A 70,908-nucleotide genomic window follows, 5' to 3' on the forward strand; every position below is an offset into this window, starting at 1 on the left:
CGAGTTTCAGTGAACAAGGCCTGCATTTTATTTTCCAAAGTAGTTTTTATACCTTAAGTTGTGCCTAGAAAGTAATGGGGGAAGGGGTAGAGTCATGCAAGGTCAGCAGTCCTTGATCCTTATCGAAGCCAGGCTTTCTTCCTGCAAACTTATCATATGCAAAAGTTTTAGGTGATTTACATCATCTTCTGGCTAGGAAGCCTGTTAACATTTTATGACCCTTTTCCTCAGAAAACTTATTTTTCTCTAAAGGTGATTATTCTCAAGTCAGGTGTCATCCTCCAAATGCATTAGATAAAGTTGCATACCTATAGGGCAAAAGTGGTGGGCTATAACAAGAAAAGAACTAACTCAAGGGTCTAAGGTTACAAACATTAAAGCTACTACTTACATTTCTATACACCAACTATATTAATCAATACACTCCCAGGGACACAGTAGGTAAGGGATATGGAAACTTGGTAGCAAGCATTAGCTCAACAAAGAAATCCTCTACTAGTTCTATTTAACAACTTTAACTCTCTGAGAAGCTCTGCATTGTTAGAATATCTTAAGCTTCCTGTGCCTCTCGTGGTTGGGAGGCTGTGAATCTGAACAAACCTGTCAGGCAAGCTAGAAAGTCATCAGAGGGGTTTGAATTGAAACACTCCTATTATGCCCAGGAGACTTATTAACTAGAGTTTTAAGTTGATTTTCTTACAGAGAAAGGTGGTCGGGGATAGCCGCCCGTTAACGTCAGAGGAGTTGGTGAAAGTCGTGAAATAGTAAAACAGACTCTGGTTTTGGGGTAGATGCTTAGGCAGGCCCAGAGGGGCACCCCTCGAGTTCTGGCTCGCCTTGTCCACCAGAACTCTCCCACATGGCCTTGTCATGGGTGGGGACTCCCGTGCTGGCTCCCGGCACTCCGTCATTGAACAGAGGAGGCTATTCTGTGAAAGAACAGAATCCTGAGGAACCTGCAGCTAGCTGCAGGATATGTAGAGAAGCTATACTTTCTGTCTACTAACATCAGAAGAAACATGTGCTTGCAGAAGTAAAGCCCCAAGAAGCCAGTGATAGATTTGTACTATCTTTATTACAGAAAATATTAGAAAAATCAAAAGCACAACATTGCCTGTTTCTTGCTTGAAGGTTGTATCTTCTCTGGTTTATCATATCTTAATATCAACAGTCACCACAGCTGCAGGAAATTAAACTGAACCTTTAGAAGGTATCGCATACGGACCTGGTTGGGGTTATAGACGATAAATTCATTGTAGTTGAGGGTATAACCCTCCGGATTCAGAATTCCTGTGTCACTTGCTGGTCCTAATGGCACTGTACTCCCATTCCTGCCAAATGGAAGACAGTGTGTCAACATATGTCTCTGGTTCAAAAGCCGGAATAGAGAAAGTGGAGTTTTATCTGGCCAAAAGGAGTTTTCTGGCCCTCCAGTGTCTGAGTACTTACAAGGTGATGGCGCACGCAGGACTGGGAGCCATCTTGCCCAGCCCCTTGGTGCTGTGTTTGCCTTGAAGTAATCCTTCTGCCTCTGGGTTGGCCCCGAGCAGCTCATTACACTGACCCAGAGCTACCTGCAAAGTGAAACATCTTTAAATGACCACATCCTCTAAAGCCAAACAGAAAACCCCATCAGTATTTTCTTCTCCTATTCCAGCAGAAGAACTGAATGCAATGCAAACTGTGTTCAACTTCCCTCTCAAGTTCTCCCGGGTGAACCTCTTGGTTCTGTGGCCAGTCCTTTCTCTTTGGAAAAATAGGATTAATTAATTAGAGATCATAGATGTGTTCCTGCCTTACCTCTGATAAGAGCAGCAGCCCAGTATCCTTTAGGCGAGTGGCAAAGCAGTAATTGGCACTCTTGGAAGACATGTCAGCAAAGTAGATTCCTTTTCCGAACTGAAATATATAAATAAACAACAGTCAGCTGCCTAACCCAGTGTGTTACAAGAAAGGCTCAGCACCACCCTGGGCTCTACTATCTTAAACACAATAAAGACGCTTTTCCATTTCCTCTCACAATTCTGTTCCAAGAGGAGGCAGAAGCACAGATAAATCTCTGCTTTCTGGGGGGAAGGTGAGATATCTTTAGGAATTTAAGAAAGGAGAGTCACAGTAAATGCCAGGGTTATGAGTGAGCTGGTTTAATTCTCAGGAATGTCACCACTTAATCCTAATCTAGAAAAAAAAAAGGGTTCCAATTTCTACTCACCATGTAACCTGTGATGGGAGCCTCAGGTGGGGCGATTCGAAGCCCATGGCTTAGGATTCCTACCCAGTTACTCAGCCTGGAGCCATGCCAGAGTAGCATCCTAAGGAAAAGCCAGTATTATTGTACTCTCTCTTGCTCTCCTACAAACATAGGCCATAAACATGAAAAAGCCAAGAGCTGTCTGGGTTATCTTTCTTTATGAGTTCCCTAACTGCACTTCAGGCAAGGGACTGTCTTCTCAAACCCAAAGTTAAATGGAGACCTGTTACGAAGGTCCTCTCTGAAGGCTTCTTTTTCACCTTCCTTCTCAACTTCAAAGACATCCAGCAAGGTCATGGTATAGTCACTGTGTGTGGGAGCATGGGTAGACTGTAGGTACTGGGAAATCACCTGCGAAAAAGAATGAAAGACAAGGTTGACGTGGACTCTGTAAGAGACCAGGCTGAACTGAAGAACCTTGGGCTTCTTGTATAAATTGGCCTAAGTGGTCTCACAAGGGCAGCCAGAAAGAGCATTACCTTCCCAATTCTTAGTAAATAGAAATTCTGCCCTAAAGTTTTCTCTTAACCAGATGCACTCAGGGAACAGTGGCATGGGGAGGGTGGATCTTAATGGTGAAAATCAATGATCAGTTTTCTTACTTTGAACTCATAACTCTCATGGTCTAAAGGGTGCAAGGCACACTGGAGTTTTCTATACTGTTGGTCCAATGGGTGTTCCGGGCTTTGCAGTTCTGTCATCAGCTTAATTGCAATTTCAATGTCTCCCAAAGCCTGACAAGATGAGACAGAGAATCAATGTGGGAGAAACCTGGGACAAGGGATTTAATACTTCCGAATCCACACATATCTCACCTCCAGTAGTTGTACTTTATCTGACAGTTCTTTTTCTGTCCGGATTAATGGAGGGGTACGGAGTCTAAGGGCAGAGATACAGCCAATAATTAATTCTCTGATGCGTGGCCAAAAGGCATATGACCAAAAACACAGACTAAATATAGGTCCTTTAAAAAATAGGTATAAGAACAGCGGTTTTCCATTTGAAAGAGGTCTGTATGAGATTTTTAACTTTCAAATACATAAAGAGATATTATGTATATATTCTGGGTAGGATAAAACAAACTACACAGACTTTGACCTCTGAGATGTACCAACATCAATAAGGAACAGTTTGGATGAAGTCCTATCTAGAAATACACAGGTAGAAATGCACCTGTTGACCACTCAGGGTTACCTCTAGGTCACAGGCCTCTATAAAGCAACAGAGGAATAAAAATAAAGTAAGCGACAGAATGCAGAATCAATGAAGATAAAATATATTTTATAAACCTAATATCATTTGGTGTGTTAGTCACCTTATAGAACTGGGTGATATGCCTGAAGGTGTTTTACATGCTGGTTGGATGGCTAGACCCACTCTGCCTAGAGCTGGTAACTTCCGCTTGGTCAGAGAATATGGTTGTACATCAAGGCAGGAGATTGCATCCCATACTCGTAAATTGATTAAATAGGTTATTTATAAATTATGTTGGCTCTGTATCTATTCAAGATGATCATTTCCTTGGAAATGACAAATTAAAAAGATGATAGTTCCTGCTGAGTGACGTAGGGGATATTGTTGAGCAGAATACCAAAGTGAAGTAACAGCACAGGGCATACCCAAAGTCATGTGGGATTCTGGTGTAGAATTCATTGCATGCTTCCATGAGAGCTCGTCCATGCTGGCCAGCCCGAATACAATCCTCAATCTTCTTAAGAGACTGGTAACCTGCCTTGATTTGTGCCACTGTCAGCTTCCCTGCAGACCCAGACAGAGATCAGACTCCACAACTCTAGGCCCGTCCTGGAAACTATTTATGACCCTGCCCAACGAAGACTCTCACCTTTCAACTTTCAAAGCGGCTCTTCCTCCCCCCCATACAACTTCTCACCCCAATTCTCTCTTCCTTTATTCAGTAATATCAGCAAGCTTTAAATCATGATGGTGATAAAATATCCTGTTAAATGAACTAGGAATATGAAGTGAGCATGTAGGATAGAATCTGAAGTCCTACCAAGTGGAGCTTTCTTGGTATCATATTTCATTTCTACCATCATCTCTTCCATGGCCTGGACATTACAGATCAACTTTATCAGCTCCTGTACACGAAGATCTAGCTGTGATTCTAGTTTCAAGGGGGATTTAAGAGATTCCTCTTTCTTTGTTTCCTCTTCATTCTGTAGCTCAAAAAAAAAAAGGAAAAAAATCATAGAATCTGAAAAGATTTATTATATGTTCATTGCAAGGACTGGCTATACAATATCCCTGGTAGATGAACACCAGCTTTTGCTTGAAAGTAGGCCCATCCCATTATAAACCTAGTTAGAGACTCAGTGTGACTTCCACCTTCTAGTCTTACTTCTGCCTCCCGTAGTTAACACTCAGAATACGTCTACAAGGTCCTCCTAATATAATGTCATTAAGTTTGTAAAGACAGCTATTGTATCTCAAATCTTCTCACTTTAAAAAGATTGGTTTTTCCATTTTTCAAATATGAAAAATTTGTGATAGTTTCCAGGAAAGATCCTTTCAGGAAAGCATCTTGGTTGTACCTCAGCATTCAAAATTAAATTAAAAAACAAAACTTTTTTTTTTTAGGACCTAAGATTTTATAAGGATTTTAGTAAATAATAGAGACTAGGACCTCATCCAAGTCACTCTACTAGACTGCACTCTGGTTAAGAGGAAAGAGTTTTTCCCTAAACATACAGAGTTTACCTGTGTATTGCTGGCATAGTCCATTTGTAGCATATCATATTTTCCAGGCACCTTCTCAAACTTCTCACGATCCTCCCAATTATTTTTTGTTTTGTCAAGGAATCTGTAGAGTTCAAGTTGATGAGAAAATCTTACAAATAAGGGTCTACTTCTAGGGATGGGCTTTTTTCTAAGAATATCTCTAAAACTTTTTATTTCTTACACCATCAATATTCCATAAATCTGGATTCTAAATTAGGACCCTGAATGGACAGAAAAGCTCTAGAGAAAAAGGGAACAAAAAGTGGTAAAAAAAGGTTGTTGAACTTTTCCCAAAGGTTCCAGTTATCACTAAAGTCACTGAGATTTAAGACAAAAGATTACTATCCAATCCTTTTCTCTGAAAGAAACATTCCCAGGGACTCCAGGAAGTTTTTCATATCATAGTAAAACAATGAAAAAAAAATTTATTTATTTATTTGGCTGTGCCGGGTGCTGCATGTGGGACCTTTAGTTGTGGCATGTGAACTTTTAGTTGTGGCATGCGGGATCTAGTTCCCTGACCAGCGATCAAACTAGGGCGCCCTGCACTGGGAGCCACTGGACCACCAAGGAAGGCCCATACACTTTAAAATTGGAGCTGAATAGTCTCATCTCATTCTCCCCAAATTTCCTAAATGATTGGTCATGTGCTGAATATGTTAGCTTCTTCTGATTTTAGTCAATTTCTGGTTTCAAGTGATTTAATCACTATCTAAAGATCAGTTTGGTGTTCCAGTGGAAAGACATTATCATTTAAGCCAACCCACACTTATTATGAAATTCCTAAAGACGATATATCCAAGAAGATGAAAGATATTATTTCGGACTCATTTCTTAGCACTCACTTCTTTTGAAAGATTTCCTTGGCCTTGTTGAGGTCCCCGGAACAAGCCACCAAGCTGTGCTGCCCTGTCTTCCCAACTGCAAAGTAAATGCCACATGTAAGATGGTTCCCTGCCCCCTCAACCCAAGAGGAGTTCTCTGATAGTAACAAGCCAGATCTCTAAGGTCTCTCCACTTAGCATCTGACAAACGGGCAAGAAGGAAAGAAGGAAAAGATGAAGGGCTTAGGGGACCGACCCTGTTGCCTCTGAGCAGCAATTGCAGCCCAATCGCAGTAGAGTTCTCAGCCTTAAGAGGCTGCTCTTAGTTCTTCCAGTGCTAATGAGGATGCCTGCCAGGCCCTAATTTCAAGCAGCACAATTTGATTCCTAAGCCTCTCTCAGGTTACAGAAATTCTACTACACCAACTGAAACCCAGAGAAACCTTCGGCTACTCACTAAACTGCTTCTGGCTTTCTAAATAACAACTCACAAAACCCACAATAAAAGCAATTACCTCGGCCCCATCTCATCCAAACACTGAAGTTTCTCTGGGCATCATCTTCTAACAGCTGAATCAGGTAATACTTGTTGTTGTTGAACTGGAGATTGGTCTATGATACGAGAAACATGAACATAAAAGGACGGGCTTGCAAATGGAAGCCACATAAACCAATGACTCTTGGTCAAAGGTTACAGTAATTGCCATGAGGAAAGGACAGCAAGGGACAAGAAAATCAGGTTCAGTTAAAAAGGGTTTCTATATTATACTTTGAATTCCTAGGAATTAAAGGCTGGAAGCTTCCTAAAACCTCTGCTGCTGCTGCTAAGTCGCTTTAGTCGTGTCCGACTCTGTGCGACCCCATAGACGGCAGCCCACCAGGCTCCCCCGTCCCTGGGATTCTCCAGGCAAGAACACTGGAGTGGGTTGCCATTTCCTTCTCCAATGCATGAAAGTGAAAAGTGAAAGTGAAGTTGCTCAGTCATGTCCGACTCTTCGTGACCCCATGGACTGCAGCCCACCAGGCTCCTCTGTCCATGGGATTTTCCAGGCAAGAGTACTGGAGTGGGGTGCCACTGCCTTCTCCGCCTAAAACCGCTACCCAACCTCAGATATCCTATATTGATTGGCTCCTTCTGTTTCTTCCTGCCTCACCTCCCTCCATAGATATTACCGAGGCCATATGTGCTGTTCAGCTCCCAATCCACTTGCAGTCATTGTTTTCCAAATGAAAACAATTTGATGCCCCTAAGATCTGTAACCATTATGCTTGTTTGTTTAGACAACTTATTCTTTAATAGTACTATTTACAATTTTGGCTTGTCACCTGCAACAATCTGACCGTGAGTTGAGAGTAGGACAATGTTAGGAGGGGAAAAAGGATAGGCAGAAACCACTGCCACCCCTACCCCATACCTAACATGACCAGGAGACATTCAGAGAAAATATGACCAGTATCTAAAAAGGTATCCTGTGAGTAACCTACTCCAGTGAAGAGAGGGAGCAGTCCATGATAGGGAACAGCAGCTTGTGCTGTAAAGCTGAGCCCTGGCTACCCAGTCACTCTTCTTTGTTAAGCATGTTACCTGTTCTACCTCTTGCCTGCTCACATTATAAATTCGCTGAATGGTAGAACAAAAAGGCCTTAAGACCTTTTCTATCTGCTTATGGTATTTTCAGGAAAAAATGGTAACAGAGGAATTCAACGTAGCTGTTAGAAGTATACATGATAGATCAATAAATTCAAATATGAAGACATACTCAGGAAATACCAAGCATGTATCTATCCAAAACAACAAAAATAAGCAAAGAGGAAAAGATAGAAAAGAAAAAAACTGGAGGTCAGTGGCATGATGGAGAAAAAAATGCTCCCTTCATCTCTCCCCCCTTTAGTCTAAGAAAGTAAAAAATCCACAGCTCAGCAACGGTGCCCACACACCAGAAAATTCCACACATCTGTACATCTAAAGGCGGGTGGACTGGAACAGAGGAAGTGGAACCAGGGGAGGAGTGGAGGCGCTGCCTGCAATCCCATCCTGCCAGGGAACCCGGCAGCAGCAGGTGATGCGGTGCACGTGACTCTGGCCTCTTGGCTGCAGTGGCAGCAATGAAGGGAGCCATGGAGGGCCCATGACTGGCTCCTTCACCTTCACCCTCACTGGCAGCTCCTGGCTGAAAGCAGCAATACCAGAGATCTCAGAGGTACTGGTGAGGCAACCTGGCTTCTTGCTCCCCTTCCTCCTGAGGTGGAGCCTATGACTTAGGAGATTCCAGATGCATGGAAGCTCCTACCACCCTGGTGCTCCAGGCGGTGATGCCCGTGACAGTAGCAGCAGCAAAGCACCAACAGCCTTGGAGGCACAACTGTGATGAGGCGGGCACCAGGTGATCCCTCTGACAGAGGTGGCAGAGGGTGGAAAGTGCTCTCAAATATAACTAGGAGCAGATCAGATAACACAAACCAAAAACTTGTGCTAGAGCGCCACCTACTGGAAAACAAAGGAAAGCCCTCTAATTTCTAACCTATTGAATCCTTAAAAATTAAGATTAAAAAAAAAAAGCTTTACTTAAAGAACAAAGGTGTTCATTACTTCAAACGTGCTGGCAGAAGAACACCTCATCAAACACTAGGAATAACCATAGTTACACTGTATCGCAAAAATGACAATTTTCCAGAAACGAAACAAAGTCACAGAATATTGTGAACTGATACAGAATACAAAATAGCTGTCATGAAGAAACTCAGTAAGCTACAAGAAAACTAAGAAAGGCAGTTTAGTGAGATCAGGAATAAAATTAATGACCAGAAGGAATACTTTACTGAAGTGATTAAAACTCTATAAAAAACCAAGCAGAAATTTTGAAGCTGAAGAACTCAGTAAACAAGATAATGTGTTAGAAAGCATTGGAAATAGGGAAGACCATATGAAATACAGAATAAGTGAGCTCAAATACAGAAATCTAGAAAAGACACAGGTAGATGAGGAAAGAGAATTAAGATGTAAAAAAAGAAGGAGGAAATTCTATAAGAACTATCTGACTCTTCTAGGAAGGGCAACATTAGGTAATGGTATTTCAGAAGAAGAAGAGAGGGAGAAGGGAGCAGAGAGTTTATCTAAAGAAATAATAGCCGAGAACTTCCCAAACCTAGAGAAGAAAATTGGTGTACCACTCTATGAAGCTAACAGAACACCTAATTGCCTCAATACAAAAAGATCTTCTCTAGGACACATTATATTAAAACTGTCAAAAGTCAATGATAAAATAGGAATTTTAAAGACTGCCAGGGAGAAAAAGGATGCTCACCTACAAAGAAATCCCCATTAGGCTATATGCAGATTTCTCAGAAGAAACTCTACAGGCCAAGAACGACTGGAATGCCACTCAAAATACTGAAAGATAAAAGCTATCAGCCAAGAATACTCTATCCACCAAAGTCATCATTCAGAGATGAAGGAGGAAAAAAGCTTTCCCAGACAAAAGTTGAAAGAGTTCATCACCACTACACCTGCCTTACAAGAAATGTTGAAAGGAGCTCTTCTATCTATAACAAAAAAGCAAAAGTACACAAATCTTTCAGTAAGGTGATAAACAGAATCAGAAAACTGCAACCCTATCAAAATAGATTTTAAACAGTTTATTATAGCATAAAGGTTAAAGGGGAAAAAAATAGAAAAAACAACTATAACTACTTCAATTTGGTAAGAAACTCACAACATAATGACGTTTGGCAGAAACAAACAAAATTCTGTAAAGCAATTATCCTTCACTTAAAAAAATAAATTAATTTAAAAAGAAACTCACAACATAAAAAGGAATAATTTGAGACAACAAAAACATAAAAGGGGAAGAGGATGGAACCTGTATATTCAAATGAAGGTAAGATGGTATCAGCAGAAAAAGGACTATTTTATCTGAGAGATGTTTATACAAACCTCATGATAATCACAAAACATAAATCTAGAGCAGAGATACTAAACAGTAAAAAAAAAAAAAAAAAAAAAAAGGAAACTGAGAAAAATGTCACAGAAAACCACCAAACCAAACTGGAAAACACAAATACAAGGAAAAGGAAACAATGGCGATATCAAACAACCAGAAAACAAAAGATGAAATGGCAACAATAAGTCTTCATCTATCAATAATCATCCTAAATGTAAATGGTTCAGCAATCAAAAGACATAGAGTGGCTGGATGGATTAAAAAATAAGATCTAACTATATGCTGCCTCCAGGAGACTTACCTCAGCTCTAAAGAAAAACAGGCTCAGAGTGAAGGGATGAAAGATGATACTCCAAGCAAATGGCAGCCAAAAGAAAGTGAGTGTAATCAACACTCCTATCAGACAAAGTGAAAGCGAAAGGCGCTCAGTTGCGTCTGACTCTGGGATTCCATAGACTAAACAGTCCATGGAATTCTCCAGGCCAGAATATTGGGAGTGGGTAGACTTTTCCTTCTTCGGGGGATCTTCCCAACCCAGGGACTGAAGTCAGGTCTCCCGCACTGTGCACAGATTCTTTACCAGCTGAGCCACAAAGGAAGCCCAAGAATACTGGAGTGAGTAGCTTATCCTTTCTCCAGTGGATCTTCCCGGCCCAGGAATCGAACCGTGGCCTCCTGCATTGCAGGCAAATTCTTCACCAACTGAGCTATCATGGAAGCCCTAAAAGGCCTATTTTATCTATCAGACAAAATAGATAAAAGAAAAAAAGGTAACAGTGGGACTTCCCTGGTGGTCCAGTGGCCAAGACTCCGAGATCTCAATGCAGGAGGCTTGGGTTTGATCCCTTGTCAGGGAACTAGATCCCGCATGTCACAACTAAAGAGCCCACGTGCTGCAACTAAGACCTGGTGCAGTCAAATAAACTATAAAAAAAAGGAAAACAAAGGTAACAAGAGACAAAGATGGACATTATATAATGATAAAAGGAACAATTCACTAAGAAGACATTTTTCAATATATGCACATGCAACTTTGGAGCACCAAAATATATAAAACAATTATTAACAGACCTAAAGGAAGAAACTGATAGCAACACAATAATAGTTGGGGACTTTTAACACCCAAATTACATCAATGGATAGATCATTCAGATAGAAAGTCAGCAAGGAAACAGCAGCCTTAAATGAAACATTAGATTAGATGTTTCATAGATTTGTACAGAACATCTCATCCAAGTGCAGCAGAATAAACATTCTTCTCAAGTGCATATGGAATTTTCTCAAAAAATATGTTGAGATACAAAACAAGTCTCAGTACACTTAAGAAGACTGAAATCTTATCAAAAGTCTTTTCTGATAACATGGAATGAAACTTCTACAATGATGTAGAAATCAACAAGAAAACTGGAAAAATCACAAATATGTGGAAACTGAACAATGTGCTACTAAACAATATGCAACTGAATAACTATGAGGTCAACAAAGAAATCAGAGGAGAAATTAAAAATACTGAAGATGAAAATACGACAATGCCAAAATCTATGGGATGCCGCAAAAGAGGCACTAAGAGGGAAGTTTAAAGCAATACAGGCTCACCTCAAGAAACAAGACAAATCTCAAATAAATAATCCAACCTCACACCTAAAGGAACCAGGAAAGAATAAGTGCAGCCCAAAGTCAGTAACAGGAAGGAAATAACAAAGATCAGAGTAGAAATAAATGAAATAGACTAAAAATATAATAGTAAAGATCAATGAAACTAAGAGCTGTTTGAAAAGATAAATAAAATTGACAAACTTTTAGCTAGCCTCAGAAAAAAAGAGGTAAAACTCTTATAAAGGCAGAGAGGAAAGAGGAGAAATAAGAATGGGTACCACAGAAACACAAAGAATTATAAAAGAATATTATAATTATCTATATTCCAACAACTGGACAACCTGGAAGAAATGGACAATCTTAGAATCATACAATGTTCCAAGACTAAATCATGAAGAAATAGAAAATGTGAATAGACCAAACTCTAGTAAATAGATTGAAACAGTAATAAAAAACCTCCCCCAAACCAAAGTCCAGGGCAAGACAGCTTCCCAGGTGAATTCTATTAAGCATTCAAAGAGGATTCAATACTTCTCAAAGTCTTCCAAAAAATTGAAGAGGAGGGAATACTTCCTAACTCATTTTACAAGGCCCACATTATCCTGATACCACAACCTGACAAGGACAACACACAAAAAAGGAAATTAGAGGCCCGTATCTCTGATGAGCATGGAGAATTGTACGATGATGGATGGGAACTAAAGTTTTGGTGGTGAGCATCCTGTAGTAGGTATTTCTACACAGTAGAAATCTAATGTTGTACATGTGAAACTTATAGAATGTAATAAATCAATGTTACCTCAATCAAAATAAATTTAAACAAGAAAAAAATAAATTTAACTACATAAAAATTTAAAACTTCAATATGGGCATAAAATATACTATAAAGAAAATCAAAAGGAAAATGAAAATTTTAGAAAATATATAAGCAATTTATATGATAGATGAAGGACTATCCTCCATGTTATATAAAGTTCCTCAAAGCCCATAAGAAAAAAGACCAACAACTTACCAGGAAATGTGCAAAATCATATGAATAGTGGGTTCATAGGTTCAATAAAGACATAAAATCTGCTTAAGGATCTGCTTCTTATAGAGACTCCACTATTAGGCAGAGTGCACTAGAGTTGAGTATTTGGGATTATGGGGCTTAATATAAGGGACTTCAGAATTAAAGATCTGGGCTTTGGGACACTGTCATCAATAATTATCAAGAAGAAATTCTCATAGTTTCTTCCCTTACCTGATTTAGCATGACATCATAGACATCATTTCCTTCACAGTACACATGGGCCTAGAGAGAAAGAAAAACTGACATTTGTACATTCTCAGCCCTGAGGAGATCATAAGCGAGGTTCTAAATTTTTTATGCCCCAAACTATCACTCCCCCACATTACCAACATGCATCTTCCAGGGGAAAAAAACGCAAAAGTATGTTCTTCTAAACATAACCTGTCAATTCTATAATGAAAACATGTTGCTTTTATGTAATTATAGAAACATAAACGAGTCTAACTTAGTAAAGGAAACCTGCTCCAGAGGAAGCCTTTCTTCTGTATTCTTCAAATCCTTTTCCCATTCATTAGTTACTCATGCCATACATACCAGTGCACAGTTTCTCATTAGAACACTGATAATGATACAATTTTCTAATTGAGAAAGAGGTGTGGAAAGCTGATGATAACTCCATAAGTTAACCATGCTAGAAAACACCATGATTAGTACTCCCAAACCCCATGCTGTTCATCCCTTAGCCTTGGAGAAAATTTTTGAGAGGATTCCTAAAATAGATAATAGCAATGTTCCAGACAAGAATCCCAATAAGAACAATGGTTCTTTGAGAAATTAGTGGGAGTCTCTTACCTTCCCCGCCTTGGCTGTGCACTCTGGGTCCACTGGAGCTTTGCCCTTTAACAGCAAGGTCTTCACAGACTCTGAGGGAAGACAGATAAGTCCTACATCTACTCGTATGGGAAACAAAAATAGCTGCCATGGTTAGAGAGAAACCTGTCATAATTCACTCTGCCCTTCCCATGCAAGCTTGATCTGCTCAAGTCTGTTTATTATAATAAAATATGTGAAACTAAATCTTTTGAGAAACTAGGCTAGTCTTATGGTATGCCCCAAAGATAGAAAGTTAATTATATCTTCAAGGAAAGAAAAAATAAGAGTTTAAAGAACAAAATACTCTCCCACCCTCAGCCCTCCCAGGGACCCTCTTGCTGGTCCACGTTCTCCTTGGTGTATGTAGGGGGCTGACCTTGCTTGTCTTCAGTCCTGTCATTATCTGCCTTTCCTTCAGCCACAGGCTCCTTTTTCACCCTGTGACATTTTCGAATTTTCTTTGCAGGAGGAGGGTCTTCTGCAACTGTTTTGCCATTATTAACTCTTTCAGCTTCATTCACAATAGGCAAGAAGAATGGGCAAAGAAGCAAAAGAAAGAATGAGTACACACTGAATATGATGCTACTATGCAAAAACATCTTTTTAAAGAAATAGATTGAGATGGTTTTGTAAATTTACAAAGGAATGATAACTGCCATACCACTCAAAAAACAGTCTGAGTTCCTGAACTGCTATTCTAGCCAAACAAAACAAAGCAACTCATGATCTTGTGAGTTCATGGCCTCGGGCAACAGTCTCAAACTGCTCATCTTTTCTGTTTACTTGTGCCCCATACCCTCCAAATATCTATCCTCAAACTACTAAAGGTGGATGAAATAGGTTAATAGAGTGCTCTGGAGTCTGTGCCCTGTCTCTTCTAACCGGAGAATCAGTGTAGAAGTTATTTCATCTCTTTGTATTTCAGTTGCCCTAACCGAAAAATCTAGAGGAAGACAACACATTTAAGAACACAATACACAGAGTATGATTATGTCAATTTTAAGAGTATGATAAGTCAATTTTAAGAGCTGCGTTTTATAATCTCTGAAACTGGGATGCATTTTACAAGGGATGACTTATAAGCTGCGAATCACGTTTTACCTGGAAGCGTTTTTCCTTGCTCATTGGTACATAAAATAATGGTGCACCTTACACTTAATTTTTTAAACTGTTTCGTATTAGATATTTAAAACCGTGGTGGCACTAAGTTGTAACAGGTCAACAGGCTGTCAGACACAATTTTGTAACCCCCAAAAGCTATGACAACCGAAATTTTCAAAGTTCGGCATCAAAACAAGTGCTGGTTCAGGGAGCGATGCAAATAGAAAGGGCTGTAGTAGAGGGCACAGTTTCTTTTCTGAATTCCCGCCCCCAGTATTTCTGGCCCCCATAGTTCACTCCGAACCTCGCGCTCTGCCCCCAGCAGTCCCCCGCCGCCGAGCTGCCATGGATCCCGAACACTGACGTCATCAGTCCGCTCCCAGGAACCGCCAGCGCAGTCTAAAGGCGGGAACCGTAGTGCGTGTGCGTCCTAGCGTAGAACTAACCAGGGGCGGGACGCACTGTAATATTTGCATGTCCCAATGTCTTGTGAGAAGTCACCGTAACCGAAAAGTGGCTCTAGGTATGAGCCATTATAAATGCTGTTTGCGCGACTCGCTTGCCATAGGGCGGAGGGAAGCTCATCAGTGGGGCTACGAGCTGAGTGCGCATAGTCACTCTATCCAATGTCCCTTGGGAAGGTCTGAGACTAGGGCCATAGCGCGGCCCTAACAGGGCCCTCCCTGAGCTTCGGGGAGGTGAGTTCCCAGAGAACGGGGCTCCGCGCGAGGACAGACTGGGCAGGAGATGCTATGGACCCCGCCCTCGCGGAGGGGCCTGGCGGATGCCTCCTTAGCCGGAGCTTGGAACAGACTCACGGCCAGCGAAGTGAGTTCAATGGCTGAGGTGAGGTACCCCCTGTGGGGGCCTCATAACCCAATTCAGACTACTCTCCCGCCCGTCCTTTTTTAATGAAATGCTGGCTTCAGGCCTGAAGCTATTACCGCCTAAGGTTGATGTGCTGGATGAGCCATCTAAGGAAGTTCGGTTAGTCCAACTTAATGAAGCCGATGTCCTTCGCATACTGGCGGAAACTGGCGGCACATATTGAGGCCGTATTTCCGGATCAGACCGTGCCGGTTTGAGCAGACCCGGCAAGAGCGAGAACCCTGGCCGAATTTTCTCGGATGGCTCCAGTAGAGCTGCTGATGACCCATGTTGCTTTCTTGGCTGCAACGAGGTAAAAGGCTATCCCCCCTTTTTTAATCCACATATTTACTGGGCACCTTGGCGAGTTTGGGGGATATGGTAGTTCAGCCAAAATAGACATGGTTCATGTCTTGGGGACAGACGTTAACCAAGTAATTACACAAGCAAAAGCAGCAACAGTACTATAAGAAGTATACAGTATTTATGGAAGTTGTGTAAACTGTTGGTCGCTCAGTGCTGTCTGACTCTTTGCTATCCCATGGACTATAGCCCTCCAGGCTCCTCTGTCCATGGGATTTTTCCAGGCAAGAATACTGGACTGGGTTGCAATTCCCTTCTCCAAGGAATCTTCCTCACCCAGCGGTTGAACCCATGGGAAAGTAGTACTTCAGGGCTGTATATTGTCACCTTGCTTATTTAACTCATATGCAGAGTACATCATGGGAAGTGTCGGGCTAGATGATTCACAACCTGGAATCAAGATTGCTGGGAGAAATATCAACAACCTCAGATATGCAGATGATACCACTCTAATGGCAGAAAGCCAAGAGGAGCCTGGTAGGCTACAGTCCATGGTGGGGGGGAGGATCGCAAAAGAGTCAGACACTAGTTAGCTACCAAACAACATCAACAGTGCTATGAGCTTTACACATATTTAATTCTCACAACAACCCTGTTGTTAGGCAGGTATTATTGTCTGTATTTTACAGTTGAGAAAATTGAACTCTAGAAAAATGTGAGTAATTTATTCAAAGTCGCAGTGTATTGGTTTGCTAGGGCTACCATTACTAAAACCTACAGACTGGATTGCTCAAACAAGAAAAATTTATTTCCTCAAAATTTTGAAGGCTAGAAGCCCAAGATGAAGGTGATGGCAGCATTGATTTCTCTAAGGCCTTTCTTCTTGGATTGCAGGTGACTGTCTTTTTCCGGTATCTTTCTTACTAAGCTTGTTAACTTGAATATTTCCCTGATGGTAAGTTCTAACTTGAGTAGATCTAGACTAACGAACCCAAAAGAATGAAAATTGCAGTAGTCCATCTAAACTAGAATGTGTGTAAATACCTTGAATTAGTCCGTGCTAAGTATATTAACTCAAAAGGAAGCTTGGTTTCAAGAGTTTAATCCAAGAACAGTGCAAGTAGCATCTTTGGTCCTTAAAGAGACAGGTACCTGAAGGGGGTGGGGGTGGGGCAGGTTGCATCTTTCCAGCCTTTTAAGGTAAAGGAGGGAGGGAATCATCATTAGCCAATCAGGCTCTGAGGTCACTTCTCAAAGTCACTTCCTGTCTCTCCACTTTCTCTCTTCATTTTGGTGCTGGGCTGGTGAGTGTGCATTTAATCTTGATTCCTAATTGTTCTGAATTTCTCGTCAGTTTGAACCACTGTATCCTTGTGACAGCCTTAATTTCCAGCTAGCCTTGGAGTGTATGTGAGCTACTAAGCGATTAACTTCGGCTGTGTGGAAATTGGAGGAAGGCAGTGAAATGATCTGCCTGGCTTGTTTCCACGTGGGCCTCTGCAGGTTCCGGTCTGCCTTCCTTTTCTGAGACAGGGTGACCTAGGAACAATACACTCTGCTTCACGTACATAGTGTTTCTGCAAAATGCCTGGATTCATTTTGCTTGGGGGAAAAGGTACTGTTATTTTCTCAATGCTGTTTTGACTTCTGTCTTTTAGTGAGAGGGTAGATCTTGGAAGAGGAGTTTAGATCAGTCAGCTTTAATTCTCCTGTGTCTGCAGGGCCCAGGTTTTTACTGGTTTTGTGGGAGCTGCATTGGATGTTGTTTTTGCCCTGGTCTTCGCTCAGAGCAGTTCATCTTTCTTGAAACAGGGAGGACGCTGCAAACTCTGAAGTCAGATGATTTTAACAAGCTTCAGGAGGAGCTCCCAATTTTAATGTCAGCACTGTGGTGATGGTGCCCTCAGCAGCTTAGGATGTACTGAAAAAGATGAGGGTCTTAGCTTAGTGCAAGCCTAAATGAAATTCCAACACCACAGTTTACTCCTCCAGTGATGTTAGGTGAGTCAGTGGACCATTCTGAGGCTTAGCTTTTGAAGATCAAAGTATATGAAGCCCAAGCACTAGTGGATGTATAATAAATGTTACATACCTTCTAGAAATAAGCAATAAATATATTCTGGGTATTATTTTTCTCCTACAAAGTTTTGCCCAGTGACCTTGAGTGATATACATTAATATAATATATGAATTATCCTTACAGGTAGAGGGTGTTGAGCAAGTAAACTCATATTTTAGCATTGTTGGCAATGTATTGGGGACTGTAAACATGCAAAATAAAAGAGGAAGACTGTGAATCCCTCCAAAGCTATTTATTTTAAAAAGTCTTAAACGTCTCAGATCATGTCTTGTGAAACAACTAGTTTTTCAGTTAGAGGTTTTGTTGAGTGGGAGAAAAATTAGTTTTCAATGGAGATATGCTTTATCTTATTTTATATCTATTTTACATAATTTAATCTTCACAGAGTTCTAAGAGGTAGGTGGTGTTTGTCCTCATTTTAAGGAAAGGAAATCAGGCTTAGAGAAGTTGCATAACTTGCCCCAGGTCACAACAAATGGAGCTAGGAGTCAAATCTAGCTCTGTCCAACTTCATTATCTTAACCATTAAGCTAAGTTGCCTGCCACTTATTAAAACCTTGCTTGTATACCTACAAAATGGAAAAGATAACATAGTACTTGCAAAATGAGTTACTCTAAGGACAGTGCTTTATAAATTCTAAGGCAGAGTTATTATGAAATAGGTAAAATATGAAGTTATTCCTTACTGCTGTTTTGACCCAAAGCCCTCAGGTACTATATTTTTTTATTTCATTTTTATTTTGCTCCACCAGCATTGGGACTAGGATTCGATGAAATAGTGTTCTCTTGGGATGAACTGCATGATTATTCAGTGTTTCTGATCTTCCTACTTTTATTTCATGTATGCTCTCAGTGGATTCCTCCTGGAGTTCAGTTCAGTCACTCAGTTGTGTCCTACTCTTTGTGACCCCCTGGATTGCAGCATGCCAGGTTTTCCTGTCCATCACCAATTCCCATAGCTTGCTCAAACTCTTGTCCATCGAATTGGAGATGCCACCCAACCATATCATCCTCTGTCGTCCCCTTCTCCTGCCTTCGATCTTGCCCAGCATCAGGGTCTTTTCTAATGAGTCAGTTCTTCGCAACAGGTGGCCGAAGTATTGGAGCTTCAGCTTCAGCATCAGCCCTTCCAATGAATATTCAGGACTGATTTCCTTTAGGATGGACTGGTTGGATCTCCATGAAGTCCAAGGGACTCTCAAGAGTCTCCTCCAACACCACAGGTTCAAAAGCATCAATTCTTCAGCACACAGCTTTCTTTATAGTCCAACTACCACGTCCATACATGACACTGGAAAAACCATAGCTTTGACTGGATGGACCTTTGTCAGCAAAGTAATATCTATGCTTTTTAATATGCTGTCTAGGTTGGTCATAGCTTTTCTTCCAAGGAGCAAGCATCTTTTAATTTCATGGCTGCAGTCACCATCTGCAGTGATTTTGGAGTCCCAAATAATAAAGTCTCTAACCGTTTCCATTGTTTCCCCATCTATTTGCCATGGAGTGATGGGACCAGATGCCATGATCTTCGTTTTCTGAATATTGAGCTTTAAGCCAACTTTTTCACTCTCCTCTTTCACTTTCATCAAGAGGCCCTTTAGTTCTTCTTCACTTTCTGCCATAAGGTGTCATCTGCATATCTGAGGCTATAGATATTTCTCCCGGCAATCTTGATTCCAGCTTGTGCTTCATCCAGCCCAGTATTTCACATAATGTACTCTGCATATAAGTTAAATAAGCAGGGTGACAATATATAGCCTTGACGAACTCCTTTTCCTATTTGGAACCATTTGTTGTTCCATGTCCAGTTCTAACCGTTGCTTCTTGACCTGCATACAGATTTGTCAGGAGGCAGATCAAGTGGTCTGGTATTCCAATCTCTTTAAGAATTTTCCACAGTTTGTTGTGATCCACACAGTCAAAGGCTTTGGCATAGTCAATAAAGCAGAAGTAGATGTTTTTCTGTAACTCTCTTGCTTTTTTGATGATCCAACGGATGTTGGCAATTTGATCTCTGGTTTCTCTGTCTTTTCTAAATCCAGCTTGAACATCTGGAAGCTCACAGTTCACGTACTGTTGAAGCCTGGCTTGGAGAATTTTGAGCATTACTTTTCTAGTGTGTGAGATGACTGCAATTGTACAATAGTTTGAGCATCTTTGGTATTGCCTTTCTTAGGGATTGGAATGAAAACTGACCTTTTCCAGTCCTGTGGCCACTGCTGAGTTTTCCAAATTTGCTGGCATATGGAGTGCAGCACTTTAACAGCATCACCTTTTAGGTTTTGAAATAGTTCAAAGGCAAAGGAGAAAAGGAAAGATATAAGCATCTGAATGCAGAGTTCAAAGAATAGCAAGGAGAGATAAGAAAGCCTACCTCAGCGATGAATGCAAAGAAATAGAGGAAAACAATAGAATGGGAAAGACTAGAGATCTCCTCAAGAAAATTAGAGATTCCTTCTCCACTGAGAGGTTAAAACGATTGGAATTTTTAGCTAAAATAACTGACAGTAAGTGGGAAATAAAACTTGAGAATCTGTTCTGGTAGTACAGCCTTAGAGAGCTGTTGCTAAAAGATGACTCTGCCAAGCAATTAGTTTAGCATTTACTTCATATTTGTATTGTTTTCCTTTTGCTTCAGGTTGAAGATGGAATCTACTGAGGAAGGAAAGCCTAGGTCTTTAGCACCACATGTGCCAGCCCAGAAGCAGCAGTGTGAAAACCTCTATAACATCTGGAGTCCCCTAAAAATTAAGGAGACTTTGATTTGGACATTCTCAGTAGGAATGGTTAAAGGCTAATGGGACCATAGAGGCAAGTACTTGAACTTTGACTAAGATATGATGCCTTAAAGTGTTCTGTTTTACATGTGCAAGTGTCTTTTCTATCTAAAAAAGACAGGAAGTTCCTTGAATTATCATTGTATCCCATAGTGTGGGATACACAGTAGGCACTGAGTAAATTGGAATGGGACTGAGCAAAACTGAGTGATAGTATGATCTTAAAATGGAAGCATCAGCTCATTCAGCATGATCAATCTGTGTTTTGTATCCAGCCTCATGAATCATCTGTTCACACGTAAAATGTACCTTTTGTCCTTTGAAGAACTTATTTCCACAAGAAGCAAAATGAGTGGGTCATTGATTGCCTGTGGGATATTTACAAAATGTTTACTTTAGCTCCCTAAGTAACTCAGTAAATGTACAATGGTCTTCATGTGGTGGAATGACACTTTATGAAGCATAACTAAAATCCTGCATGCAGCATCACACATTGGGAAAGGCATCATGTGCTACCAGGCAGGCTTTGTGCTATGTGCCACGGAAACAAAGACCAGGCCCTTTGCAATCTGGGTTTTGTTTTGTGAGATGAGACAAATAGGCAAGGTATACCTTTAAATCTATAATTATTTTTCCCATAAGAAGTACTTAGATGCAGACTTTTGAGGTGAACAATGTTAAAACTCTTACAATAAGAAATGGTGAAATTTTGCAGTGTCTGAATGCTTCCTATGTTCCCTTAGTTAATCTCACATTTTGCTGATATCCAAAACATTTGGAATAATTAAAGCACTATTCAAGTATAGGATAAGAACAAGTAAAATAACACTTTGATTATATCTCTGAGTTACTTAAAAATTTGTGGTTTATATCAAGCCTTATGAATCATCTGTTCACGTATAAAATGTACCTTTTGTCCTTTGAAGAAGTTATTGCCACAGGAAACAAAATGAGTGGGTCTGTTTCTTTCTGACCTACTGAGCCAGTATGCCATTCTTTTTATTCCCCCACTATGCCATTCTTAATACGTTTTAAAGCAAATTGTCGTTTGCAGTTCTGCTTCTTAGTTCAGGTAGTAAGGGGCATCAGTTCAGTTCAGTTCAGTCACTCAGTCGTGTCCCACTCTTTGCGACCCCATGAACTGCAGCACGCCAGGCCTCCCTGTCCATCACCAAGTCCCGGAGTTCACCCAAACTCACGTCCATCAAGTTGGTGATGCCATCCAGCCATCTCATCCTCTGTCGTCCCCTTCTCCTCCTGCCCCCAATCCTTCCCAGCATCAGGGTCTTTTCCAATGAGTCAGTTCTTCGCATGAGGTGGCCAAAGAATTGGAGTTTCAGCTTTAGCATCAGTCCTTCCAAAGAACACCCAGGACTATCTCCTTTAGAATGGACTGGTTGGATCGCCTTGCAGTCCAAGGGACTCTCAAGAGTCTTCTCCAACACCACAGTTCAAAAGCATCCGTAGTGAAGTGAAAATATGGAATTTTGACAGAATTGGGCTCATATCCCAGGTCTTAATAGCTAAGTGGACTTAGGAAATTTATTTAACTTCTCTGAGCCACAAAATTTCCTTATAAATATGGGAAAAAAACTTATGTTGTAAAGTTTGAAATGATTTCAGTAGTTCTTGACAGATTATAGGTAGGACTTTAAGAATGATAACTGCTACTTCCTTTTTTGTCAGCTTATGTTTATTCATACCCACTGTTTAAGGCACTGCTCTTCAACAGAACTTGAATGTTCTATATTTGTACTGTCCAGTTTGATAGCCAGCTATATGAGGTTACTGAGCAATTAAAATATAACTGAGGAATTTAACTTTTAGTTTAGTTTAATTTAAATTTAGGCTGTAATAGGTGTTAACTATTGGACAGTGCAGTTATTCTTTTAGAGATATAGTTCATGTGTTACGTTATGTTAGTTTCAGGTGTACAACATAATGATTCAGTATTTGTATATATTGATACTAGGACATGATTACTACATCTAGTTAAGATCCATCACCACATCTAGTTAAAAATTTTTTCCTCTTGTGATGAGAACTTTCAAGATTACTCTCTTAGCGACTTTCAGATACATAGCAAATACTCTTCTAAGTGCAATTTTGAGACTCATTCAAGACCTACTATTTTTTCTTCATGAAGCCTTCCTTGACCAATGATTCTTCTAAATATAACTTGGCTCTCTCTCCGACTTGTTTGGTACTTACCATGGACATTAATTTTTTTGTGTGCTGTCTTTCTAGCTAGGTTGTATTTGAGATTATGGAGTTTTAAATTTCCCCATTGCCTCATGAAAAGGAACATGAAAAAAATATAATTGTAATATTGTAGTTAATGATTTTATATGATCATTAAATATAATAGAAAGAAATTTTACCTAGTAATTAAGTGAAGAGTAGGGAATAATATAAAGGTTGCTTTCCAGATGAGCTTTGTGTCTAGTCTGTTTCACCTAAAAATTCAGATTACACTCAACCTCTGGAAGAACAAATTGAGGCTTCTTTCTTATACGGCCATCTCTTGGCCAACTTGTGCTCCAAATGATGCTTATTCAATTTTGCTATGTCAAGGGAAGGTTTTCTTTAGTTTATTGTGATAAATACTTTAACAGAAGTAGAGGTTAAATATAACTGACACTGGCTCAAATGAAATTGAAAGATACTTGGAGAAAAAAAACAAACAAAACTATTTTAGATTGCCTTCTCATTTATCTAACACTTAACAGTTCTTGAAAGTGAAAGTCGGTCAGTTGTGTCTGACTCTTTGCGACCCCATGGACTGTGAATTTTCCAGGCCAGAATATTGGAATGGGTAGCCTTTCCCTTCTCCAGGGGATCTTCCCAACCCAGGGATCACCCAGGTCTCCTGCATTGCAGGTGGATTCTTTACGAACTGAGCTATCAGGGAAGCCCTACCGGTTCTTAGCTCCTTCCATTTTTTAATTTATTTATTTTTTCTTTAAAGGATTTTGTGAACTTAATGATTGTGGTCACCCTGTGGTTACAAGTGTTTTCTGTAATCACATACCCTGTGAACTTGGAGAGACTGGCAGTAACTCATACCATTTATGCCCCATCTCCCTGAATTTGTTCCCATGGCTGCCATACTTTGGTTGCAGCCATCACGGGGCTTCTTCTATTTGCATACCTATTCTCTTTTTGACTGTTGACTTTTATTAAAGTAACCTTTCAGAGATTGGTTAGACTTACTGTATAGTTTTACCCAAACTTTTAAATTTATACAAATAGCAGAGCTTGTACAGAAGTCTTGCCCTAGTCTGATAATGAGTTTGGGCATTTGATGATGTTCTCCAAAATAGATGGGTCCATTTATATTGCTGAATGGAGATTCAAATAAAGAATGAATAGTTTTCTTTGAGTTAATTTTCCTTGAGGCTTTATGGGTGTGACTTGTGGAGTAGGCTGGTGTGCATTCAAGTCTTGTAGTCATAACCTTTGTATATTTGTTTATTATTTAATTTTTTATTCTCCAGAGATGTCAGATGCTTGATAGATCCTGTAGTTCAACTTGATTCCTAGAGAGAAGCTGTTCATATGATATCAGAAGTAAGTGTAAAGAAAACCTTCATTTTTATCTCATTTGAGTTTCTAACCACCTCGCAAGTTTGGAGATTGAGTTTTCTTAGTGGTTGAAATTTGGTAGTTGAAGGGGCTCAGTGCTAACCTCGAGAGAGTTTCCCTGGTTTGGAGATAAGGACCTGGTGGTGGTTTGTTCTTCAGCAGTCAGTCATTTGCAGTTTGCCATGACGAAATACAGGCTAAGCCTATGTTTCAGCTGACTGCCCTGATTGTTTTATTTATTTTTTATTTGACTGCACATGTGGCATGTGGGATCTTATTTCCCAGACCAGGTGTTGAACCGTGCTGCCTGTATTGGCAGAGTGGAGTCTTAACCATTGGACTGCCAGAGAAGTCCTGATTGCCCTGATTGAATGCATGCTCTAAGCAGACTATAGCTAGCACAAACACTTGGAATTGAATTCTATTTCTTGGGATTCTTACTGGGATCTAGCCCATGATGTTAGGTAATTCTTAAATCTTTGAGTTTGCTACTACAATGCTTGGTTGAGCTTTGATCTTTTGTTGTATCTCTTTGAGATAGAACTTGGGTCAAGAATCCTTAATCTAAAAATTCAAACACTACAGAGAAAATGCTGATAACTGGTATAATTCTGTTAACCACTTAACTTGACAGTATTAAACGAGTCACTATTTTGTTAGTTTATACATAAGATTAAGAGAACCCCAGAGTTGGTTAAATCAATTTTAAAATCAAGATAATAAAATGCAATACTATGTAATCACTAAAAGTTATGGTACCAGTTTATCTTTCTTGAAATGGAAGAGTATTTATGATATATTAATTTAAAACAAGTTACAGAGCAATATGTATAATCCTTTTTCTGCTTAAACAGTTTTATGTGCTTATGTTTACTTGAGAAATCATTTGAAAGGATATATTCCAATACTAGGGATTATTGTCTTTAGTATTGGGTTGTATGGATGATCTTGTTAACCAGTATTTTCTGACTTTGTTACATTCATCTATAATTTAAAGTTATTTAAAGCAGCCTAGATAGGACAGGCTTGTATTCTTGTACTTGCAAGTTTCAGCAGAGAATGGGGCAACATATGAGTGTGAAATATAGGAAATACAAATATTTAAAAGTAATGTTAAAGTAACATCAGCACTTGAAATAATTTTTTAGCTTTCAGTTGTATCTTTTGCAGAAATGAAATTTCAGGAAACTAGACTGGAGTCTCACTTCTTTCCCAGCCGGAACTCTTGGGAGCTGTAATCCTGGATATACAGTAGATAATAATAGCGTTTTTGTTTTATGGTAAGGCTTATGTTGAAATTGAAAAGCTTTGATATACATATGAATCTGTGGAAACTCAGCTTAGTGACTTCATGGCTAGCTTTTAAGGTGCTACAAATTTTATTTTTTAAAAAGTCAACTGAAGATGTTGAAAGGTGGCATAGCATAGTAGCTATACATGGCTTCTGAAGTCAGACTTGGTTCAAACCCACTCTCTATCACTTAAGCAGCTATGTAACCCTGGCAAGTTTCTTTTTTTTTTTTTTGGCAAGTTTCTTAATATCTCAATGTCGTAGGGTCTTTATATCTTAAAAGGTGGTAATAATAGTACCTGACTCAAAGGAATAATACTTGACTTAGAAGATTAAATTAGATAATAAATGTGTGGGGCTTAGAACATTATTAACATATGGTAAGTGCTCAATATATGTTAGCTATTTTATCACTGGAGTCCATGTGTATATTTATCTTAGACTTTGTACTACCTAGCAATTTCTGACATATGCATAATAGTTATAAGAAATTCTTTGTTTTTATTGCTTATGTGCATCTTTCTGGCAGTTGGGCTATGCCTCATTATCTTTACCCTTAGTACACAGAATCTAATTTAGTTCTAGTGTTAGGCAAAGTATGGTAATAAGGTCTATAGTGTATGTCCCAATATCATTGTTTCAATAACATTTTCTTAATTAATCTTTTTTTTGACACTAATTTATTTATCATCTAATTCCTTTTTTTGTCTGTCTGCTAGCTGGACCAGTTGATACTTAATGGTTCTTCTAGTTCTCGACTAACCCTTTAAAAATTTAGAAGTGATAGTGATGTTTCTTAAAACATTTATTGAAGTGATTGGAGATAATCTTTGATGGCTGTTCCTCTCACTGCTTGGAGCCTTAAGTAGTGGGATTTTAGTCCATCATATATCTAAACTGACTTGTCTTCACTCAGGGCACCATGGGGACGGGTTGGCTGTCCGTTAGTGCCTTCTGATTTTTGCGGAGTCAAACAATTGTGAAGCAGGTGGTGACTCTAGATTAAGAATTATACTTGGGATTAAAAAACTCCATTAATTCGAAAACATGAGGATCTAATATATAGAGAACCCCCTGATTGCAACACATTTGAATAGCACTGATGTAGGACTATGAAAGGAAGCACTCTAGTCATTTGATTCTAGGAGTTATTGAAACATACTCTGAAATCATTCATGTTTAAATTTTAAATGGTTTACTCAATTTTCTATTGAGTAGTTATTCACCTTTCTATTAAAAATATCTTTTTCTCTGCAGCATGAAGGTGGATGATTCTTCAAATTAAAGGTGGACACTGACTTTTCTCACCAGAAATGGTTTATAAGAATCAACTTGCAAAAATTTAGAGGCAATAAAAGAAAGAGTAAAATATTTTCTTCTATCATTGTTTGATTCTTTGCTAGATTGTAAGCTCCATGAAAGCAGGATAACTTGCTTATCTGCAATGCCTGACCCAGAATAGATACTCAAGAAATACTTGAAGTTAATTAAAATCTCCATAGAATTTTTTTTTTTTTTTTGAATCTCTGGAAATGATAACCATTTTAATGGCATTTCAACAAGATTACATGGAATACTTGGGACTTAAATTTTGACTTGATAAACTATGTGGATAGCAATGAGTCTTAATAATAACTTCTGTTATAATACGAAACCTATTCTTTAGAAACCTATAATATGAAACCTATTCTTCTGTTAAAGCAAATATAAATATCAAATTAGATTTAGAGTAGATGATGCTGACTATCTGAGATTCAAACATAATAGGAAGATTATTATTTCTGAAGCTCTTAGAGAAATGTGGTACATAATATAGCCAGTAAGTACTTATAATATCTAAACAAGATCAATATCAAACTTCATGGTAAAATACCAGTTAAATGGTATATGATAATGAATGCACAAATTGTGCTGTCAGAGTTTATCCAGACTTTTTATGTTAGGAAGAATGGATTGCTACTGCTACTGCTAAGTCACTTCAGTCGTGTCCGACTCTGTGCGACCCCATAGACGGCAGCCCACCAGGCTGCCCCGTCCCTGGGATTCTCCAGGCAAGAACACTGGAGTGGGTTGCCATTTCCTTCTCCAATGCATGAAAGTGAAAGGTGAAAGAGAAGTCGCTCAGTCGTGTCCGACTCTTAGCGATCCCATGGACTGCAGCCCACCTGGCTCCTCCATCCATGGGATTTTCCAGGCAAGAGTACTGGAGTGGGGTGCCATTGCCTTCTCCGAAGAATGGATTAAAGATCTGTAAATTGAAAGCAAAACTTCAAGCCTATATAAAAGCAAAGAATATGGCACTGTGACATTGGATTAGCCATAAGGCAAAAGAAAAGACTGATAAATTTGTATACACTAAAATTCAAACTTAAGTTTGCATGCCATGTAACTGACAAAGGCTCCATTTAAATCAAGAAAATGATCAAAGGATATGCATGAACAATTCATAGAGGAGGATCCCTGAATAGTCACATGAAAAGATGCTTAATCTAACTACTAATAAAATAACTTTACATTAAAACAACACTGAGATTCCATTTCACTGCCATCAGATGGGCAAAAATTGAAACAGAACAAACGAACTCTGACACTTAAACATGTTGTCAAGGTTGGAGTTGCTGGTAGCAGTGAAATTAATTTATTACTTTGGAGAAGGTTTGGCAACATCATTTTTTGAAGATGATTATACCCAATCTTTGGGTATTCTTAAGGAGTTCTTGACATGTGTACTCAAAGAAATGGGCACAGAAAGTTTATTGCAGTAAAATATTTTTAGTTGTAAAAGCCTGGAACCAATGTCCATTAGAAGAATGAGTAAATAAATTGTGGTTTGTAGAATTTGGCTGTTAAAATGAATTAGTATAAGGTATGTGTATTAACTTTACACCTCAAAAAAAAGACTTAAAAACGGCCAACTGATATGTATTGTGTGAGATTTAGTAGTTTGAGAACATGAAAACAAAGTTTGATATATGTACATATTAAAAACCTGTATGAGAATGATAAACCCCCAAATCTGGCTTGTTTACCTCTGGAGAGGTAAAAGGAAAATTGACTGAATATCTGTTAACTTGTTACCTCATTAAAAAACATCAAACTTGAGAAAAGTTTGGGTTTATTAGATTGAGTGATGGTCATTCTCCACACATTTTTTATATGCTTAATATTTAATAATAAAAGCCTGTCTATTTTTAGTATATTTTATTTATTCATTTAACATCAAAAACGTTTTGTATTGGGGTATAGCCGATTACCAATGTGTGGTAGTTTCAGGTGAACAGCGAAGGGACTCAGCCATAAATATACATGTATCCCCCCAACTGCCTCCCACACAGACTGGCACATAACATCCAACAGAGTTCCATGTGCTATACGATAGGTCTTTGTTGGTTATCCATTTAAACTGTAGCACTGTGTACATGACCTTCCTAAAGTCCATAACTATCCCTTCCTCCCAGGAACCATAAGTTTGAAAAACCAATATTTTAAAATGCTCTTTTTGGTGGTCAGGTCTCTGTATCCCAGCCTTGACTGATTTCAGTGGTTTCATCCTCAGGAGCACCTTAGAAATGAGCCACGGAAGGGTTTTTCTATGCCATGAGAGAACAGGACACATGCCACCAAAAAACAGGTTAAGTCTATTTCCTGGTATTCCAGACTAGTGGGATATTAAGAGTTTGTAGCTCCCCCCACTTTGTCCTATCTGGCAAAACATCCCCATCATTCCCTCCCACCAAATGTGTGTATGTGTGTGTAGGTATATCTATCTGTGTATATACACACACACGATTCATATAGGCTTTTAGCCAAATAGGTTGGAAATTGGAAACTGACTTTAAAAATGGTGTGGGTTACACCAAGCTTTGGGGAAACAATGAAATTGAAGAAGCAGGAAGGGATCATATTGTAGCACAAAGGTAACTTGGCTAGAATCAAAGTTAGGTACAGGTCAAATGTGAATGCTTTGTGTTTTATAACTTGACATGAGAGTGTACCTTTTTATTGTACTTCAATATTTCTACATTTGGTATAGTTAAAACCAGAAAATGCACAAAAGGCTCAGATAACCAAAACATGTTGGGGGTTACATGGTTTACATATGGAAACCATGATTTTCTTCAAACCCGTTTTGTAACTCTAGATTGAATTTCTATTTTGAACTCTCAAGACATTTTAGGAGAAGTATACAAAGGCCAAGATGACCTTGATTACTGTGAACCAGTTATAGATAGACAAAAAACTAGAGAAAGTTGTTTAATCAGGGTAGGTTTTTGTCTGAAGGAGAAAGGTTTAATATATAGATTCACAACCTATAAGGGGGTTTGCAGGGCTTAGTGTCCCCTCTGTGTTGCTGATTTATTGGATTGTTTGTTACTAATTCATACTAGTGTCACATCTTCAGGAAAAGTGGCTACAAAAGTCAGCATTAGGCTTATATTCTGAGGACCCCTGGAGCTCTCAGCTTAATTTCTAATATGAATTCTAATAGATTCATAGATTGAGCAGAAAGTCATACAGTAAGTACAGACGAGAAAATGTAACAGGTAAAAAGTATTAGGATAAAATGGGTGCAAACATTTAAACAATTATTAATCCAAGCAGGCCCAGGAATGTACACAGGCGGATGATCTCAGAAAAGCTGACACCTAACCCTATTGCTTAAGAGCTGTAATGAACGTTCATATACAGATTCTAAATCAAGTTCTTTATATCAGATCAGATCAGTCGCTCAGTCGTGTCCGACTCTTTGCGACCCCATGAATTGCAGCACACCAGGCCTCCCTGTCTATCACCAACTCCCGGAGTTCACTGAGACTCACGTCCATCGAGTCAGTGATGCCATCCAGCCATCTCATCCTCTGTCATCCCCTTCTCCTCCTGCCCCCAATCCCTCCCAGCATCAGAGTCTTCCAATGAGTCAACTCTTCGCATCAGGTGGCCAAAGTACTGGAGTTTCAGGTTTAGCATCATTCCTTCCAAAGAAATCAGGGCTGATCTCCTTCAGAATGGACTGGTTGGATCTCCTTGCAGTCCAAGGGACTCTCAAAAGTCTTCTCCAACACCACAGTTCAAAAGCATCAGTTCTTCGACGCTCAGCCTTCTTCACAGTCCAACTCTCACATCCATATATGACCACAGGAAAAACCATAGCCTTGACTAGATGGACCTTTGTTGGCAAAGTAATGTCTCTGCTTTTGAATATGCTATCTAGGTTGGTCATAACTTTCCTTCCAAGGAGTAAGTTCTTTATATAGAGGATGTGAAAAACTGGAAAGAGGTCTATCTCAAGATGGATTAAAAAACGTCAGAAAATACAACAGAGGTGGTAGGTGTCAAATTATAGATATCACACAATTTGGGAGACTTTCCTGAAATACAAAGCCTTGTTGCCCAGCCGGTACTCCCTAAAATTTCCCAGAACAAACACCTGCGTGTACTCACTCCTGCTGTTAGCTTCTCAACTGTCCCCACTCTACTCTGACCTCAAATGTTAGGCTGAGGACAGCTAGGAGAGAGGGGCTTGGTGGGCTACAGTCCATGCGGGTCACAAAGAGACAGGGCTAGCGACTAAATAACAGCTTGTGCCAGTCGAGGGGTGAAAACCGCACACAAGGACAGTATCTGCGAGGCTCCCAAGTGGGACACCTAGACCAGGCTCGGTCAGATTCGCTCAAAGACACGCGCGCCTGGGGGTGCAACGCCCATAGTCTAGGTGCTAGAAGCCTCGGGTCCCAGGATCCTGAGCTGTGTGACTCGGCGCTCACCACCCGGCAGGCTTTGCGACCCCGCGCATGCGCCCTAAGACGTAGTGGCGACGCCAGTGGAGAATCTTCGCTTGTCGTCGTCGTCGTCGTCGTCGTGGAGTTAAGGCAGCAACGGTGTTTTCCCGCGCTTTTCTTGGGCGTCTCAGGTTAGATTTTAAAAACAATTTTTAAATTAATCTTGTTAGTATTTTCTTTTGAGAGCGCTGCGAGTTTGAAGTTTCCGTGTGTCTAATCTTCAAAACTTGGTTCTCGCTAAATTGGACGGCTCACTAAATTGACTCTTTCCCCGACCTTGTGGAAAATTTTGAACTAGCTGCACCTCTCGCTCTGCCTGGTGCAGGTCCCCTGGAGAAGGGAATGGCCACCCACTCCAGTATTTTTGTCTGGGAAATCCCATGGACAGAGGAGCTTGGCGGTTGCAAAGAGCTGGACAAGACTGAGCAACTAGCACTGGCTCTGCCTGGTAAGGGACTCAAGTTCCGAACTGTTTCCAGCTCTTCTGCTTCCCGTCTGCACTCTACCCTGCTGGAGCGACGAAGGCCTTGTAACTGCGGCCGCCGGGTACCTGTGGAGACTCCTTCAGCAGGGACATTTGGGGTAAAACGAGCGTGTCGGAGCGTCCTTGTCCTACCGCTGTGACCCAGGCAACTGTCTTGACAGAATTTATCCGTTTCTAAATGTGACCATCTTCCCTTGGTGTATAATTGGTGTGTCACTATTGTTTTATACAAAGTGTTAGCCGCTCAGTCGTGTCTGACTCTGCAACCCCTTGGACAGTAGGCCCACCAAGCTCCTGTGTCTGTGGAATTCCCCAGGCAAGAATACTGGAGTGGGTAGCCATTCCCTTCTCCGGGGGATCTTCCCGACCGAGGGGTCAAACGCGGGTCTCCTGCATTGCAGGCAGATTCTTTACTGTCTGAGGCACAAGAAAAGACCTATTTTACACAATAATGGCTAATTTTGATATGTTCAGGATATTGCTGCCTAGTTGAAAAATAATGAAATAGAAGCATAGCATTGAATAGTATTTACATTAATAGGTGAGTTGTTTAATTGGTGATAAAGTTTGCTTTTATATAGATTTTCAGGCTTCATCATGTCAACTACTTGAATGAATTAGGTTAGTTTCTATTTAATAGTATAGGTTACTAGTCAAGGCAACACAGTTAAACAATCTGAGGAATTAGCATATATGAAAACCTAAAAATGTAACTAAAAATAATTTGCATTAAAGAATGGCTAAAATTAGTGCCTGGACTTTTTATATCTGCCAAGTGTGAGAAGTGATACTAAAATATTCTAGCAAACTATGAATGGGTAATACATTTGGATTTTTGTTTAGGTATTGAGAAATGGCAAAAAGCACTAATTTAATTTTTATCTGTACTTTGTAAATGTTCCTAAACCTTTTTTTTTTTTTGCATGAACATATTATTTTTAACTTATAAGTGAGATGTGGAACTACCTGTGTCCTTAACTTTTTCGTTAAAAAATTTTTTCATGGCCTTAGCAGTGGTTTGCACAAAGAAGGAGCACAATATTGTTGGGTGGCTGAAATCAATATTATATATTGATTGTAATACAAAAGCATAATAAAAGGTATATTATTTTGTCTTAGTAAAATAAAAACGTTTCAATTTATTTTTATTTATTTAATTTTACTGCAAATTGACTTTTTCATTTATCCCTTTTTAGGATTCTTTTCAGCATCTGGAGACTTTATTATCTATTATGTCTTTGTGTGAAGACATGCTGCTTTGTAATTATCGCAAGTGTCGTGTCAAACTCTCTGGTTATGCATGGGTCACTGCCTGCTCTCATATATTCTGTGATCAGCATGGTAGTGGTGAGTTTAGTCGTTCACCAGCTATCTGCCCTGCCTGCAACAGTACTCTTTCTGGAAAGCTAGATATTGTCCGCACAGAACTCAGTCCGTCAGAGGAATATAAAGCCATGGTATTGGCGGGACTTCGACCAGAGATTGTGTTGGACATCAGCTCCCGAGCGCTGGCCTTCTGGACATACCAGGTTAGTGCTTAGGCTAGTTTCTCTGGAGAGTATGCTTTGAGGCGTATGTGAATGCTTCTAAAGTTTTTCCTTCACTGTGTTTGTATTTGTTTTTTAATAAATGTATGGAAAAATGTTCTTTTTAATTTTCTTTTTTGCAAAAGTAATATGTTTAGTGTTGAAAATCCAAAAGGAAGAAAATAAAAATAATCCATAATTCCATCACTCAGAGATAACCAGTCTTGATATTTATGTTTGTATATTACTAGATTTTCCTGGATATAAATATATATATTTTGTCTATACAAACCTAGGATAATACCACAGATACCATTTTTGTGGCCAGGTAAATTGACAATAGATTATGCCTGTTATGAGTATTTTATTAAATATTTAAAAATTAGCCATTCTATAATCATAATTTTAATGGTTATAATGTATCATAATTTATTTCCAAGTTATTAAAATGCTGGGATGAGTACTGTTATCATTAAATTCATATCCTTAATTTTTTGCTAACTTTAAATACCTGAAAGTGAAACATTTGAAAGTTTTAAAAATTGTAGTACTAAAAGTTGCCCTCCAGTTAGATCTTGTCAGTTTGTGTTCCCTTAAGAAATGTAGGCGGGTGCTTGTTCACCATACTTTCTGCTCACCAATTAGGTATGGTTACAGTAGAATCTCATTGCTCTCTAAATATGCATTTGTTGGATGGCCTTTAGATGAATACATTTTCCTGTATTTTAAGTATATTTTTCTTTTATTAGTTATCTGTTTTATTTTATTTGCTGTAGATTTCCCCCCACTTATTTATAAGAATTCTCTCTATACATATACTTAACTCAGATGTGGCAAGAAATTTTTTTCACTTTTGTTAGTCTTCCTTGATTTTTTTGACATACAGAGGTTTAAAATTTTTGTGTGTTTGATGAAATCATAAAATCATAATTTTAATGATTGAATTGTATCATAAATTGTAAGTTATTTAAAAAATGCTATAATGAGCATTCTTCAAATTCATATCCTTATTTCCTTTTTTGATTTCTGCCTTTGGCTTCTTTTTAGAAAGGCTTATCTGTGGAGAACTTTAATCAGGTCCTTGAGTATAATAGTGTTATATCTTATATATGCAATTATAATAATGCTTCTAAAAGGTCTGTTTGTCATCTGTCACATAAATATTTTCATTATATTTTTCTAGGTAAAATGTTCCTCTTCTATGCTCCTATATCTTCTTATGCTTACTTTGTTGTATTATTTATACTATATTGTAATTACTTATATATTTGCTCATCTTTTCTAGTTAGGAGAGTTCTTTAGGTCATGTTTTGATTCCTGTGTATCTTTGGGTCCTCAGTGGCCATCATAGTTACTGGTCTTAAGTCTCAGTAATACTTATTGACTGAAATGAATAGACACTCTGTCTTAAAGTAGATCCCAGTTTGGGGGGTAGTATTGATTGAACATGAACATGTGGTATTGTAAAATCTATCCTTAAAGTCATTATGACCTTAGTATTTTGCTGGCTATTTCCCAGAGACTGCTCTTAGTCACTTGCCTGTTGGCCTTTCCAACTTGGCCTCTTGCTTCCACAAATCCAGCAAGAGAGAGAGTATGCTAGTAAGAGAAACTATATTCTTATGTAATGTACATAAGCGATATCCTGTCATTTTTCCTATAATCTAGTCACAGGTCCTGTCTAGATCAAGGGGAGGATATAAGTGTTAGAAGGCAGGGATAATTGGGAACTGTTTTATAAAATGTTCTCCACACTATGGATTACTTGAAATATAGTGTTAGATTTCTTGGAAACCTTTGGTCTACATGTCACTTGTTGAGGTTAAACAAATATTCACATTTTTTGTTGGTGTAATGGTCATGCTTTGAGAGTATTCCTCCATTTTTTTTTCTATGCATTTAGTGACATAGTGTATTATTTTCTATAATAATTATTCTTTTGTACATCCTAATTTCTTAATCTGGTTATAAAATTTAAAGTAATAACATTCCAGTATGTGTGTTTTTCTTTTCTTTCTGTGTTTGTATAAAGTTAAAATAAGCAACTTTGCATTTATTACCTTAAATCTTTTCTCTCTTGGGACAGGTACACCAGGAGCGTCTCTATCAAGAATACAATTTCAGCAAGGCAGAGGGCCATCTGAAACAGATGGAGAAGATATATACTCAGCAAATACAGAGCAAGGATGTAGAATTGACCTCTATGAAAGGGGAGGTCACCTCCATGAAGAAAGTGCTAGAAGAATATAAGAAAAAGTTCAGTGACATTTCTGAGAAACTTATGGAGCGAAATCGCCAGTATCAAAAGCTCCAAGGCCTCTATGATAGCCTTAGGCTACGAAATATCACTATTGCTAACCAAGATAGTACTCTTGAACCATCTATGATTGCACAGTCTGGTGTTTTTGGTTTCCCATTAGGTAAGAAAGGACATGTAATATCCAGTATCAGTTCTTTAGATTAGTGATGTTTCACACTGTACCCTGCATAGTTCCATGCAGTTAGTGGAGACTCCAGACGCCTAGAGTGGTAGTATTAGTGGTAGGCTCTAGGTTCTTCATCTGTGTCTCAATCAGCACATCCTTACTTTTATTTGTTTTATTTGCTTACATTTTTAACTACATCTTCAATTTATTTGAATAGAGTAAATAATTCCAAAATTAAAGTTGGCAAATTTCCACTTCAAATGAAAAGCTATTTAGTTGCAGTAATAATAATAATATTAGCTGCCATTTATTAATTCCTTACTAAGTATTAGAAACTTATAATTTCACATGTATTTGTGTCATTTATAAAACTTTATGAGGTAGGTGTTTATTATCATGCCTATATTACAGATGAGAAAGCTGAGGAACAGAGAGGTTAAGTAAATTAGTCAAGGTCACAGAGCTATCTTCAGAGCCCATACTCGTTTAACTGTTTGCTATCCTGTGAGGAGACCATGTTTTAGTTTCTTTCACATGACAATACTGATTGCACAGTTCTTAAGTTATTATTTGTTGTTCTTCTGTTTATTCATTCATAAATTTATCAAATATTTATTAAGCATGTTTCATGTGCCAGACTGCTGGAAAAAAATGTGGGCAATGGGGATGTAAGGATTATCCAGATAGGATTTCTGCCTCCTGGAAATATACAGTCTAGCTTTTTTCTACTTGTCAGATGGCAGAGAATCTCTTCCTGAGTTCTCTCCTTTATACCACTCTTGATATAACAGAATCTAATAGTTTTTACTATGCTATTAATATACTTTTTTGACACACAAAAAAGTGAAAATTCTTGAGATGAACTTTTATTTGAGCTGGATTTTTATAAAGCCTCTTTTTTTGAATTTTATTGTTGAGAAGATGATATCCTAGAAAAGGCATGAAGTAATGAGATGAAGAATATCATAGAATTGAAACAAGTTTCAACTTAGCTTTCAGTTACTCATATGATTTAGTCAATCAAAGTATTATTGTGTATGGGCATTATAGGTATTCTTATTTTTTCCTTGTGACTATCCACATTTATTTCAATTTCTTGCATTTTTGCCAGTTCTTACCTGTTCCTTTGTTTGCATACACTTACCTTTTTCCTTTCACCTCTTGCCACCATTGTTGGCTTGAAGTAGATACAGTCAGCATTCTCCTTTAGTTATATAACTAAAGCCAAGGATGGGTTCAGTGAAAATTGCTCAGTCGTGTCCGACTCTTGGCAACTCCATGGACTATACAGTTCATGGAATTATCTAGGCTAGAATATTGGAGTGGGTAGCCTTCTCCAGGGGATCCTCCCAACCCAGGGATTGAACCCAGGTTTCCCGCATTGCGGGCAGATTCTTTACCAGCTAAGCCTCAAGGGAAGCCCCATTGGAAGCTGTTAAATGTTTATCAGATCTATTGTATAATTTTTCTTAAGGGTGTGCTAATTGATCTTGGGACGTGAATATGTGTCTGGTTTTCTTGGTAGTCGTATATTTTCCAGAGCACTTACAGAAATTGTAAAAAAGAAATTTGTTCTTAAAGAACCTGGGACAAAAGACACACACACATGAATATATATGATATTCCTTGGATATAGATTAATAGATAATAAAATTATGATACTGTAAATTCTAGCTCTACCAAAGTATTTCACTGGGTTAAATTACTTTTGGTGATGAGGTAATGGGTATCACTGGAAACTGCACACAGAAGCAGGTAAGATATCTATACTGTGGTAAGGGGAGGAGGCCATCTTTTCTTTATCCAAGGTGTATGTTTTATGCAGGTCATAAGTGTTGAGTTCTATTAAAATATTATTGAATGACTTTGTTTTTTGATCCAAAAGATCTGTAAGGAAATAGATACTTAAGTTCTTCCCTTATTTTTCTTCTAGGGAACAACTCCAAGTTTCCTTTGGACAGTACACCAGTTCGAAATCGGGGTGGTGGAGATGGAGATTTTCAGTTCAGACCATTTTTTGTGGGTTCTCCCACAGCACCTGAACCTGCCAACAGCTTTTTTAGTTTTGCCTCCCCAAATAATGAATTAGAGCAGCAGCCAGTCTCTAGCAGGGCTTTTAAAGTAAAAAGAATTTAGTTGACCTCACAGAATTTTCTCTGTTCTCTTTCAGTGATTTCATTTAGTAAATAATCTTTGTTTTATATAGGAGTCACCAGCCTTTTGTGTTTGTACTGAGTCTTCAAAATTGTCTTCATGTTTCCAACTTATAAGAGATTAAGTGGCAGTGGGTGGGGGGTGGCTTCAGGTTTCCTTTTCAGTTTCTTTTATTTGAGGCATAAGCATTTTAAACTCAATTTTAGGGTGAACTGTTGAGTTTTCACTGGTAGCAAAAAGCTTACAATATTTTTGGGTGTTTGTAGATCACTGTTTGTTTGTGTTTGAGCTATTTCTGGCTGAGCCATATGTTTAAGTATACTGTATAAGCATCTCTGTTTTATGTCTACATGTCAGTTTGGGTTCTGGTGTACATATGTTCCTTTACATTTTTTTTTGTTGTCATATTTGACAGTATGTTTATGTGAACATTTTGGTTTCAGGAGTGAGTGAGCCTGTAGCTTGTTATTTGGAAACATAAATTTATTTGTATATACTTAATGTATTTGTCCATGTATGAACTTGATTGGAGGTGTCATATCATTGAATGAAGGTACAATTTGATGCATGTATGTTTAGTTCCTATTTCTATTTAAGAGTAATTCACATTGATAAAGTTATGTTGAAAGTTGACTTTTTGGCGTTTAAGATAAAATTACTTCTTTTTTGCTAGCTGTTGCCCTGGATCTACTTATTTAAGAATGTACTTCTACTGCAGAAAACTTGTCAATATGTTGTTGATCTCAAGATTATAGTAATTAAAATACTTTTAATGATTTATTCCTTGTTTTTCTTTATTAAATAGTGGTCATTTCTGACTACTATCACAGTAAAATATAGAACCAATAAAGAAATTTGAAGGATACTTTCAGTAACTTTACATCCTATTAGAGGCAAGACTTGATATCATACTGGTTGAGGAGCCAGAACATCAAGGTTCTAGTTATTTTTTCCCCCATATATTAGTTGTACAAGTTTAAGTTTAAACTTTTGGGGCCTTTGTTTCTATGTCTGTGATATAAGGGGTTGAATTAAATTATCCTTACAGCCTTTTCTAACTCTTAGATTTTGTGATTTATTGTTACTGGCTTGGGAAGAACTGCCATGGAATTACCTAAATTCCAAGTTCCATTATTTTTTAGGTAGTAAAAGTCATACTGAAATCATTTGAGTGTATTTTATGTTTAGTCATTGTAGTTCAGTTCAGTCGCTCAGTCGTGTCCAACTCTGTGATCCCATGAATCACAGCACACCAGGCCTCCCTGTCCATCACCATCTCCCGGAGCTCACTCAAACTCACGTCCATCGAATCCTCTGTCGTCCCCTTCTCCTCCTGCCCCCAATCCCTCCCAGCATCAGAGTCTTTTCCAATGAGTCAACTCTTCGCATCAGGTGGCCAAAGTACTGGAGTTTCAGCTTTAGCATCATTCCTTCCAAAGAACACCCAGGGTTGATCTCTAGAATGGACTGGTTGGATCTCCTTGAAGTCCTAGGGACTCTCAAGAGTCTTCTCCAACACCACAGTTCAAAAGCAGCAATTCTTCGGCGCTCAGCCTTCTTCACAGTCCAATTCTCACATCCATACATGACTACTGGAAAAACCATAGCCTTGACTAGACGGACCTTTGTTGGCAAAGTCATGTCTCTGCTTTTGAATATGCTGTCTAGGTTGGTCATAACTTTCCTTCCAAGGATTAAGCATCTTTTAATTTCATGGCTGCAGTCACCATCTGCAGTGATTTTGGAACCCCAAAACATAAAGTCTGACACTGTTTCCATTGTTTCCCCATCTATTTCCCATGAAGTGATGGGACCGGATGCCGTGATCTTCGTTTTCTGAACGTTGAGCTTTAAGCCAACTTTTTCAATCTCCTCTTTCACTTTCATCAAGAGGCTTTTGAGTTCCTCTTCACTTTCTGCCATAAGGGTGGTGTCATCTGCATATCTGAGGTTATTGATATTTTTCCCGGCAATCTTGATTCCCGCTTGTGTTTCTTCCAGCCCAGCGTTTGTCATGATATACTCTGCATATAAGTTAAATAAGCAGGGTGACAATATACAGCCTTGATGTACTCCTTTTCCTATTTGGAACCAGTCTGTTGTTCCATGTCCAGTTCTAACTGTTGCTTCCTGACCTGCATGTAGGTTCCTCAGGCAGGTCAGGTGGTCTGGTATTCCCATCTCTAAGGCAAGTGAATACCCTTGCTTTACCTAATTTAATAGCAACCAAGTAACATTTTCTTCTTTAAGGGTATAGAATATCAAATCTCTTAAAAAATACTTTTTATAGTTAAGTCACTCAGTCGTGTCTGAGTCTGCGACCCCATGAATCGCAGCACGCCAGGTCTCCCTGTCCATTGCCAATTATAGTACCTCAAAGTTAAAATGGTATCTGATAAAGAGGATGAAAAAATCTTTACTTAAAAGCTCAAAACACCCCTTTCTATTTCATTGCTAATTATACAGATTTTTATAGGTTGAAGAGTTTTTTCTTCCCTATGAAGTTTTAAAATTTGTTGAAAAGTGATTTGAAGAAATAATTTTTGTACATTCATGATTTCTGTCCTGAACCTTTGCTTCCTTTGTTAGGTTCACAGAATCAATTTGAAGTATAAGTAAGCTATAATTAAAACTAAAGAAAAAGTCTGGTGGACTATTACATGCTACTTTTTAAAAATTGCATTCTACTTAAAAAAAATGTAAGAGTTTAATACATTCACATGGTACAAATTCCAAAGGTACAAAAAATTCAGAGTGAAAACTCTTGCCTTTCACTCCTATTCCTGAACTACTCACTTTTCCTTTCTGGAAGCAGTTAGTCTTGTAGTGTCTTGTGTCTCATGCAGAGATAGTCTGCTGCTGCTAAGTCGCTTCAGTCGTGTCTGACTCTGTGCGATCCCATAGACGGCAGCCCACCAGGCTCCCCTGTCCCTGGGGTTCTCCAGGCAAGAACACTGGAGTGGGTGCCCTTTCCTTTTCCAATAGAGATAGTCTATCTAGGTGGAAGCAAATCCTTTTTTTTTTTTTTTTAAATTATGTTTGTTTTTGAATAGGTAATACATTTACATGACAAACATTCAAAAGTGTACACAATGAGAAGAATGCTCTTTTCCTAGACAGCTCTCAGTCCCCCTATTTCCCTCTTCAGACACAGTCAATTGTTTCTGAAATACCCTTTGGGATATAGTTTATCAATATATAAACATTATTAGTGTACTGATACATATGTGTGTGTACTGTGTCCAACTCTGTGACCCCATGGACTAGCCTACCAGGCTTTTCACACACGTGCACACACACACACACACATTACCCAGGGATCCAGCGTGCACATACACACACACACACACACACACACTCTACCCAGGGATCCAGCGTGTGCATACACAGACACACATCCACACTACCCAGGGATCCAGCGCGTGTACACACACACACACACACACACACTACCCAGGGATCCAGCGTGCCCGCACATAACACACACACACTATTAGTGTATTAGTGATGGCTTTCTTAATACCATTCCAAGTGTAGTCGATTTATTAGGATAGTGTTTTAAAAATTATAAAATTCCTCCTATATAGAAAATCACTGTAAAGTTTGGAAGACATTCAGGCAAGTTACCTTACCACTGTACTACATTTCCTTCAAAATTTTAAGCTTATAACACAGGCACCCACTTTCTTAGTCTGTTTTTTTCCTGGGGTATTGTAATTTTGGTATAAACAAATAGGAATATATGAAACAACAATACGCAGGTACTTAATCTGAGAACATTTTGTTTGCAGGACTTGGAAAAGACAAATTTATGAATTTGAAAGTGATTGCAGACCATTTCCTCTGGGCTATAGGCATTGCAGGTGGATTCTTTACCGTCTGAGCGCCACCAGGGAAATCCACTTAGCATAGTTAAGTTTGGAGCGGCGCGCTTCCTAGAAAACCAGCTCTTTCACTCGGGTGCCGTAAGCCTCCAGAGCTCTAGATGCCGCTGTGGCTCTATCGTGGGGACGGGTATGCGTCTCTATGGTTTTAAGTTGGGGGCGGAGAAGCTGGGAAATGATGGCTGTTGAAGAGGAAGAAGTCAAGGAGGTCTTGCAGAAATTGCAGGTGGGGGTCATAGATTAAAATACATATCTGCTTTTGTTACTTGGGAAGAAGTAGAGAGCCCAGTTTATGCACTGCCTGCGAATTTCTTGACACATACCCGACGCTACTTGTGTCCCCGTGGTTACTATAACAACTCCCGAAGGTGCAGCCGCAACGGGCTAGAGGAGCCCCCCGGGGCCAAGCGACAGGCGCAGCCAGTTTGTTGGGATCCCGTGGTGCTGACCCGACTGCAGTTAATTTCAGTCCTGTAGGGAAGACGATTTATTGCTCCTAACTTTATTCCTGTACATTGTTGGGAGGTTGTATTCCCCCCTCCCCCGTTCACCCATAACAAATAGTATACACGTGTGTTTGGCAGATCTGCAGGCGCTATTACCTATTGCTTGTAGTTTTGATAAGACCATTTCTTCAGTACTTTCATGCTTTCAAATTGGCAACAATCACAGTAATGGCTTGCACCGTGTGAATTCTGGTTACTCTCCTTAGAATTTAACAGTTTTGATTTTTTTATGTACTCCACAATTCCAGTTTGGGGTCTAATGCAGAAGGCTCCAGACTGCACTCAGTTCACAATTGACTGTGGTAACTGGGACAGTCTTGTACTTGGTAGATAGGAGCTAATTAATTGCTTGACTCTTTTCTTTTAATAATCCAAGATTTTTCTTAAATCTCAGAAACTGAGTTTTTTGTATTCTAAGGCAGCCTGAAATGTAAATGTTGGACTTATGACAGGTTTGTAACTTTCTTAAAGGCTTCTACAGCAAAAGTTTAAACATTGATGAGATTTGTTTCTTTAGTAGATTAGACTAATAACACTTTTTAGAGTGTGAGCTTTACCTCACATCCGGTTGACTTGGATGTAGTTCTTTTCCCTAGTGTGACTGTCTGAAATCCGAGATTCTCAAATCTAGCACTGTATTACAAACATTGTGTATGTATGTTTGTATATGTATAGAAAAAACCTGAAAAGGTAAACTAAGCCATGGTTATCTCTGGGGTTATTGGGATGGTCATGAGGAATTTTTTACTCTGCTTATTTTATTTGAATTTTAACAACATATATATATTGATTTTTGCCAGGACAAAAGTTACTAAAAATGTTCACTGTAGCAAAACAAACCAACAAAGCCAAACAATTTCTTGTATGTTTTCTATTACAAATAGAAGCAAACAATAAGACCTTCTCTGCTGCTAAGTCGCTTCAGTCGTGTCCGACTCTGTGCGACCCCATAGACAGCAGCCCACCAGGCTCCTCCGTCCATGGGATTTTCCAGGCAAGAGTGCTGGAGTGGGGGTACCACTGCCTTCTCCAAGACCTTCTCTGTAATTCTTAATATGTAGCTATTGCTGACTGCATGATGAAAGGAAATGGGTTGTAATATTTGCTGAGATCTGTCTTTTCCTGCTCTTATTTGTGGTAGATGCCCTAAGCAGCGAGGTAGAGGATACCGGGGTATCTTGGGGGTGGGTGGGGAAGGCGCAAGGATGAAATGGGAGAATGGAGTAGAGAGAGGAAAAGGATGGTGATGTTGCTATTCATGGGAATGGTGGTAAACTTTATTTCATTGTTATAGACATTTTAGGTTAGAAGGAATATATTAAGGATTTTTCTCAAAGTGTATTTTACAGGTCATTTTTATTAAAGTCATGCAGGGTGCTTGTTAAAATGCAGAATTTTGAGTTCTGCTAAAACCACTAACATCAGAATCTCTGTAGGCTGGGTCCTGGAAATAATACAATAAAACTTGAAAAGCACTGTTACAGAAGGAGATAATCTAATTTCATCATTCTGGGTAGAATTTTAATTTCAAATAAGTACTGTGAAGAAAAGTAGGAGTGTGATTTAACAGTAGGGTGGAGGAGGAAGGAGTTACTTTAGTTTGGTAGTGAGGGAAAGCCTCTCTGAGAAATTGGTGTTTGAACTGAGACCTAAATAATGAAGAGGAATGAGCCGCGCAAAGGTCTGGAGAAAGAATGTCCAGGCAGAGGGAACAGCATGTGTGTAGGCAGGATTGAGAGTGGATTTGAGGACCTGGATGAAAGCCAGTGTGGCTTGAATAGTGTAGGAGAGTGATAAGAAGTGAAGTTTGTGGCAGGATGAATGGTGGAAGGTCAGATCTCACAGTCTTCTAGGTCATAATAAGGACCTGGATTTCATTCTGTCTGCAGTGGGAAACTATCTGAGTGTCTGTGACATGACCTACATTTCTGTAAGGCCACTCCAGCTGTAGTGAGGAGAATGGGAAAGAGTAGAAGCAGAACGACCCGTTAAGAAGCTGTTGGAATAGTTCAGGCAAGTAATGATGCTGATTTAGTTGAGGGTACTCATAGTGACATGGAGACTGGTGGATGGATTTGGGGTGTGAGGCAGAGGTAGTTGGTAAGACTTGGTGGGATTGGATTATACCTTTCTACTGCTGTTTTGTTTTAGGAAAGAATAGATAATGGAAAAGCTTTGATTGATGTCCCAGGAAGACTCAAATAGAGATATTTAAAGAGGAAGGAGAACATTTACTTGGAAAGAATGCAAGCAAGCCAAAGGATGACTTGACAAAAACTAAACAAACAAAACCCACAAATATCTAAAGAAACAAAACTGCAAAAATACAAAATTGATCAAGCTTAAATTGGCCTGTTTGTCATAGAGAATGGCTCTCCCATGTTTGTCATACTCACAAATGTCACATATTTTCAGATATCGGCATAGGGAAAATCAGAAGTAAGGGATTTTTATTGTTAGGAAGTCCAGTTTTAAGGGTAAATTTCAAAATTTTATACTTTAGGGACCAGTACTAGATAGGATGATCTTATTAACTTTGTTTTATCTCAAGGTGCAAAGCATTTCCTCTCTCCTGACTAAGGTATATAAAGTGCTTAATCATATTGGAAGCTCTGCTGGGTCTAAGAGGAGAGACTGTCAATCATGGTACAGGTTGACTTGGGACAGTGTGAGAGTGGGCTGAACAACTTTCCTTCCCTATCTGCAGCCTGCCTCTTGTGTCATTCCTGGGTGAGGTAGAGGATCAGCATTTCTAGGCCAAAAGTTGGTATGGCTAGCCAATCTCAAAGTTTACTTGTCTGGTATCCTCTCCACTTAATGGAGACCATTCTTATGATGGTCTCATTCTTACATTCCTAGGAACTGGTGGATCAGCTGTATTCATTTCGAGAGTGCTATTTCGAGACACATAGTGTTGAGGATGCTGGGAGGAAGCAACAAGATGTGCGGGAAGAGATGGAGAAGACCCTGCATCAGATGGAAGAAGTAGTGGGTATGAGTCCCAAAAGAACACACAACCTGCTGTTCCTTATTGAAATGTGATGGAGCTTTGCTCTCTCTGTAGACTATTTGGTATCCTGTTTGTGGTTGCTACAAGTTAGTACAACAGAACATTTCTTCTAAGGGTGCCTGTGTAGGATGGCAGCCTTTCTGTTCCCTAAACTCCATTTCCAAATGCTGTGAAATGAAAAAGACCATACTTAATGCTTGATTACTGTTGCAGTAATCTTCTTAACTGACCTGTCTGCCTCTTCATTTCTTTTACTTTCAAATCTACTTAAATAATGACCATGGCCATAATCTTTCTAAATAATTGCTTCATGAATTTAATCTCATCTCTTGTCTGCCTCTTTGCTCAAGTATCGTCAAAGATTCCTACTCTTGACTGGTTGAGGTCTAAACCAGTCCTTTGTTATTCAAGTCTTCATTGTCTGACTTTTTCCCGCCTACCCTTATCTCTGACTACCTACTTACGGAGGAGCCTTTTGTTTCATTCAGGTTAAACCATCCATCCTCCCATGAACATGCCACATGTATTTCTCCTTTCTGCTTCTTTGTCTTTGTTTACATCATTTTTCTTCCTGGAGTGTCTTGTCTTTTCTCCTTTTCGCTTTGTAAAGTCCATTCATTGGGTGTATGTCGTATGCTGTTTTTCATTGTGTTTTAATTTTCCATGGATAGACATTGTCCTCTCCACTAGATTGTAAGCCCCTCAAAGGTAGGGATAATGCTTTCTTTGTTACCTTGTTTTCTAACATAATAGTCTGCATGTGGTAGGTTTTCAATAAATTGTTTGTTATTTGATTGCTAGAACTTGCATAGGGTGATTCCTTGAAAGTACCCTGGTCTCACCTGTAAAACTGTCTGGGTTTCCTTTATCTTTTCCCCTCCTCCTAGGTTCTGTCCAGGGCAATGCACAGGTTCTGATGCTGACTGGGAAAGCACTGAATGTGACTCCTGACTATAGCCCCAAGGCTGAGGAGCTTCTGTCTAAGGCTGTGAAGCTGGAGCCCAAGCTGGTAGAAGCCTGGAACCAGCTGGGTGAGGTGTACTGGAAGAAAGGGGACGTTGCAGCTGCCCACACCTGCTTCTCAGGAGCCCTCACCCATGTGAGCTGCCCACTGTGCCCTCAGAAAACACAGATGGGGAGGATGGGATTTCTCTGGTTTTGTGAGTTTCCCTAGGCCATGAATACCAGAGTAGAACTGCATGGGAACTAGGAGAACAGAATCAGAAGAGGGGAGAAAGGATAGGGGAGCAGACTTGGATGAGGAAGAAGATGATGGGACCAGGTTCAGAGGTAGATGAGAAGTGAAGAAAAATAACCAAGTTGATCCTTGTAGATGGGAGTCTTAGGTACAGATGGCAATAAGAATTAAGATGAAAAATTAGAAGCCTGAAATAAAATAGATCTGCAAAGGAGAAATAGAACCATGCAGGTTAAGTATATGGCTTCTCCATTTGCAGTGCAAGAACAAAGTCTCCCTTCAAAACCTGTCAATGGTGCTTCGCCAGCTGCGGACTGACTCCGGAGATGAACATTCTCGCCATGTCATGGACAGTGTCCGACAGGCTAAGTTGGCTGTGCAGATGGACATCCTTGATGGCCGCTCCTGGTGTGAGTGCTTTCAAAAGATCTCCAGCAGGTTTCTAGAGCAGTGGTTCTCAACCGTGGCTGCGCACCAGGATCATCTGGAGCCCATCTGTTGAGTCTGACTCTTAAGTGTGAAGCCAGGGCATCTTTGCTTTGAAGGAGCCCAAAAGGTATTTTGATGAACCACTATTCTAGTACCTCTTGGACCTTTTCATTGAAGAGAGGAGGCTTATGTTTCCCTAAGCAAAGCGGGGCTTTTGTGCAGTCTCCTGTTTTTCCTTTGGGTTCATGTTTGCCTCTTTATCCCAGAGGAATTTTGGGTATACCCCAAGTATAGTGTCATCACTGGTTTGTTTCAGATGTGGGGCCTTTCATACAGACTTTTGAGGGTGACCAAAATGGTTATACGTAGCACTTGGGCTCTGAGATGATCCATCACTGTGTTTCTCAGTTTTTTCTCTGCCCTTCCACCCCCACTTAGGAGGCACAGGATGGCTAGAGTTGATTGGAGTTGGATATTTCCCTTCTTCCATATGGGAGGCTGGAGCTAGCTGGCGTTGGTTATTTCCCTTCCTTAGGTCAGTTACCTTCTGATAATACCTTAGCAGGTTAGGCTCTGGTTAACTAGTTTCTCCTGGGGGTACTTGTTAAGAATAGAGTGTTCAGGAGTTCCCTGGTGGCCTAGTGGTTAGGATCCCAGGTTTTTACTGCTGTAGCCCAGGTTCAGTCCCTAGTTGGGGAACTGAGATCCCTCAAGCCATGTAGTGTGGCCAAAAAAACCCACGCAAACAACAAAAACACGAATGGCATGCTTTGGCATATTTCAAAAAGTTTCTTTGTCCCCTCCGTCTGCTAGAAGTACAAGGGTATTCTTCTATATTTGCTATGGGAATCTGGTTGAGTTCTTGGAGGTAAATCTTACAATATTGTTGGGGGTCCCTTATGACTGGTACCCCTGGAGTTTTTAACTCCCAGGTTTGTCCACAGTGAGGCTCCAGAATTCATCAATTTCAGTTGAGGTTTTCCTACCCCAGCACTGTTGCTGTGGTAGTTCCTGAGTTTCTGCTAAGTGATAACTCCCTGTATTCAGCTCTGTCTGTCTCATTTTGGAGCAGTGGTTTACCCCTATTGTCACCTTTATTATGCATCCAAGAGGAGTTGTGGACCTTTTAGTCTGTTCAGCTTTTCACTTGTTAGGATAGAGTGGTGACTTTAAGCTCCTTACATGCATAACCAGAAACCTGTGTTTCTCTTTCAGATATTCTGGGGAATGCCTACCTTTCTCTTTACTTCAATACTGGCCAGAACCCTAAGATCTCCCAGCAAGCCCTCAGTGCTTATGCCCAAGCAGTAAGTATTTATGGTCACCCAGGCTGGATATGTAGAGGCAGCAACAGAAGCAAAAATGTTGTTCGGTCTTCTTTGTGGCGTTTTAGCGAGCAGCATGGGGAGTGTTTGCTGGCATCTGATGGGTGTGGTTTTGTGAAGCCAGTCCTGCAGAGGTGAGGTATTTCTTCCTATAACTTGAGTATTAGCCATCTCTTGCAGTGTGTGCCTTAGTGCGAGGTAGCTGTTTGAGCTGTCTAGAGTTTTTACGTAGGCATGTGCAACCAAATCACAGAGCCCATCCCAATATGTTCATCTTTTTGAATGGGGAAAAAAGTATATGTGAAAAATAATGTTTATTAATATATATATATACACACACACACACAGTAAAAAAAATTAAAACTCTGCTACTTAAGTATAAATTAAGCAGTATCCCCAGGTTAACCATTAAATAGTATGAATCTGGATTTCCCACAGGCTAAAATAGAAAATAGCATGTAGTCCATTCTACATGATATCCTAGGGATTAATTCACTGGAGCTTATGCTTTGCCTTAGGTTTTCAGGCTGTTTATATTAATATCCACTTGTAGGGCGGTTTCCTTCAGGCTTTGAGTGCATGACTGCTCATTGTTAACAAAGTTTACATTGGCCTCCTGGGTACTTTTTATTTAGACTTCGTATTCACCTGCTTTTATTTTCTCTTGACATAGAGACTCACTTTTTAACTTATTTATTTGGGTCTGAGTGGCAGAATAAGGAATATAGCTACCTTATATTCATGTTTGCAGTTTAGGGACTGTTCTTTTTTCTTTCTTTTTTTACCATCCCACAGAAACTTTATTTTTCACAAAACTGAATTCTGAAATATAGATAACCATTTTTAATAAGCACAGTCAAATTTTTAATCACAGAATGTCTCCAAGAATTATAGCTTTAAAATACACAACCAATTTTTGTATTTTAAGAATATCTTAACTCAAATAAGTTAGTTTCTTAAAAAGCACACTTCTCATACTATTTGTTTGGCTTTACCCTGGTGCACTCTGGTGCAGCCATACCCAGAAGCTGTGGGGACGGATGTGTATACCGTGCTCTTCTGTTGCTCTGTGCTGATGACTGCAGCTCACCTGGCAGGACTCGCACTCATGACAGGAACATGCAGTAATAAGATGGCTTTTTAAAAAATGGCAGAGACGACTTCCTCACACACTGTGCTTCTCACTGTAGCCTTAACAGTGGCATTTAACTCAGCCCAACCTGTGTGGTCAGCAGGTTTGGTTTTATTCAATCAGGGAACTTTGTAGGCAGAAGTATTTTGTTTTACTCTGATTTCTTAATCTGGTAACTGCTTACATTTTAAGGTATAATGTGATGTACTCTTTTAAAATTTTATATTTGGCTTCTGCTAAATAATTGCTTTTAACTCTTAATTTCTTCATCAGACCTGCATTTTTAAACATATTTGAACCAGTCATTTAAATAGTTTTAATTACTATTGTTTTGTGCTTTTGCAGTGTGCCAGGCAGTGAATAGAATTAAAAAAAATAAAGTAATCATAGCCACGAAGATAGCTGCAGATACATTTGTCTATACTGCTGCGTGGTTTCTGGCTATCTATTTAAATTAGCAAATCAGAATTTGGCTTTCTCTGTGTGTTTTAAGGGGGTTTAGATGTAGTAACGTGATTCCATTTGTGTCTGAAGCTGGACTCATGGGCAGAGGAAATGTGTTAAATCAGCATCATTTGTTTTCTAGATTTTCTTCATTTATATTAGCATCTCATTAATTAAAATTTTTTATCAGATATTAGTCACATATTACTTCTATCTTTATACTATTACGTGGGTAAATTATAATCTATTTTAAAGTTCCATGCACATACAAAGCCCTTACATCCTTGAGGTTTCAGGGACTGTGTAATAGGTTCCACACAAGCATTTACTGTATTATAGTGTGGGTATAGGAAACAATTTGACAAGCAGAAACTTAAATTTTTCCAAGGAGACAAGGTTTAGGACATGTTGTGTATGGCCGTCCTTAAGACTGAGACAAGAGCCACTGATGGTCTTCTTATTCCACTATAGGAGAAAGTTGACAGGACAGCTTCCAGCAATCCTGATCTTCATCTGAACAGGGCAACGGTAAAAATAAAAAGAAATTATCATTTATACTGGGGAGTGGTCATCTGAAAGTCAAATACATAAGCTATCTAGGTCTTAGCCTGTGAGGATAACAGTATTCGTAGGGACAAAGTTGCATACTAACTGCTAGAGGAAAGCTAAATTATTTCTGGGAAAAACTTGCTTAGTTCGACTAAAGTATCTGGAGGGAAAGGAAAGGGGGCTGAGTTGGTGGGAGGGTGAATAGAGGATGGGGGGCACAGTTTACAAGACTTTCCTAAAATGTTCATTGTAAAAATAAAGATAGAATCACCCAATATATGCAACTTAACTGTTTTAGAGTTTGGAAGTTAGCTTCTTTGAAATGATTTCACCTTTGAGGTTGTGATCACCTCGGCCAGGAAAAAAGGATATAAGGTATTACCAGCTCTTCATGCAGTTTATTTGTAGAACAGGAAAAAAACTGGGAATGTTTGTAGAGTAGGAAAACAATTGGGAACAGGAGAACAGTTTATTTCTCAAGATTCCTAGCCCACTGTGCTAGCCCACTTGTGCATAGTTTGTTTTAAACATACTTTAATTGGGAGGGTTTGTTACTTCTTGTGCAGTTACATAAATATGAGGAGAATTATGGTGAGGCCCTGCAGGGCTTCTCTCGGGCTGCAGCACTGGACCCTGCCTGGCCAGAGCCCTGGCAACGAGAGCAACAGCTCCTGGATTTCCTGACTAGATTAACCAGCCTCCTTGAGAGCAAGGTAAAGATGTCTGAAGACTGAATCCTACTTTTATACAGTCAATAAAATAGTAGGCCTCGGTAGTACTGACCCTACAGAAGTGGGTAGGTGGTGGGGAGGACTAGACTCTCAAGGAGAGTGATTAGTTTCCAGCTTCTTACCTGTTTCCTTTTCCTTTGCAGGGAAAGGTGAAGACCAAAAAGTTACAGAGCATGCTGGGAAACTTGCGCCCAGCCCACCTGGGCCCTTGTGGTGATGGGCGCTACCAGTCAGCCTCGGGGCAGAAGGTGACTCTGGAGCGCAAGCCCCTGAGTGCTCTGCAGCCCGGTGTAAATAGTGGAGCTGTGGTCCTGGGAAAGGTGGTGTTCAGCCTTACCACAGAGGAGAAAGTCCCCTTGTGAGTTTCTCTCGCCTTTTCTCTTTTTCATCCTTTTAAACTAGTTGCTCTCATTTCCTGGCCTTTCTCTGAAACTTGAAGATAATTGTTAGTGGTCAGAGATCAGTGAGTTCTCTTTCCCTTCTGTGACTGTCCCAAGAGACGTTGTATTGTCTAAGTAATGTCTGACAGTCTCTCTGTAGATTCTGTTACCACCCAGTTTTTCCCTGAGTTTGGTGTTCTGTCGACTCTTACATCTGAAGCTGAAATTTGACAGCTACATTTTTTTTTATAAGATAGGAAATCTTTTTATAAGATGGAAACCTTAAAATTCTCCTACCTCTTTGTGTTTTCATGATAATAGAAGTAGAAGGAGAAAGAATTCTAAATCCTGTTTGGACTTAGGTATGCCTAAGCAGTTCTGGAAGGTGAGCTTTGAGTTTGAATTTAAGGCCTGTTGGAGAGATTCTCTCAGATGTCATTCAACAAATATTCATTGAGCATCTGCTATATGTGTTGTAGGGAGTTAAAATATAACACACCCAAGTGAACGGTTCTTACAGTTGAGCAGAGGAAATGAGTTAAGAATATTCATTTAGAAAATTTTAACTTTTGAAAAATGAGGGTTCAGTCAGTGCCATCATTCCTTGGTCCTTTGCTCACTTCCCAATCCCTGATTGACTTGTTTCCTTTTTCTGTTTTCTGCTGAAACTTTTTTGTTTCTGGGATCACCAGTGTTTGATCCAGTAGCTTCTATTACATGGCTCCACAGCATTCTGACTTCTGTCACTATTGCCTTTCAAATTCCTCTGCTTCATTCAAACTAAAATACAGCTCCTACTGTATACCTGATTTTCCTCCATGGCATTTTCATGGTGTATGTGTTTGAAGAATTGAAGAACAGGAAGATAGTTGAGAAAAGTTTAGTTACCAGAGCAGACCTTAGAGTTAAGAGGAATGAGGAAGAAGTATAAACAAAGGTAGGTTTAGGGGCCCCGGAACAAATATTTTGCTACTCTTTGGTTTCTCTTTTTCTGCCTAATTTCTAAATGTTAAGTGCGAGGTAGACTCTGTTTTTGTTTCTTTCCTTTCTCTGCTGCTAAGTAACTTCAGTCGTGTCCGACTCTGTGCGACCCCATAGACGGCAGCCCACCAGGCTCCCCCGTCCCTGGGATTCTCCAGGCAAGAACACTGGAGTGGGTACAGGATGGCAAATAGATGCCACCTTTGATCACTTGGCAGTGGCTGCATGACTTACTGTTTAGAGGATTCTGAGGCTTTTTCACCAGGAGAGGATGCTGTGCTTGATTGCAATGTTTGCTGTGAGTTCGAGTGTGCCAAGTGAGCATGAGCACTGATTCCTCACGTCTCATCTGTAGGTCATCTCTTTTGATGATGTCATGTAAACCCAAGGCTTTGGCTGCCTCCTCTATGCTCACAGGTCTAGCTCCAGCCCAAGCCTCAATTCCAAGTTTTGGATTCCTATATTCAGCTGCCTCTGGGCTTTGATAAAATCTCTAACTTCTTATGTTCAAAATTACTTATGTCATCTTTCTCTGTCAATTTGCTTCACCTCCCTGAATTCTTTGTCAATCAATGGTATCACGTCTAGTCAGTCACTTAAGACTTCTAAGTTCTAGCTTCTCCATTCTCTTGCCTTGAAGCATTCGCCAAGATCAATAGATATACCTTTTAGTCCCTACTTCTCTGTGTCTACTAATTTAATTCAGCCCCAGCACTTCTCCAAACAGGTCTCCTTATTCCCTGTTTTTCTTCCAGTGTTCCACAGTGCGAAGAAATATGCCCCAGATACAGATTTGACCATTGCTGTTTCGTATTTAAAATCTCTTACTGGTATTGTGTAACTTTTGTGATGAAGTTTTAACTCCTTAGTTTAATACACAAAGCCCTTTATGATTTTTTTCCCTGTCTACTGTCTTCTGTCATTTTTCCTCTTGTACATTTTATTCCAACCTTAGGATTATTTTGTAGGTTTCAGAACAGCTATTTTCATGCCTCTGTGTCTTTACACACAATTATTGTACCTGAATAATCTTTTTGCTGCTTCTTGATATAGATTACATTTTTCCCCCCAACATTCTATTATAAAATTTTCAAACATACAGCAAAATTGAAAGAATTTTACAGTGAATATTTGTGTACTTATATTCTACTATTCATATTTTATTATACTTAGTTTATCACATATCACTCTATTCCCTTATTCATCTGTTGATCTCTTATTTTTGGTGCATTTCAAAGTAATTGCAGACATTAGTATGTATTCAGCATGCAGTCATTAACTAGAGTTCAGTATTTGTTTATAGTTTTCTTCTTTTTTATGTAAAATTTACATACAATGAAATGTGAACATCTTAGTGTACATTCCTAAGTTTTGACAAATGGATATTCTCATATAACCCAGATGCCTATAGAGAACAATACCACCACCTCAGGAAGTTTTCTCATATCCATTTCTTGTCAAGCCCTATTCCCTTCCCTGTAGAGGTTTTTTATTTCCACTGAGGATTAATTTTCCTGTTTTAACCCAAGTAGTTTTTCATTTCTTAAGATTCAGTTTGAGGGTCTCGTCTAAATGGAAGCCTTCCTGGCTTTCCATTGATTTAGACATTTCTCCTCTGGGCCCCCACAGCCCAACCTTTGGCTTCACTGAATTCAGCACAAGGAAAGAGCTATTCTGGAACCTTTTGCAGTTGTATTGTAAGTGATGATTTAATTGCCTGACATCCACTAGATTAATAAAGTCACTCATAGCTGGATTGATGTCTTACTGCTGAGCACAGTGGCTGATACCTGATAGGTATTCAGTGAAAGTTTGTGGAATTAAGTAAATTGACAGTGATGGTTAGAGAGTTTGATATTGTGATAGTTAAATTGGTAGAGCAGGAATACTGTTTTGCTGTAACATTTTGAGCTAATTCATTATTAATATTCGTTGAAGGCTTCAGTGTGCACATTTCCCAGGTTCTTGGGAAAGTGAGAGATTGATGAGTCTTACGGATGTTTTTTAAAGATACATATCTAAGACAAATGAGCCCTCAGGTGTACATAGTGAATGATGGTACCTGCCATAGGATTTCTAAGGAAGTAACAATGAAAGCATTTGTTTATTTTGCTGGTATTGTTAAAATCACTGTTTCTGCTTTTCTTTGCTGCTCACTTCTTTTTTTTTCCCCCGTCCCTCTTAACCCATCTTAACCTCGCAGTACATTTGGCCTGGTAGATTCAGATGGACCTTGCTATGCAGTTATGGTGTATAATATGGTGCAGAGCTGGGGAGTACTCATTGGGGACTCTGTAGCCATCCCTGAGCCTAACCTTCGTCTTCACCGAATTCAGCACAAGGGAAAGGTGAGTGATGGCTAGGATTCTGTCTCAGCTCATGGGCTCTCAAAGTGGGACCAAGTTTACCTCTTATAAAAAATATATATGTAAGGTAATGCATATATATGTGTGTATGTGTTGTATGATATCCTATATCTACACACACATATATAATTATTTTTTACTAAAAGCTAGATGATTATTATTTTTTTGGTTTTTCTTTATTAAAAACTGCTGGTAAACAAAGAGAATTTAAAAAATGGACTGAACAGAGCAAAGAAAAATACATATGATACCACATGAGGAATCTAAAAAAACTGAACTTGTGAAAACAGTAGATGGTGGAATTGGGGAGGTTTTGTGTAAGGATACAAACTTGCAACCAGTAGATAAATAAGTCCTGGAGACCTAATGCACAGCATAGTGATTATAGACAACAATATGGAATTATAAACTTCAGAGTTGCCAAGAGACTAGATCTTAATTGTTCCCACCATAAAAAAGAAATGGTAATTATGAGATGTGATAGAAGTGTTAGCTAATACAGTGGTGGTAATCACATTGCAATATATAAATATATCAAATTAACACATTGTATTGTATACCTTCAACTTATATAATGTTATATGCCAATTATTTCAATAAAAATAAAATTTTAAGAATAGACTGAAATATTCTCATTCACATGTTATTGCTGTTAACAGTTTGGTATGTAAACCTATAGTCTCTTCTTTTCATAAAAATATACCCACATTTGTATGTATATTTTAAATTATGAGTGGCATATTATATGCAGATGTTTGTGAACATTTCCTTTGGTTTTCCATATTCTACAACTTTGCTTTGAGTTAAGACAGAGGAGCTGATGATGAGGATAGTAAAAATTTACTGAACACTTAACTGACTCTAGACACTGTGTTTAGAGTTTTACTGCCTGCACTGGCTCATTTAATCCTCATAAAACTCTACAGGAGCAGGTGTTTAACCACTTTTTCAAACCATTTAGATCTAGGGTCAGCAAGTTATGACTGATTGACCAAATCTGGCTCATTGCCTGTTTCTATATGACTTGTGAGCCCAAAATGGTTTCTATATGTTTAAATAAAAACAATGGAAAGAATAATAATTTATGGTATGTGAAAATTACAGGAAATTAAAATTTCAGTGTTTGTAATTAAATTCTTTTAAAACAAAGTATGCTCATTTGTTTACTGTTATCTGTGGCTACTCTGGGGTTTTCCCAAGTGGCTCAGTGGTAAAAAACCTGCCTGCCAGTGCAGGAGATGGAGGAGTTTCAGTTTGATCCCTGAGTTTGGAAGATTCCCTTGAGGAGGGCATGTCAACCCACTCCAGTATTCTTGCCAGGGAAATCCCATGGACAGAGGAGCCTGGCAGGCTACAGTCCGTGGGGTCACAGAGTCAGACACGACTGGGCATGCATGTGGCTGCTTTTACACTATCGTGTCAGTGTTGAACGGCTTTGGGACAGAGACCATATGACCCACAAAGCCTAAAATATTTACTATTTGACTTTTTACAAAAAAATTTGCTGATCCCAGATCTAGATTATTTAGAGTTTTTTTTTTTATTCTAAAAGTACCGTAGTAAATATTTTTATCTGCCCATATCCATGATTATTACATAAGTTTAATTAATTGACTAAAGAAATAAAGTGAGTTTCTAAGGTAAAATCTTAGTTTCAAAGCTTATGCAGTCTATGACTTTTGATATATACTGCCAAACTAGTTTTTGGAAGGTTCTACCAGTTAATACCAACAGTGAATGTAGTTGTATTTCTTTGCAATTCTGTGTAGAAATCTTTGAACTGTTTGCTGATTTTTCATGAAAAGGATAGCATCAGTATTCTTTGGCTTTGGTTTCTTGGTTATTGGTGAGGTTGAAAATTATATTAATATGTTTATTGACTATAATCCTTTATAAATTTTTTTTGGGGGGGTCACTTACTCATGTTCCTGTTAGGATGTTTCAAAAAATTGCTTTATGAGGATCTCTTTACTTTGACTTAAAAAGAACCTCCTTTACATTCCGAGTGGAACAGTATATTTTGGATAAAGAATTTTTAGCAACGTGTTTTACAACTTAAAGTACATTTGAACTGATAAAATGAGCTGATATCTTCTGTTATTAGGAGAATGTTTAAAATCTACCTTTTGTTAATTCCTCCTTAGAAAAAAGGAGAAGTCAATCTATATTTGGCAGATTAATTTATAGCCTAACAAACACTTGATCTAAGAGTTCCTCAGACTTTCCATTGGCTCTGGATTGCCCACTGTGTGTATTTAGTTATAATTGTTGATAAACACTGGGGGAAGGGCAGATTTTGTAGAGCCAGTGGGACTCTTTTTGCTGGGCATTGCCAGGATCCTGTCCTTTTTGAAATAGAGAATGGCCCCCCTCTTTTTTTAAATTTTTATTGGAGTATAGTGGATTTACAATGTTGTGTTAGTTTTGGGTGTACAGCAAAGTGTTATCAGTTATATATGTACATACATCCACTTGTCCCTTTCTTGTAATAACAGTACTGGCAATCTACCTGCCCCAGATATTCCTTATGAAGATTGAAAACTTTGGGAAAATTGCATTCCCTATGTAAGCTCAGGTTTGTTTAATGTGAGATGGAGGTAAGGGGTGTATCTACTGAAGAAGGTAGAAAGGAGGGGAAGAAAGTCAATATGGTATATCCCTGTGCAGGAGTTTCTTCCATCCTAGGATCTGTAATTAGTTTCTGTATATTTGTCTTTTCCAGGACTATTCCTTTTCCAGTGTTCGTGTGGAGACACCCCTCCTGTTGGTGGTGAATGGGAAGCCTCAGGGCTCCAGCAGCCAGGCTGCTGCCACGGTGGCATCGAGGCCACAGTGTGAATGACCCTCCTTTGATTGCATGCTGAAGAGAGAGTGGAGGCAAGGAGATAAGCTCAAGGGCACTCGGCAGCTCCATCAGCCACTTCTAGTTACGCAACTGGAATTGGGGGGATGTTTTAGATGACAACTTTCCTTCCTCTGCCCTGTAAGACACTTGTGTCTTGTATTACGTTTCAGCTCTCTCTGGGGCTACACATGTTCGTGGAATATCTCTCCTGCCTCTTTGCTTGCTCTTCTATGTTTTGGCAAAGAGCGTGGAATTGGTAGAAGGGTTGGCACCTTGCCATGGGATAGAGTCCCCAAGGTTCCCCTTCTTGTCTCCTTCCTGAGCCTCATGTGTATATATCATTTCAGTATTTATTGCTAAGGGAGGGGGCTTAATTTTTTAATGACTTAGTTTTTAAGCAATTTTTATTTTATTTTTATTTTAAAATTTAGGTTCTTCCCCTTCTTTGGGGCTGGAACAGAATTAAATTTGTTTGGAAAAAAAAAATACCATGTAGTTTGGCTTGTTTCATTCTCTCCAGGCTTGAATTTTTGGTTTTAGGATCACTTCAATCCATTGGCGCGATACCCCTCCCCCACTTTTTTCTTTATTCAAAATAGTTTGTTTTTCTTTCAGTTAAAAGAAATCTGGCAATAGGCAGCTCGGGGCAGGAATGGCAGTGCCATGAAGTCACTGTGAACCAACTTTCTTCGTTTCCCTTTTCTGTCATCCTCAGGAGTGGTCCTTATGTCCAGCATGACAGCAGTACTGGTCTAACAGTGGCATTAGGCTGAAAGACGAGTCAGAGTTAGATACTCAGTTCCTTTAGGTTCTAGTGATGTATTTTATAATAGTTTTTCTTAATATCCTTGCGGGAAAATAGGGAAATATGAGGGAGGATTATTAGCCAGCTGAATGCTTACATCCAGAGAGTTCATTAATGGATACATGTTAATTTGGAAGACTTCTAGTGCTGTGCTTCAGGTCTTTGTCCTTGCTCCTTGAATATCATTGATGACTCATTCAGTTTATGAAGACTGTAAAATATGGAGAAGTCCTTAGAGAATGGATAATAGAATAAACGTCAGTCTGTCTTAAGTTATAAGGGCTGAATCTAAAATAAAAATTTGAAGTCCATTCTTTTGGTCCAAAAAGGGCAATTTTCTAAGGTATATCTTCGACATCATGTATGAAAAATTACTCAGAATTTTAGTAGATAAGATAAAGTCAGTAGGAGTAACTAGTATGACATAGTTGCAAAACACTTTTTTTTATGGTTATACCAATGAGAATATACTATACATTCTCTGCTAGCCAGAGGGTTTTTAATACATTGCCTGGCAGACCGCATGTGGAGCCTTGTATCCAGTTCTGATTGTTGATTGTGAGGTATATAGTCATGAAACAGTGATCAGGAACTTGAGGGAATGTAAAATATCTTGAGAAATGGTTGAACGATTGGGAAGGAGGAGGGTGGTAAGATGTGTATGTTAAAGTCAGTAGAGGAGATCCAGTTGTTGTTTAGTTGCTAAGTTGTGTCTGACTCCTCTGCGATCCCATGGACTGTAGCCACTCTGCTCCTCTGTCTGTGGTATCTTCCAGGCAAGAATACTGGAGTGGGTTGCCATTTCCTTCTCCAGGGGATCTTCCCGACCCAGGCATCGAACCCGTGTCTCCTGCGTCTCATGCATTGCAGATGTATTCTTTACCTGCTGAGCCATCTGGGAAGAGAGGAGATCCAATAACTACCCCTTTTATTCAAGTCCTAAGACAAGGTGACATATCTGTGTTGGGCCAGACAATAGAAAGATGGCCAGTAGATGACAGAAGTGGAACTTAAAAGATTTAATGACAAAATATATGTACAGTTGAGTATACAAAATATACATGTACAGTTTAAAGAGTAATTAGAAATGTCCACTTATGATCTCTTGTTTTTATAGATAAATATCTCATTGTTTGATTATGCCACAATGCATTCATTCTATTGTTAAGGATATTGGATTTCTTTTTTTTTTTTTTTTTGCTATTAAGGCAGTACATTATTAGTATTCTTTATGTGTCCTGATGAGTAAGTACAAGAATTTCTTTTATAGCAATGGTTCTCAAAGAGTTCTGATGCATACCAGTATGTGAAAACCATTGTTTCAGAGTACTGGCACAAGGGTAGAATTGCTGGGTCATGGAGTTACGTATACTCAGCTTTTTTTTGAGAAATATCAAATGTTTTCAAAGTGGTTATACCAGTTTATATCTCTGCTGTCAGTCGATGAGTCTTCTTAATGAGTCTTCTGCATCCCCATTTCTGTTTGGTTCCCTTATTATGTTTTAGGGTTCACAAATATGGGAAATTTGAATATTTCCCTGTGGCCTTAATGTGCATTTCTCTCACTGTTAATGGCTTTGAGCATCCTTTCATATACTTTTTCATGGTAAAATGCCTATTTGTGTCTTTGCCCACCTGTGCATTGGATTTCAAATTGATTTGTAGGATTTATTTATCTCCTGTACTGATCTTTTGTCATTTTATGTGCTGCAAACATCTAAGAGTTTTTAGCTTTTTTTTTTTTTTAACTCTATATTGGATCTTTTGTTGAACAGAATTCTTAATTTCAGCATTATTGAGTTTATCAATATTTTCTTTTATGATTAGTGCTATTTGTGTTTTAATAAGTCCTTCCCTACCCTGAAGTCATCAAAACATTTCCTCTCTATTGTTTTTATGAATATTTAACATTTTGTCCCTTTCTTTTATTATGACCTTTCCTTATGTTGTGATGTAAATATGTAATTTTTTCCCCAATGAGTAATTGATTGGTCCAGCACCTTTTATTAAAGATCAATCCTTTACCCACTGATCTTTAAAGCCCAGTCTGTCTTAAATTTTCATATATAGTATGTAGGTCTGTTTCTGAGCTTTCTCTTTCTGATCTTTTCTGATCTATTTCTTTATTTCTATACCAGTACCATATTGTGTTAAAGTTTTATAAAAAGTCAGTATCCAGTCAGAGTAACAATGAGCCATGTTGTCCTTAACCAGTGAGCTCATTTATATTTTAGGATCTAAATTTTCATGAAAAATTCCTCTGGGATTTTGCTTGGGATTGCATTGAATTTATAGATCAATTTAGGAAGAATAAACATGTTTATAACACTGAATCTGCTTTTCCATGATTTTCTTTATTTATTTAAGTCTTCTTCAGTGTCTTTCAATATAATTGTATACTTTCTCTGGGAAAGCCCTGTATATCTTTTATTAGAATTTTTTTCCTAGATACTTCATGGTTTTTTATGCTATTATAAATGGTATAATTTGTAAAATGACATTTTCTAACTGTACTTGAGAAGAGATATACAATTGACTATTTTATATATATTATATATATATATTTTTGTGGCTGTGACTTTTTTAGAACTCTCTCATTCTAATAATTTGTTGATTCCTTTGGTTTTCCTATAAATAACAACTGTTTTGTGTCTTTTCAGTCCCTTTACCTTTTATTTTGCCCCATTTTCTGCAGTAGTTAGGATCTAGTATGCTGAATACAAGTGGTGATTGCAAGCAGTCTTATACTTAACGGGAATATTTTCAAAATTTCAATATCAAATGTTTGTTATATGGTTTTTACATATACTTGATCTTAGATTTTGAGCCTATTTGAGTTTTTATCATGAAAAAGTATTATATTTTTATTTCTGTTGTTTGGTTGCTAAGTTGTGTCTGACTGCAACCCCATGGACTGCAGCATGCCAGATTATATTTTATCTAATGCTTTTTCTGCATTTATTGAGATAGCAGATGATTTTTTTTTTCTTTTAATCCCTTAGTGTAATGAATTAGCATTCTCTGCTTTTGATTAATAAACCAAAATTGCCTTCTTGGTACAAACCTTAGTTGGTAAGGATATGTTTGTTTGTTTTTTAACATTACTGGATTCACATGGGTAATATTTAGGGTCACAAGTGCTATTAGTTTATAAGTACACTATTTCTTAATATAAGTTTATAAGTACACTATCTGTTCTAGTCTAGTTTTGATATGAAAGTTACTCTAGCCTCATGTAATGAGTAAAGAGTATTTCTCTTGTATGTGAGAAGTTTATATAAAATCAGTTTGTCTTTTTCTTTGTACAACTTGCCTGTAGAGACATTAGCACCTGGCATTTTCTTCATGGAAAGATGAACTTCTGATTTAAATTCTTTAATGTTTTTTGAATTATTCAAACTTTCTCTTGATTTAGTCTTGACATATTTTTTAGTAGTTTATTTGTTTCCAAATCTACTCTCCTAAATATTTGTAATATGTTCCTTATTTGTTTATTCTCCATGGTATCTGTCATTTTGTTTCCCTTTTCTCTACTGGTATTGTTTGTTTGTAATTTATTTCTCCTTCAGCCTTTTGTCTCTTACAGGTCTTCAAAGAACTTGACTTTGTTTATTGTCATTTTTTGTATATTTTTTCTGTTTTGTTAGTTTTTATTTTTATTTTCATAATATCCTTTTTTCTCCTAAGAGTGCCTATTCATGAGCTGGGATATAGTTTTTATATTCATCAGGCAACATGACATTTCATTGTTTTAAATTTGCATTCCTTTATTTGTGATGTTGAGCATCTTTTAATAAAATACTTGTTAGCTACTTATAAATTTGATGTAAAATGTAAAAGAGAGCATCCAAGACTGAAGAAAATGTATTAAGAAATTTTAGGGAGGTATGTTTAGGAAATGATATAGCACTTTGTACAATCTATAATTATATGGCACATATTTTATTGTATTATGATTTCTTGATTATATGATTTGAACTTTTAAAAGGAAAGCCACTAACTTACACTTACCTTTAAGTTCTAGACATTACTATATTCATCTCTGAGTGTTAGACATTGCCTGACTCATTAACAAATGGCTGGCTGACTGGACAGATGGTGGGTTAGGCAAATAAGATTAATATAGAGGGTGTTAACACCTTGTACGCAGAATAATAATGATTTTGAAACTATTCTTTTGGCTTGAAGAGCCTTTGAAACAGGGCTCCTGCTCTGGTAATTGTCTTCTTGTAGTTCCAATAGGTCTGTAGCCATTCAGAGAGAGAGTGGAAATTGTGCTGTGCTTTATCAGAAAATGAGGGGTATGGAAGTCAGAATTAGGAAATAGGAGGATGGAATGTATCAGTTATGGTTCAGTCAGGGGAGCAGAACCTTTATGAGTTATGGGACAAGGGATTTATTATATAAATTAGACCTTATGCAAAGTCTTATGTAACAATATTTTGTGTAAGTTTTATGTAGTAATAAACCCTGAATACTCACTGGAAGGACTGATGCTGAAACAGAAGCTCCAGTATTTTGGTCACCTGATGTAAAAAGCTGACTCATTGGAGAAGGTCCTGATGTTGGGAAAGATTGAGGATAGAAGAGCGCGTCAGAGAATGAGATGGTTGGGTGGCATCTCCGATGCAATGAACATGAACTTGGGTAAACTTCGGGAGATGGTGAGGGACAGGGAGGCCTGGAGTGCTGCAGTCCACGGGGTCGCAGGGACTTGGACATTACTGGGCAACTGAACAGCAAATGTAATAATATGTTTATTATATAAAAAAGACCTTGTGCAGTTCCAGCTTAGCAGGTTGGCAAAGTACAAACCAGCATGTAGGACTTGGAGGAGGATACTGCCAAGAGTAGAGCAGAAGTTGAAGATGAATAACTAGTTTCTACAGGGGAGGAAAAGAGGCCTAATTACAGTGATTAGGGGAAGAACTGGAGGGAAAAAAACCCAGAGTGTTGAATCTGAGAAGGTAACCGTTAACATAGTGAATCCAGGAAAGTGCCAAAACACAAACTGTTTCTATCTGTGGATATGATGAGCATAGCCCTGGTGAAGTCAAAATCTTACTGAGACCTACTAGGGACACTTATCATCTTCTCTTTAAATGATGTTGGCCTTAAGAGTTCTACTTATAGCCTGCTGCTTACCTCCCTCAAAACATTTTTGTTGAACCATTTCACTGATACCCATGTGTTGTTCACTTATCAAACTACTAATTTTCCTAAATCTGTATTTCCAGATCTCTTTCCTTAGAACTAGTGATCAATTTACATCAGATTACCAGGCAATATGTGCCACAGACGTTTAAAATCCAACATATCTAACGTAGAACTTGTCTCTTGCAGCTACCTGTTATCTCTATATGAGCAGCTGACATTGCCATGTATTCAATTATCCAGGCCAGAAACTTGGGAAGTCACTTCTGATTCTTTGTTTCTAATTTCCAGTCTGTCATATGGCTATTGTGTTGATCATATCTCTTTAACATGTCTTTATTTTCTTTCTGTTCATATTGTCTTAGTTCAGTAATTCTGCATTTCTTGCTTGACTGTGGCAGTATTTTGTTCCTTATAGTTGAAATCTTACTTTCTCTAATTTTTTTCACATTTTAAAAATCAATTCAGTCGCTCAGTTGTTTCCAACTCTGCAACCTCATGGACTGCAGCACACCAGGCTTCCCTGTCTATAACCAACTCCTGAAACTTACTCAAACTCATGTCCATCGAGTCGGTGATGCCATCTAACCATCTCATCCTCTGTCGTCCCTTTCTCCACCTTTAGTCTTTCCCAGCATCAGGATCTTTTCCAATGAGTCAGTTCTTCGCATCAGGTGGCCAAATATTGGAGTTTCAGCTTCATCATCAGTCCTTCCAATGAATATTCAGGACTGATTTTCTTTAGGATGGACTGGTTGGATCTCCTTGCAGTCCAAGGGACTCTCAAGAGTCTTCTCCAATACCACAGTTCAAAAGCATCAATTCTTCAGCACTCAGCTCTCTTTATAGTCCAACTCACACATCCATGTATGACTACTGGAAAAACCATAGCTTTGAGTAGACGGACCTTTGTTGGCAAAGTAATGTCTCTGCTTTTTAATATGCTGTCTAGGTTGCTCATAGCTTTTCTTCCAAGGAGCAAGCGTTGTTTAATTGCAAGGCTGCAGTCCCCATCTGCAGTGATTGTGGAGCCCCCCAAAATAAAGTCTGACACTGTTTCCACCCTTTCCCCATCTATTTGCCATGACGTGATGGGACCGGGTGCCACGATCTTCGTTTTCTGAATGTTGAGTTTTAAGCCAACTTTCTCACTCTCCACTTTCACTTTCATCAAGAGCCTCTTTAGTTCTTCGCTGTCTGCCGTAAGGGTGGTGTTATCTGTGTATCTGAGGTTATTGATATTTCTCCTGGCTATCTTGATTCCACCTTGTGCTTCATCTAGCCTGGCATTTCGCATGATGTACTCTGCATATAAGTTAAATAAGCAGGGTGACAATATACAGCCTTGACGTACTCCTTTCCTGATTTGGAACCAGTCTCTTGTTCCATATCCAGTTCTAACTTGCTTCTTGACCTGCATACAGATTTCTCAGGAGGCAGGTCAGGTATGGTATTCCCATCTCTTTAAAACTTTTCCAATTTGTTTTGATCCACACAGTCAAAGGCTCTGGTGTAGTCAATAAAGCAGAAGCAGATGTTTTTTAGAACTCTCTTGCTTTTTTGATGGTCCAACGGATGTTGGCAATTTGATCTCTGGTTCCTCTGCCTTTTCTAAATCCAGCTTGAACATCTGGAAGTTCACAATTCACATACTGTTAAAGCCTGGCTTGGAGAATTTTGAGCATTACTTTGCTAGTGTGTGAGATGAGTGCAATTGTGCAATAGTTTGAGCATTCTTTGGGATGGCAATGAAAACTGACCTCTTCCAGTCCTATGGCCACTGCTGAGTCTTCCAAATTTGCTCTCATATTGAGTGCAGCACTTTCATAGCATCATCTTTTAGGATTTGAAGTAGCTCAACTGGAATTCCATCACCTCCACTACTTTTGTTCATAGGGATGCTTCCTAAAGCCCACTTGACTTCTCATTCCAGGATGTCTGGTTCTAGGTGAGTGATCACACCATTGTGGTTATCTGGCTCATGAAGAACTTTTTTTGTATAGTTCTTCTGTGTATTCTTGCCACCTCTTCTTAATATTTTCTGCTTCTGTTAGGTCCGTACCATTTCTGTCCTTTATCAAGCTCATCTTTGCATGAAATGATCCCTTGGTATCTCTAATTTTCTTGAAGAGATCTCTAATCTTTTCCATTCTATTGTTTCCCTCTATTTCTTTGCGTTGATCACTGAGGAAGACTTTCTTATCTCTCCTTGCTATTCTTTGGAACTCTGCATTCAAATGGGCATATCTTTCCTTTTCTCCTTCACCTTTTGTGTCTTTTCTTTTCTCAGCTATTTGTAAGGCCTCCTCAGACAACCATTTTGCCTTTTTGCATTTCTTTTTCTTGGGGATGGTCTTGATCCTGCCTCCTGTACAATGTCATGAACCTCCGTCCATAGTTCTTCAGGCACTCTGTCAGATATAATCCCTTAAATCTATTTGTCACTTCCATTGTATAATCATAAGGGATTTGATTTAGGTCGTACCTGAATGGTCTAGTGGTTTTCCCTACTTGCTTCAATTTAAATCTGAATTCAGCATTAAGGAGTTCATGATCTGAGCCACAGTCAGCTCCCGGTCTTGTTTTTGCTGACTGTATAGAGCTTCTCCATCTTTGGGTGCAAAGAATATAATCAGCCTGATTTCGGTATTGACCATCTGGTGATGTCCACTTATAGAGTCTTCTCTTGTGTTATTGGAAGATGGTGTTTGCTATGACCAGTGCGTTCTCTTGGCAAAACTCTATTAGCCTCTGCCCTGTTTTGTTTTGTACTTCAAGGCCAAATTTGCCTGTTCCTTGATTTCCCACTTTTGCATTCCAGTCCCCCATAATGAAAAGGATATCTTTTTGGGTGTTAGTTCTAGGTCTTGTAGGTCTTCATAGAACCATTCAACCTCAGCTTCTTCAGCATTACTGATTGGAGCATAGACTTGGATTACTGTGATATTGAATGGTTTGCCTTGGAAACAAACGGAGATCATTCTGTCATTTTTGAGATTGCATCCAAGTACTGCATTTTGGACTCTTTTGTTGACTATGATGGCTACTCCATTTTTCCTATGGGATTCCTGCCCACAGTAGTAGATATAATGGTCAGCTGAGTTAAATTCACCCATTCCAGTCCATTTTAGTTCACTGGTTCCTAAAATGTCGATGTTCACACTTGCCATCTCCTGTTTGACCACTTTCAATTTGCCTTGATTCATGGACCTGACATTACAGGTTCCTATGCAATTGCTCTTTACAGCTTTGGAGTTTACTTCCATAACCAGTCACATCCACAACTGGGTGTTGTTTTTGCTTTGTCTCTGTCTCTTCATTCTTTCTGGAGTTATGTCTCCACTGATCTGCAGTAGCATATTGGGCACCTACCGACTGGGGAGTTCATCTTTCAGTGTCCCATCTTTTTGCCTTTTCATGCCGTTCATGGGGTTTTCAAGGAAAGAATACTGAAGTGGTTTGCCATTCTCTTCTCCAGTGGACCACATTTTGTCAGAACTCTCCACCATGACCCATCCATCTTGGGTGGCCCTACATGGCATGGCTCATAGTTTCATTGAGTTAGACAGGGCTGTGGTCCATGTGATCAGATTGGTTAGTTTTCTGTGATTGTGGTTTTTGTTCTGTCTGCTCTCTGATGGAGAAGGATAAGAGGCTTATGGAAGCTTCCTGATGGCAGAGACTGACTGTGGAGGAAAATAGGTCTGTTCTGATGGGTGGGGCATGCTCAGTAAATCTTTAATCCAATTTCCTGTTGATGGAGGAGACTGTGTTCCCTCCCTGTTGTGTGACCTCTGCCAAACTATGGTGGAGGTAATGATGATATTGGCGACCTCCTTCAAGAGGTCCCATGTATGCACTTCTGCACTCAGTGCCCCCAGCCCTGCAGCAGGCCGCTGCCAACCCACACCTCCCCCGGAGACTCCTGGACACTCATGGGCAAGTTGGAGTCAGTCTCTTGTGGGGTCTCTACTCCTTTCTCCTGGGTCCTTGTGTGCACAAGCTTTTGTTTGTGCCCTCCAAGAGTCTGTTTCCCCAGTCCTGTGTAAGTTCTGGTAGCTCTATCAGATCAGATCAGATCAGATCAATCGCTCAGTCGTGTCCGACTCTTTGCGACCCCATGAATCGCAGCACGCCAGGCGTCCCTGTCCATCACCAACTCCCGGAGTTCACTCAGACTCATGTCCATCAAGTCAGTGATGCCTTCCAGCCATCTCATCCTCTGTTGTCCCCTTCTCCTCTTGCCCCCAATCCCTCCCAGCATCAGAGTCTTTTCCAATGAGTCAACTCTTCGCATGAGGTGGCCAAAATACTGGAGTTTCAGCTTCAGCATCATTCCTTCCAAAGAAATCCCAGGGCTGATCTCCTTCAGAATGGACTGGTTGGATCTCCTTGCAGTCCAAGGGACCTCTCAAGAGTCTTCTCCAACACCACAGGTCAAAAGCATCAATTCTTCGTCACTCAGCCTTCTTCACAGTCCAACTCTCACATCCATACATGACCACAGGAAAAACCATAGCCTTGACTAGACGAACCTTTGTTGGCAAAGTAATGTCTCTGCTTTTGAATATGCTATCTAGGTTGGTCATAACTTTCCTTCCAAGGAGTAAGCGTCTTCTAATTTCATGGCTGCAGTCACCATCTGTAGTGATTTTGGAGCCCAGAAAAATAGAGTCTGACACTGTTTCCACTGTTTCCCCATCTATTTCCCATGAAGTGATGGGACCGGATACCATGATCTTTGTTTTCTGAATGTTGAGCTTTAAGCCAACTTTTTCACTCTCCACTTTCACTTTCATCAAGAGGCTTTTGAGTTCCTCTTCACTTTCTGCCATAAGGGTGGTGTCATCTGCATATTTGAGGTTATTGATATTTCTCCCGGCAATCTTGATTCCAGTTTGTGTTTCTTCCAGTCCAGCTCTATGGAGAGGGTTAATGGCAACCTCCTCCAAGAGGGCTTATGCCATACCCAGATCTACTGCACCCAGAGCTCCTGCCCCTGCAGCAGTCCACTGCTGACCTGTACCTCCTCAGGAGACACTCAAACACAGTTCGGGCTCAATCTCTGTGGGGTCTATGGGTCCTGGTGTGCACAAGGTTTGTTTGAGCCCTCCGAGCATCTCTGGCAGGTATGGGGTTTGATTCTAAATGCAATTTTCCCCCTCCTACCTTCTTGCTGGGGCTTCTCCTTCGCCCTTGGATGTGGGGTATCTTTTTTTTTGGTGGGATCCAACATCCTCCTGTCAGTGGTTGTTCAGCAGCAAGTTGTAATTTTGGAGTTCTCGCAGGAGAAGGTGAGTTCATGTCCTACTCTGCCATCTTGGAGTCAAGAATAGATGTTATTTTTGCTTATCTATTATTATTTTAATGATAATGATCATAATAGTAATATTGTCCAAAGTTTATAAGCTTGTAATTAACAGAGCTATTGTTTGAAATTTTAACTGTTATTCTGCTCTAAGACTGTGGGAGAGTTTCTTAGCTCTCTGAGATTCAGTGTCTCCATCTGTAAAATGGAGGTAATATTACTACCTACCTTGTAGGATTATTATGAGGATTAATGAACTAACACATGTCCTACACGTGGTACAGAGACAAGCAGGGCTCATTTATGCTAGAATTCCAGCTGTATTAGAGCTGGGATTTGAACCCAGTTCTCCCGAGTCTAAAATTTATACTCTACCCTTATGCTGACATGCTCTTCTGCTATTTCTGAAGTGGGAAATGTTGCCAACCGTTTCATCTTTCTCAAGACAAACCTGATCATTTAATTTCCTTTTTAAAAAACTCAGCAAAGGACTTTCCTGGCAGTTCAGTGGTTAAGATTTCTCCCTCCAATGCAGGGAATGTAGGTTCAGTCTGGGGATCTAAGATCCCAGATGCCTGGTGACCAAAAAAAACATAAAACAGAAGCAATATTGTAACAAATTCAATAAAGACTTTAAAAATGGTACACACACACACACACACACACACACACACAAATCTCAAGAAAGCCCTCAGCAATTCTTTAATTCCAATATGATACTCCCTTCGCATGGGCCACAGCTTTCATGTTTCAGTGTGCTTATCTATATTACCTCATTTCTGCCCTCTTATAATTCTACTGCATGGCAACCCCAGCATGTGTTTAGTATCTGTTTGTTTCCATGCTCTTTCATACCTCAGTACTTTTGCTTCTTTCTGTCATCGCTTCTGGAGAGTTCCTAATTGTCCTCTGAAATTCAGCTCAAACATTACCTCTTTTCTAAAGTCTTCCTGAGCATATTCAATTTTGATGTGTTTGTTGCTATAGTCTCAGAGCACTTTTGTGTTTTAATTATTTACTAGTTTCCTACAGGCTGTGAGCTTTCTGAAGGTACTCATCTTAGCAGTCGTAAATCCTGGCTCAGTACCTGACACAAGTGCTTGGTAAATTTTCATGAAATCAATTAATAAGGGAGCGTTTATGCTGTTTCCTTGATAGTCTCCTATTTTAGCCTGTGGTAATGACTGCCCCTTGGTGCCAGGATTCTGTTAACATTTTCCTTGTCTATTTACTGATCTACATACATCTGTGAATTGTAGAGTCAGTGTTTCATTGTTGAAAGTGACCCGAGAGTCAATTTCTTCCAATACTCTGTCAATATATATATTATCTTTAAATGCGTGTAGCTGCATTTCCCATTGTGTCATATCTCTTGATATTCAGGAAGGGAAGTTTTCCCCCTTTTTGTCAGTGACTTGCCAGGCTGTTCAGTATTAAGGAATTGTACTCCCCAAACTGCAGATAGTATGGCCTTCATTCTTTCTAAAACTGATTCTTCATACTGAAGAGCTAGCTTATTTTTCTATTCTCTCCAACTATTTGAACAAAAATGCTATTTTTTTCTCCAAATAAAATGTATTGTTAGAATCACTCTAAGCAAGATCACTTAAGTGTGCTGGAATTCAATTTTTTTTTTATCATTTGGTTGGTTTTCAGCATACTCTCAACTCCTGGCAGATTTGCACAGAATAGGCAATCATGGGAAAATTCTCATAGAAAGTTGTGTTATGTATCTGTACATGTACATGTGGACGGTGATGATGGAATGGGGAATAAGTGGGAAGATACAAAGGAAAGAGAACTGTCCTCTCTCTTTACCCAACGTGGGAGACAGCACTATACAGTGGGAAAGAGAATTGGATCGTGGTTTTCTGCTGCCTAATTGTAACTTTATTTTCTTTTAATTTTAGGAAATTGTATATACAATAGTGTAAAATTACCAAAAAATAGAGAAAAGAAAGCTTCATTTCCACTCCTGACCCCTTACTTCCTCTGCTGTAGTAACCACTCCATTTTCTTACATTTTTTTCTGGGGATATTCTATGTGTATATAAACTTAGTGGCATATCATTTAAAAGTATAAAAATAATACTGCCTTTATGCTTTTAGGCAGATCTCTTGAATTTTAGCGTCAACTTTTAAAAAAATTCTTAGATGGAAATACTAATACATAGCCAACAGAATCCACAGGGATTTTGTGACCGTCAATGAAGTAGTGAACATACTTGAAAATATTTGTGAACATACTTGA

At 39.0% G+C, this 70,908-nt stretch overlaps 3 protein-coding genes, 1 non-coding gene and 1 pseudogene across 10 annotated transcripts; 3 read left to right on the forward strand and 2 right to left on the reverse strand.

The window, feature by feature from the left end:
- Nucleotides 1-1,056: 1,056 nt before the first annotated feature.
- Nucleotides 1,057-14,793, reverse strand: PARP2 (poly(ADP-ribose) polymerase 2). Of its 2 annotated transcripts, none has more exons than XM_055537211.1 (16): nucleotides 14,642-14,793; nucleotides 13,613-13,747; nucleotides 13,216-13,286; nucleotides 12,595-12,645; nucleotides 6,330-6,426; nucleotides 5,836-5,911; nucleotides 4,970-5,072; nucleotides 4,266-4,428; nucleotides 3,871-4,009; nucleotides 3,067-3,130; nucleotides 2,854-2,985; nucleotides 2,475-2,602; nucleotides 2,213-2,312; nucleotides 1,801-1,899; nucleotides 1,450-1,574; nucleotides 1,057-1,331 (listed from the first exon to the last, which is right to left on the reverse strand). In XM_055537211.1, the coding sequence occupies exons 1-16, from the start codon at nucleotides 14,682-14,684 to the stop codon at nucleotides 1,172-1,174; spliced, it is 1,686 nt and encodes a 561-aa protein (XP_055393186.1). In that variant the 5' UTR covers nucleotides 14,685-14,793; the 3' UTR covers nucleotides 1,057-1,171. The 2 variants fall into 2 exon arrangements, with proteins under 2 accessions (XP_055393186.1, XP_055393185.1); XM_055537210.1 differs by having other exon boundaries at nucleotides 13,216-13,313.
- Nucleotides 14,794-15,325: 532 nt separating this feature from the next.
- LOC129621140 (40S ribosomal protein S29-like) lies at nucleotides 15,326-15,575 on the reverse strand (annotated as a pseudogene).
- Nucleotides 15,576-23,859: 8,284 nt separating this feature from the next.
- Nucleotides 23,860-38,390, forward strand: CCNB1IP1 (cyclin B1 interacting protein 1). 6 transcript variants are annotated; one of them, XM_055537215.1, is made up of 6 exons: nucleotides 23,860-23,934; nucleotides 25,098-25,229; nucleotides 26,498-31,151; nucleotides 32,701-33,033; nucleotides 35,117-35,450; nucleotides 37,390-38,390. In XM_055537215.1, exons 4-6 carry the CDS (start codon nucleotides 32,737-32,739, stop codon nucleotides 37,590-37,592), a joined length of 834 nt encoding a protein of 277 aa, XP_055393190.1. In that variant the 5' UTR covers nucleotides 23,860-23,934; nucleotides 25,098-25,229; nucleotides 26,498-31,151; nucleotides 32,701-32,736; the 3' UTR covers nucleotides 37,593-38,390. The 6 variants fall into 6 exon arrangements, with proteins under 6 accessions (XP_055393190.1, XP_055393189.1, XP_055393188.1 ...); XM_055537214.1 differs by having other exon boundaries at nucleotides 25,105-25,229; XM_055537213.1 differs by having other exon boundaries at nucleotides 25,120-25,229.
- LOC129622187 (small nucleolar RNA SNORA79) lies at nucleotides 26,072-26,219 on the forward strand. Its single transcript, XR_008699864.1, has one exon. It is a non-coding gene; the product is annotated as a small nucleolar RNA SNORA79 (small nucleolar RNA).
- Nucleotides 38,391-41,563: 3,173 nt separating the features above from the next.
- TTC5 (tetratricopeptide repeat domain 5) lies at nucleotides 41,564-57,876 on the forward strand. Its single transcript, XM_055537218.1, has 10 exons — nucleotides 41,564-41,720; nucleotides 44,860-44,992; nucleotides 45,898-46,109; nucleotides 46,468-46,618; nucleotides 47,853-47,944; nucleotides 50,010-50,066; nucleotides 50,654-50,800; nucleotides 50,962-51,176; nucleotides 54,383-54,527; nucleotides 57,268-57,876. The coding sequence occupies exons 1-10, from the start codon at nucleotides 41,637-41,639 to the stop codon at nucleotides 57,385-57,387; spliced, it is 1,356 nt and encodes a 451-aa protein (XP_055393193.1). The 5' UTR covers nucleotides 41,564-41,636; the 3' UTR covers nucleotides 57,388-57,876.
- The last annotated feature ends 13,032 nt before the right edge of the window (nucleotides 57,877-70,908 follow it).

Source organism: Bubalus kerabau, chromosome 10 (genome assembly GCF_029407905.1).
Source record: "Bubalus kerabau isolate K-KA32 ecotype Philippines breed swamp buffalo chromosome 10, PCC_UOA_SB_1v2, whole genome shotgun sequence".
Classification (NCBI taxonomy): domain Eukaryota; kingdom Metazoa; phylum Chordata; class Mammalia; order Artiodactyla; family Bovidae; genus Bubalus; species Bubalus kerabau.

Coding starts and splice junctions, on each gene's coding strand:
- PARP2 (XM_055537210.1), bottom strand. CDS start 14,684: ATGGCAGCTCGGCGGCGGGGGACTGCTGGGGGCAGAGCGCGAG. Junction 3,131..3,870: donor AGAATCCCACATGACTTTGG/GTATGCCCTGTG, acceptor CTCTGCCCTTAG/ACTCCGTACCCCTCCATTAA. Junction 2,603..2,853: donor ATGAGAGTTATGAGTTCAAA/GTAAGAAAACTG, acceptor TCTTTTTCGCAG/GTGATTTCCCAGTACCTACA.
- CCNB1IP1 (XM_055537212.1), top strand. CDS start 31,363: ATGGCCACCCACTCCAGTATTTTTGTCTGGGAAATCCCATGGACAGAG. Junction 33,034..35,116: donor TGGCCTTCTGGACATACCAG/GTTAGTGCTTAG, acceptor CTCTTGGGACAG/GTACACCAGGAGCGTCTCTA. Junction 35,451..37,389: donor TGTTTTTGGTTTCCCATTAG/GTAAGAAAGGAC, acceptor TTTTTCTTCTAG/GGAACAACTCCAAGTTTCCT.
- TTC5 (XM_055537218.1), top strand. CDS start 41,637: ATGGTTTTAAGTTGGGGGCGGAGAAGCTGGGAAATGATGGCTGTTGAA. Junction 47,945..50,009: donor TCAGTGCTTATGCCCAAGCA/GTAAGTATTTAT, acceptor ATTCCACTATAG/GAGAAAGTTGACAGGACAGC. Junction 51,177..54,382: donor ACAGAGGAGAAAGTCCCCTT/GTGAGTTTCTCT, acceptor TTAACCTCGCAG/TACATTTGGCCTGGTAGATT.